Source organism: Centropristis striata, chromosome 5 (genome assembly GCF_030273125.1).
Source record: "Centropristis striata isolate RG_2023a ecotype Rhode Island chromosome 5, C.striata_1.0, whole genome shotgun sequence".
In the NCBI taxonomy this organism is placed as follows: domain Eukaryota; kingdom Metazoa; phylum Chordata; class Actinopteri; order Perciformes; family Serranidae; genus Centropristis; species Centropristis striata.
The window spans coordinates 3,689,814-3,750,761 of record NC_081521.1 but is presented as its reverse complement, the minus strand read 5'-3'; the positions used below and the strand labels follow the sequence as shown (position 1 = coordinate 3,750,761).

Genomic DNA, 60,948 nt, shown 5'->3' with positions numbered 1-60,948 from the left:
TGCACTGAAGAATAAAACAATATATAACTGTTAACCCTCTGATACGTGATAAACGTGATAAAAACTTTACAGATTGATATTTTTTTCTACTTTTTTCTGCATAAACCTCTTAATCAACTTCCGACCTGTACAAAACTACAAAATGTTTAACCATTTTTGGCCTTTTAACTTTATGGAGTCTTTAAGGGCTATTTTGTCCTTTGAATCCTTTTCATGTCTTTGTTAGTCATTTTGTGTCTTTTTTGGTCATTTGTGTCTTTTTTGTCGTTGTTGGTCATTTTGTGTCTGTTGTTGTGTCTATTTTAGGTATTTTGTGTCTTTTTGGTCATTGTGACTTCTCATTTTGTGTCTTTCTTAGTTATTTTGTGTCTTTCTTAGTTATTTTGTGTCTTTTTTGGGTTATTTTGTGTCTTTTTTTGTCATTTTGTGTCTTTTGTGGGGTTTTTTGGCCATTCTGTCTTCTCATTTTGTGTTTTTTTGTCATTTTGTGTGTTTTTGACTAATTTTGTGTCTCTTTTTTTGGTCATTTTGTGTCTTTTTGAGTTATTTTTTGACTTTCTATATATATATATCGTTATCATCCATCTATCTATCTATCTATCTATCTATCTATCTATCTATCTATCTATCTATCTGAAACAGCTATAATCTTGCACAATATTCTGAATAAAATGAACATAATATTGTGAACAGATCCCTGTTTATCCCGCTGTCCTCTCATCCTTGACACAATAACTGGTCTCCTCTCTGTGAGGACATCAGTGAGTGTCACTGAGCTCCTATTGGCTGCTGCTCGCCTCTATAAAGAGCCGCAGTGGCAAATTCAATCAGATCAACTGCGCGCATCCTCCGGGAACTAGACGGCACCGGGACGCTCCAGCACACCAGGACCATTTCTGTGCTCTTCTTGCTGCGTATTTTTTTCCACATTTGTATTACTATTATTTTTTGGGGGCAACAAACACTTGAGCACCATTAATAACCACCATGAAGGAAAGGAGAAACACGCAGCCGCTGGTGGTGAGATGTAAACTGGTTCTTGTTGGAGACGTTCAATGCGGAAAAACGGCGATGTTGCAAGTCCTGGCGAAGGATTGTTACCCAGAGGTATGCTCCAATGTCTGGCACATGAGTGGAAAGGAGACAAAAAATAACCTGTGGTGCATATTTTCTGATAAAATCCGCGTTTAGTTCTGTTAGAATGATTGAATATGGCTGGAAAAAAGCGGTGCGCACGTTGCAGACAGTCGCGCATTTTCACCATCATCCTCTTGGTTCATTTTTCACTGTTTTTACGGTAGTAAATGGACTTTAATGCATTACATTATGCAATAGAAATGTATTCCATACGCATTTATTTCACCTTATTCTGGCCTGTGTTGGATTTCTGCAGCTGCAGTGATTCATGTGATTGATTGATCTGGAAATCATTGATAGTGAGGAGGGAAAAAGTCTAATTATGAGGCTTATTATTTGATTGACTCCTCTGTGCGTGTTTTGGTGTCTCATTAATTAGCCAGATAAATCCCATTACCTGTAGCTTTTTTGGTCATTTTGTGTCTTTTTCTATTTCTGTAAAAAAAAATACAGTACATATTTCAACATTTTTACAGAACAACTTGTACATTTCAGCCAGATAAATCCCATTACCTGTAGCTTTTTTCGTCATTTTGTGTCTTTTTTTTGGTCATTTTGTCTCATTTTGTGTGGTTTTTTTGGTCATCTTGTCTTTTTTAGTCATTTTGTGTCTTTTTTTTTTAGTCATTTTGTGTCTTTTTTTTTTGGTCATTTTGTTTCTTTTTGTGTCTTTTTTGGTCATTTTGTGTCATTTTGCATCTTTTTTTAAAGTAATTCTGTGTCTTCTGTGTTTTTTCAGTCATTTTGTGTCTTTTTTTTGTCATCTTGTGTCTTTTTGTGTCCTTTTTTGTGTCATTTTACAGTAATAAATGCACTTTAGTGCATTACCTTTTGCAATAGACATGCATTTCATACGCATTTATTCCACGTTATTCTGGCCTGTGTTGGATTTCTGCAGCTGCAGTGATTCATGTGATTGATGGATCTGGAAATCATTGATAGTGAGGAGGGAAAAAAGTCTAATTATGAGGCTTATTATTTGATTGAGTCCTCTGTGCGTGTTTCCGTGTCTCACTAATTAGCCAGATAAATCCCATTACCTGTAGCTGAGTGACTGACACCTCCCCACTAATGGCACCATGTTGCTAATTGCTCCCCAGACCTACGTGCCCACGGTGTTTGAAAACTACACAGCCTGTCTGGAGCTGGAGGAGCAGCGAGTGGAGCTCAGTCTGTGGGACACCTCAGGTAACGGATCAGCCTTTCTACCTGTCTGTCTCTCTATCTGTCTGTCTGTCTGTCTGTCTGGTCCAGGGGTAGTCAACCTGCGGCTCCGGAGCCACATGTGGCTCCTCAGGCTTCTGCAATGGCTCTGATCAAAAAATGATACAAAATGAAACGTTTATTTCTTTAAAATTGATGCATTGTTGTTGAGGCATTGTTGGCCAACAAAAGGGAAAAACAGTCAGAATGGAGCCTAAAAACCTTATTTTGAGCCTTAGAATGAAGATAAAACAGCCTTCTTAGTCTAAATTAGCCTACAGACATTACTAATAGGTCATAATGAGCATTTATTTATACGATTTTGTCAGAATGCAGTGAGGATCCAAGTGCAAATTAGGGGCTGAAAACCGAAGAAAACTAGGAAAACTCAAAACCAGACTTGAATTTGGCAAAAATTAAAAGGTTATGGCACCGGCTTGTAGACTTTCATAAACTACACTGTAAAAAAAAAAAATCTGTTGCTTTAACAGAAAAAAATGGCAGCTGTGGTTACCAGAATATTTCTTGAGATATTTCTTCAGTTTTCAGCCTCTCATTTGCACTTGGATCCTCACTGCATTCTGACAAAATCATATAAGTAAAGGCTCATTATGACCTATTAGTAATGTCTGTAGGCTAATTTAGGCTAAGAAGGCTGATTTATCTTCATTCTAAGGTTCAAAATAAGGTTTTTAGGCTCCGTTCTGACTGTTTTCCCCTTTTGTTGGCCAACAATAGCTCTTTGTTGGTAAAGGTTGCCTTCTCCTGGTCTGACATTCTGTCTGCAGCAGGAGGAGAATATCAGGCAATGCGCTGAATGTAATGAGTGTCTGTCTCAGCTGCATCCTACAGTTATTTCATGCATATTCTTCTTTTGGAATGTAGTTGCATATACATCTTGACATGAAATTTGTGTTGGCCTCATGCCCCTTTGTTTTTATCCATTATTGTTATTATAGTAAGGGCACACAAAATGTGCACTTGTTGAACTGATTTCAAATTAACTCTATGGAGTTTTGGGCTATTTTGTCCATTTTTGAATCCTTTTTATCCTGCCTGTAGACACCACTTGTGTCTTTTTTAGTCATTTTGTGTCTTCTTCTGTGGTTTTTTGGGGTCATTTTGTGTCTTCTGTCTTTTTTTGTGTCTTCTGTGTTTCTTTTCAGTCATTTTGTGTCTTTTTGAAGTCATTTTGTGTAATTTTGTTTCTTTTTTTAGTAATTTTGTGTCTTTTTTAGTCCTTTAGTCCAACATAAAATGTGACTTTAAAACTTTTTTTTAACTTTCAAAACACTATCATGCTCAAATTTTCTTTTTAAATGTTGCAAATGTGAACAAAGGTGTCAAATCTACCATATAAGAGGGTTCCATCCAGTTCTATCATTTGATACTAAATCTATTTGAGCTTGTCTCCAGTTTTACTTGGTATATCATCATCAAACTGAAACTGGCCTCATGGAGTTTACAGCCAGAACTTTAGAGGTAAATTTACAGTAGGGCTCCACGCTGCTTTGTTTTCTAGTCTGGATGGAGGCAACAAGTCTGGATTTGGAGCTTTTGGAGACTCCAGAGGGGTTAGATGTCCTCTTTTATCACCTGGTGCTTTCTGCACATGGCTGGATGAGGGAGGGACAGAATCTACAAGTGCATGTCTGAGCCTGATATGTTTTGCGGGATGCTCGGCAGAGAGACAGGGATTATTCCGCTTCACTTGTTGTTAATGCTGACTTTGTGCATCATATGTTCATTTACACTAAGCGTGAAAAAGAGGGTCAATGTGTCAGTGTGGATCTCGCCGGGGATCTGCTGCACAGTGTGTTGACCTGGATCCTGCTAACACGGCTCTGCAGCACCTGTTTGATTCCCTTCATGCTCGCTGCATCCACACTCCTGCAGGATGTATCTGCAGCTTCACTAGGTCACAGCGGCTGAGCAAGTTAGCTGATGCGCGTGCATGTTTTCGTGTCTGTGTACACAACAAATCCTTTATGTAACAGGCCCACTTGTGTGAGATGATGCAGTATTTACACTGCAAAAAAAGGGGTCTAAAAACAAGATAAAAACAGTAAATCTGAGGGAAATGATCTTCCTGCATGGACAGATAATTTACCTTGACAAGATTTCTTAAATTAAGATTATTAAATCTACACTGTAAAAGAAAAACCTGTTGTTTTTATGGTAAAAAAACAGCAGCTGTGGTTGCCAGAACTTTACCGTAATAAATACGGTGCAACTTTTTGTAGTATTACGGTAAAAGGATATTAGCACTGTTGATTTCCCATTTAAGATTGCCATATTTTACCGTAAAATGTAAAACTTTCTTCCATCAAATGAAACACTGTTCTGCCATGTACTTGACAAGGAAATACTTTATAAATGCTGCATGAATTAAATATTTTACCATTAAATATTACAGTTTATTTCTGTTAGAGATATGGTGTTTAGTACAGAAAAAAAAGAAAAAGTATTTTTACAAAAATAAATGCAAAAATGATGGCTTGTAGGCTATATATATATAGTAATTTACAGTGAAGTATTTTTTTTTAATGTAAAAAATTGACTATATTGGCTGATATAAACATTTCATTGTGTTTCATTGTTACTGAAACTGAATTAATCCATTTATCATTTTACGGTCTTTTACTGTCATGGTTTAGCAGTTTTTCACCGTAAAATCTACAGACAATTTTTACAGTGTAGAAATAAGCATGTTGGACACTTAAAATAAAAAATTAACTCTTAAAACAAGATAAATTAAAGCTGCAAGCAGCGATGAACTGGCCCGAGCAGAGTGACCTGATGATTATTTGTTTCTTACCAAGATAAAAAAAAAAAAACTTTTGATTTAGAAGTGTTAGATAATTTATCTTCTTTTAAGAGTTAATTTCTTATTTTAAGCGTTCAACATGCTTATTTCTAGATTTAACAATCTTAATTTAAGAAATCTTGTCAAGGTAAATTATCTGTCCATGCAGCAAGATCATTTCCCTCAGATTTACTGTTTTTATCTGTTTTTTAGCCCTTTTACCCCTTTTTTGCAGTGCAGCATTTGCTGTGCTTTTGCAGTTTTCTCCCAAAAGACGTAACAGGGTAAAAGTGATTGTAATTCCCTCCCCAGACCAAATCCTGCCTTTTAATCCCAGTCTGTGGACCTTTGGTCTGGGCCTGGTGCCGAGGGATGAAGCACACACAGGGAGGCTGAATCATGTTGAGTAGAAGGGTTTTCTGCAGCAGACAGACAGGAGGCAGCTCAGAAACTCTGGTGACCTGCATTTCTCTCCATATGCTGCTCCGGGTCACCCACCAGAGCAGCATGATGCAGGGATTAGGACTGAGCCGGTCCACTGGGCCACCCCGTCTCACTGACACGCTTTCTCTGCACTCTCTTCTTTTCTTTCATTTCTTCTTCATCCTTTCACTTGTACATGCAGCTTTTTGGAACTTTTTGTTTGTCCTGCACTGTAAATAATCGCTGTGAAATCCCAAGTTATTTATTGTATTATTCACAGTTCGTCACTGTTTGATTTTTACAGTATAGTGCTGTATAAATTACAATAAAAATCAGTCCTTGTGAAAAAAAATCACAGTAGTTAAAACATTTCTGTAGAAAAAACACAGTAGACAGTATAAAAAGTAATGCAGACTACTGTATTTTTCCATTTTTATCATAATTTTGATCAGAATCAGTCCGATACAAATGCTGTTTAAATAATTAACTTAAAGTTTTTCCATACAAATCTTGTTTTTGATAAGAACAAATCATTATTTCCATTTTGGCTCTCATTCTTTATGAAGAAAAAAAGTTTTTTGTATTATTACATAGCTAACTACTTGGCTAAGTAGCTTGCTCAGCTAACTACCTAGCCAAGAAGTTAGCTTTGTAGTTAGCTTAGCAAGCTACTTAGCCAAGTAGTTAGTGAAGAAGTTAGCTTAGCAAGCTACTTAGCCAAGAAGTTAGCTAAGTAGTTAGCTTAACAAGCTGCTTAGCTAACTACTTAGCCAAGAAGTTCGCTTAGTAGTTAGCTTAGCAAGCTACTTAGCCAAGTAGTTGGTGAAGAAGTTAGTTTAGCAAGCTATTAGCTAACTACTTAGCCAAGAAGTTAGTTAAGTAGTTAGCTTAACAAGCTGCTTAGCTAACTACTTAGCCAAGAAGTTCGCTTAGTAGTTAGCTTAGCAAGCTACTTAGCCAAGTAGTTGGTGAAGAAGTTAGTTTAGCAAGCTACTTAGCTAACTACTTAGCCAAGAAGTTTGCTTAGTAGTTAGCTTAGCAAGCTACTTAGCCAAGTAGTTAGTAAAGAAGTTAGTTTAGCAAGCTACTTAGCTAACTACTTAGCCAAGAAGTTAGCTTAGTAGTTAGCTTAACAAGCTACTTAGCTAAAAAATGAATATGGGTTATTTTTGACCATGTTGTGCATTAGAAGAGTAGTGACACAAAAAGGGATTTTATTTAAAAATGAATAAAGGAAAACATAAAATTAGGATGTATGATGATCAAAAACAAACTAATTGAGGAAAACCTGGAATACTGAATGATGAAAATAATTTATTGCAAAGATATAGAGCAAAAACTCATACATATCGGGTCACTTTAGACCCATGTTGTGCATCAAAGGGTTAGATAAATGATTTGTAAAATAACATATGGTTATTTTACAGTGCAGTGAGAGGGAAAGTTCCCCTCCCCCTCCTCCCTTCATGTTATAGATGTCTCTCCTGTCAGGCTCTGGGTGATGGCCGAGCTATTTGTTGTTCACACCTTACACATTCTTCTTTCCTCTGTAATTTGCTCTAATTGTGCGGTGTTGTGCGGCTGTGGCCCCTCCACACTGAGAGGGTCTTCTCATTATCCCGGCTCCCCTTCATTGATTGCACTGACCTCGTCGCCGGCTCCACATGGCAGCCAGCTCCTTCTCCTGAACCCACCATGGATTTACTGAGCAAAATCAATCCGCCGCTTTTAATCAGCCTGGTCCGATCGGACATATGCAGGGGGGAAGAGAGACAGAGAGAAAGAGGTGCACTGCAAAAAGAGGTGTGTCTAAAAACAAGATAAAAACAATAAATCTGAGGGAAATGATCTTGCTGCATGGACAGATAATTTCACTTGACAAGATTTCTTAAATTAAGATTATTAAATCTATACTGTAAAAAAACAAAACTCTACATCAGTTGCATCAGTTAATCATTTAAGACATTTATAATGGAAAAATACCAATATACGACACTGTAAAAAAAACGTAAAAGTTGTTTTTACGGTAAAAAAACAGCAGCTGTGGTTTCCAGAACTTTACCGTAATAAATATGGTGGAACTTTTTCTAATATTACAGTAAAAGGATATTAGCACTGTTGATTTCCCGTTTAAGATTGCCATTTTATTCCATATTTTCGCATGAAAAATAAAACTTTTTCCATCAGAAGAAACGCTGTTCTGCCATGTAATTGACAAGAAAATACCTTATAAATGCAGCATAAATTAAAGATTTTACCATTAAATATTACAGTATATTTCTGTTGGAGATTTAGCAGTGAGAAAAAGTATTTTTTACAAAAAATAAATGCAAAAATGATGGCTTGTAGGCTATATATATATATATATATATAATATACTGTAATATATATATATATGTAACAGTATATTTTTTTTGCTATAAACACAGTGCCAGTGTAATTTACAGCGGAGTAATGTATTTTTAAAAAAATTAGTTTTGGCTGATATATACATTTACAGTGTTTCATTGTTACTGAAACTGAATTATCCCATTTATCATTTTACGTCTTTTACTGTCATGGTTTAGAAGTTTTTCACCGTAAAATCTACAGACATTTTTTACAGTGTAGAAATAAGCATGTTGTACGCTTAAAATAAGAGTTTGAAGATTTTGTATTTTGAATTTTTCTTTTAGGCAGAAACACAATTTCTGAGATTGTTGTGGGGGTCATGTGCAGTTTTTCACTGTAAAATCAACAGACATTTTTTACAGTGTAGTTGCTGCTCTGCTCTTCCCCTAAAAAAAAAAAAAAAAAAGCTGAAAGGCCATTAGAAATGATTGATATGCACCATAACAGTCATTCTAATTCTGTTCTAACGTTTCATTGTTAATTGACAATAATCATGTTAATGTCTATATCCATTAACATGACAATTGTCTATTAACATTCCCTCTCTTTTACAATCATGCAGATTGTTTCATCAGCTGAAATGGATATTGAGTTAATTAGAGATCCATTTGTTCATTAATCCAACAGTAAATTATTTTATATACAATATATTCTAAAACTCAAATGCTTTATCAGCATTCAACCTGAAATAAAATACCCACTAACACCATAAAAAGATTAATTATTCAGTATTCATGAGTTACAGCCACTGGACGTTCACACTGTAAAAAAGGTCTAGAAACCAGATAAAAACAGTAAATCTGAGGGAAATTATCTTGCTGCATGGACAGATAATTTCACTTGACAAGATTTCTTAAATGAAGATTATTAAATCTAGATATAAGCATGTTGAACGCTTAAAATAAGAAATTAACTCTTAAAACGAGATAAATTATCTAACACTTCTAAATCTAAAGGTTTTTTTATCTTGGTAAGAAACAAATAATCATCAGGTCACTCTGCTCGGGCCAGTTCATCACTGCTGGCAGCTTTAATTTATCTTGTTTGAAGTTAATTTCTTATTTTAAGTGTTCAACATGCTTATTTCTAGATTTAATAATCTTTATTTAAGAAATCTTGTCAAGTGAAATTATCCGTCCATGCAGTAAGATCATTTCCCTCAGATTTAGTGTTTTTATCTGGTTTTTAGACACACTTTTTCTTAAAGTGTATTATCTCCTGACCAGTTGGAAAATGTGATTTGTATTTCAAAAGTTCTTAAAACACTGCTTGTGACTTTGCTAAAGACTACCACCAGGCTTTTAACTCAATGCACATCAAGGCTTTACATTTTTTAAAGCATCTTTTGTCTGAGTGCAAAGTGTAAAAAGCTTTAAACAGTGTCAACTAACAAACTGGAGCTTGTTAGCAGCTCAGACGTGGTGCTGCTCAGGAACAAAGAGCCTCCTCTCTCTCCCTGCAGGGGGCTTCACCACTGATTTTGACTGGCTTTGGCATGTGAAAACTGGGGAACAACTGACTGACGCAATGTTTTTTTGGCCGGGCTGTGAAGTCCGTAGTTATCAGCTGCAGCAGCAGCAGCAGCAGCAGAGCTCCCAGTGGGCTGAGTGGGAGGAGACGCAGGGATACTCTCATCCCCAAAATCTGTGAGTCATCCCATCACTGATCATTAATCTGTCTGACCCCTGCATCCTCACTGTAGCAGAGGAGAGTGTTAGAGAAACGGCATTGAGGAAACCTTTAAAATTAAATGATCTGACTCCAACAGTAAATCCTTTCACCAATTCTCTGCGCAGATCGTTTGATGGGGAATGATGAGCATGAGACGTCCAAGTTCTCAGATTTTACATTTTATTACGATACGTCAACAAGGCCGGATTAACCATATGGGCAACTGGGCAATTGCCCAGGGGCCCCCGCTCTCTAAAGCACTGGTTCCCAATGTTTTTCTTGAGGGACCCACATTTTTACCATTGTAAACTTTGGCGACCCCCCCATTGTCCATTGCTTCTATGAAGCCGAACTAAGTGTGACTTTTATGGTTCCCTCTCTTTTTCTTTTTGAGATATTCAGCATTTTCGTCTCCCTGACGCTTCGCCATTTTTCCATTAGCTCTGTGTTTCTGTTGTTAGGTGAGGTTACCGGTAGGTGAGGTTACCGGTAGGTGAGGTTAACACTAGGTGAGGCTACCGCCAGGTGAGGTTACCGCTAGGTGAGGTTACCACTCGGTGAGGTTACCACTAGGTGAGGTTACCACTAGGTGAGGTTACCACTAGGTGAGGTTACCACTAGGTGAGGTTACCGCTGGGTGAGGTTACCACTAGGTGAGGCTACCGCTGGGTGAGGTTAGCTCTAGGTGAGGCTACTGCCAGGTGAAGTTACCGCCAGGTGAGGTTACTGCTAGGTGGGGCTACCGATAGGTGAGGTTACCGCCAGGCGAGGTTACCGCCAGGCGAGGTTACCACCAGGCGAGGTTGCCACTAGGTGAGGTTACCTGTGTATACTGCAGGAGGGATGTTACACATGTCCTTATTCTTGCAATATAGCCTTTATTTTTAAACTTTTCTATAGTGATTTTTCTATTTCAATAAATGAATAAATGTTTAATGTAGCCCTTATTTAGTTGTTTTGTCCCACTAATGAATTAAATGCTGACTCATCTATATTTAACGCATTAGATTTATTACATCCCTTAAAATCAAGAAGGCTTCGTGACCCCCCGTGGATCCTTGGCACCCCCCTGGGGGGGTTGGGCCCCCCCTGTTGGGAATCACTGCTCTAAAGGGCCCGGGGCAGTGAAGGCACAAGGAAAAGTGTCCTTGAGTGTCAATTTTGCCAGATTATACTGATGCTGATGTGTTTTGTTTTCATAATATCATATGTGAGTGAGTGGCCTTGACAAGAGGACATAGTGATGCATTTGTAGTTCTATGAGGACATAGTGATGCATTTGTAGTTCTTAGAGGACATAGTGGTGCATTTGTAGTTCTTAGAGGACATAGTGGTGCATTTGTAGTTCTATGAGGACATAGTGGTGCATTTGTAGTTCTATGAGGACATAGTGGTGCATTTGTAGTTCTATGAGGACGTAGTGGTGCATTTGTAGTTCTATGAGGACGTAGTGGTGCATTTGTAGTTCTATGAGGACGTAGTGGTGCATTTGTAGTTCTATGAGGACGTAGTGGTGCATTTGTAGTTCTATGAGAACATAGTGGTGCATTTGTAGTTCTATGAGGACATCGTGGTGCATTTGTAGTTCTGTAAGGACATAGTGGTGCATTTGTAGTTCTATGAGCGTTTGCACATCTGTACATGAAAATGCACTTGAGAACAGTCGCAGTTGATGTGTTGAGTATATTAACTGTATATTACTGTAAATATTCTATATTTTGCCAGATTATGGTGATTCTGGGGTCGTGATGATGGGGCCCTTGAATATTGTTGCCCAGGGTTACAGCAAAATGTTAATCTGGTCCTGCACGTCAAGAAATGTGCAGTTACAGTTAGAGTCTCTGGGTTCATCTACACGTCCCTGACACAGAGACCGACAACAGAGACAGAATAACAGATTATTTCTAACATGTGCCAGTGATGAGGATGGGCTATAACGCTCCATTGATTTAGCACACAAACACACAAATAGTCACACTCATGCACGCGCAGTAAGAAGCCCGTCCTCCCCTCCCCCACCTGTACGCTCCAACACTAGCCCGTCGTCTCGGCCTGCCAGCCTACTTCACTCTGGCCCAATTTCCACCTCGACATTTAGCTCTGGGCACCATCAAGACGGATGGAGCTGAGATCAGCCGCAGGAATTTGGTTTATGCTCTTTTCTTTTCCTTCCATTCCTTCCTCTCTCCGTGTTTCATGCCTCACAAACTCTCCATCTGTTGTTGAGGCATGCTGTTGAGAAAAAAGGAAGAAAGGGGGACATTTGGAGCATGCTTCGGCTCTGTGTGTGTATTGATCTACCCAAGCCAGGGATGGGACACTTAAATGCTGCAGGGGGCCACAATTATTCATGTTCACTACCACAGGGCCACATATAGGACCGTGCATGATGAAACTGCAATTTTAAATATGTTCACAGTGCAGTAACTTAACATATTTCATGCTCAAATGCATGTTTAACAGTATAAATAGGAATACAAAAGGTTTGAAGCAGATAAAAAAATAACCACTTACTGTGTTACTTTTTTTTTCAGTGCAAGAACAGCAGACCAACATTAATTACAAAAAGTAATTTTGTGCATTTTTACACTGCACTTGATAGATTTCATGTTTTTGGTCATTTTGTGTCTTTTTATGTTCATTTTGTGTCTTTTTTTTGATGATGTCATCACTCTAGCCTCTCCATAGGGTAACATTGGGGGGATTTTTTGGCGTGTTTTTGTCTTTTTGTGTCATTTTTTTGTTCATTTTGTCTTAGTTCATTTTATGGTTTTTTTTTGTTGTCATTTTGTGTCTTTTTTTTGGTCATTTAGCATCTTTTTTTTGGTCATTTTGTGTCTATTTCTTTATTTTGTGTTTTTATGTTTATTTTGTGTCTATTTGTTTACAGTGCAGTAACTTAACATATTTAATGCTTAAATGCATGAAAGTAATTTTGTGCATTTTTACACTGCACTTTTAAGATTTCATGCTCAAATGCATGTAGTTGTACTGAGGGCCACTTCAAGTGAGGGTGCGTGCCGTATGTGGCCCCCGGGCCTCTTGTTGCCCATCCCTGACCCAAGCCATTCTTTAGCTGTTGCAATGGAGAGGAGGGAAGAGACAGAGAGTGGTGCTGTGTGATATCAGACTGCAGGGGGTGAAGGATTAATGGCATACGAGGGCTCTTTGTGATCTCCCTCAGTAGGCTGCTCTCCCTCCTCTCTTCCTTCTGGCTTTTTCCTGCCACAATAGAAACAGATATTTCTTCCAGGATTAGAAACTGGGCCCTGGAGTGTCGGGAGTAGAGGGTTGTCACAATACTAAAATGTTCAACTCGATACCGATACTCTGGAAAATATTCAATACTCAATTAGGGTTGTCAAAAGTATCGGTACTCAAAAAAGTATCGATACTTATTCCATGGATATTTGTTCCTATTGGTTTGTTCCAAGTCACGTGACTTTCAAGGTCCCGGCGGTCAGAACAAAAAACATGGCGGACAGTTCTCTCATTTTTAGTGAAAAAAATCAATATTTTGACTTAGTTTCTGCATAAAAATGGATTTTGATCACATTTCTAGCTAGAAATATATGTTTTATTTTCTAAATATTCACTCAGTGAATGTACATAATCACTTTGTATGTTGGAATAGCCACGGGATATGACTGGCATTAACTTGCATTGTAGCAAAATCCGTGTCAGTTTCACGGAAATTTGAGTGATTCCGTGGCTATTCCACGGATTTTGAGTTAAGCGAATCCGTGGCTATTTCACGGATTCCTGTGAGACCATGTTGCACAGTCACATGACTACGGTAACGCTTTATATTAAGGTCCTTGTAATAACCATTAATTAACAAGTAATAAGACCCTAAGATGCTTATTAACATTACTGTGTGTTTATAAGCCTATATACGTGTTAATAATGGCATTATAATACAGCTAATAGCAGGCTATAAGAGATGTATAATAAGAACATTAATAAAAGCCTCATGAGTATCTTATAATTCTTCATAATAGCATTACAAACACCCATAACCCACCCATTATGTCTTTGCCATGCCTTTATTAATCTTTTGTTTGCTTATTGATATTAAAATATACTTTATTGCTCATCTATTATAAGTTAACTATGCACTTGCTAACAGTTAACTATGCTTTTTGCAGCTAAAGGGATCTAAAGCGAGAACAATGCCTTATTACTTGTTAATTAATGGTTATTATAAGGACCTTAATACAAAGTGTTACCCATGACTACACTGTAAAAAATGTTTGTAGAAATAACAATAAAACACTGTCAAATACATCAGAAATAGGGCGTAAAATTAAAAATGATATATCACCGTATTAGACACTTAATTACCATAAATCAAGGAATAGCACAAAACTTTCACTTTTTCTGTCATAAACTGGAAGAAACACACAGTTTTGCTGTAAAAATATAACATTCCCATGCAAAATTAAAGGAGAAATACCATGATGTGTGAATAAATGACACAATCTCCCTTAAAACAACTGGAATATTCAGTCAAATTACAGTTTTTGCTGATATTTACATTTAAATTTAGAATAGAAAATCCACTCACTGTAATTTTTACGGTGAAGTTCTGGCAACCACAGCTGCCAGTATTTTACCGTAAATTAAATAGATTATTTTTTACAGTGTACCACACCAGGGTGTTGAGTATGTGTCCATTAGGGATTTAATGAGTTAATGTGAAGCATAAAGCTGAATATGGGAGATTCTAGAAGATTTAAAGTGTTTGTTAAAACCGTGTCACTGTGGATTCTTATGGGTTAAACCCTTTGAAGATAGGACAAACACGCCTACTGAATCATGCATCCTAAATAGAAGATAAAAGCGATTCCTGCAGAGAAAAAACATCCTAGACGTCCCCTCCACTTCCCCTCCCTCCTGACAGGGTATAACTAATTTGTCAGCTTTAATTGCAGCGTCTCTGGGACCCCCCTGTGCTGCTCCGCATTGATCGCTGCATTTAGATCAGCGGTCATTTAATGCAGAATCACACCCAGGTCCCCGGCTCTGTGATAACCCCTTGAGGGAGATTGAGAAGATTTATAGAGCCTCTGACTCTCCTGTGAGACACACACACACACACACACACACAAACACACACACACACACACACACACACACACACACAGCATCATCATCCTGGTGGTGCTAATTGTTCTGATGTGAATGTGTGTCAATTTTCACAGTTTGCAAACACAAAGATGTCTCACAGATGAGCGTATAGCTTTTCACTGCAAAAAAGGTGTTTGAAAACAAGATAAAACACTATTTTTTTTATCTCCTGAGCCCCAATACTAGCTGACATTAAAGAACAATCAACATTTTTGAGATTGAACCCAATTTCTTTAGATCTCTCTCCATTTTTCCATCATATTTTAGTTAGATGGCGACTTCTTCATTTCTGTTTACTGGCAGATTACAGCCATGTGTACACTGTAAAAAAGCCAGAAAAAAAAACAAGAAACAAAACAATTGGCACATGAGTGGATGTAAATAGAGTGTTGGTAGTTGCTCCAATTTTGCTTTTTTTAAATGCATTATGGGGGAATGATGCTATATTTTGTTCAGAGGTGCTGCAAGAGTGTTTTTGTTTGTGCACTGCAGAAAAGGTGTGTCTAAAAACAAGATAAAACAGTAAATCTGAGGGAAATGATCTTGCTGCATGGACAGATAATTTACCTTGACAAGATTTCTTGAATTAAGATTATTAAATCTAGAAATAAACATGTTGAACGCGTAAAATAAGAATTTAACTCTTAACCCTTAATAGGGCACTCATTGAAATACTTGCAAATTCCAAATTTCAACCCTAGAGAATATTGGAGGATATTATATACAGCCAGAATGTGTAAAAAACATACGAAAATAATATTTTGAGAAAAAAGTTTACGAGATTAAAGTGGCAAATCTACGAGGAAAAAAATGTGCAGATTTATGAGATTTAAAGTGGTGAATCTGGGAGAAAAAATTTGCTTTCTTCCCACTTTTTTCTCGTAAATCTGCAAGTTTTTTTGCGTAGATTTGCCACTTTAATCTAGTAAATTTGCAACTTTTTCTCGAAATATTACCTGAAGTTACCAAATATAGTTCTTTGCCTGTGTGTGTAATATCTATTTACAGATATTCATATTTTAAGCATTCAACATGCTTATTTCTAGATTTAATAATCTTAATTTAATAAATCTTGTCAAGGTAAATTATCTGTCCATGCAGCAAGATCATTTCCCTCAGATTTACTGTTTTATCTGGTTTTTAGACACACCTTTTTGCAGCTTTTCTCCTCCAGCTGTAGGTGTACAACATGGTTTTTAGGGCAATAATGTAATTTTCATTCTTGCGGTGTTTGTCCTCTTTGTAAAACTGGAGTCATAGTAAACAATAATTCACTTTAATCACAACGTTTCAGTTAATTTGATGCTTAAAGAGTAGAACAAAGTCGTTTTTTCGAGGCGTGTTTTAATCCAACAAGCGTGTCTCTTTGTTCCTTTGCTGCCATGTTTACTCTCTTAAGGACATGGAGCCGCAGGAATTTCATCACAGCTTGTCATTATCCCACTCACAGCGCCCGGCAGCTGGCAAATTCAGTTTTACCCTTTGATAATGTGGAAAATCATTAAGTATTCATGAAACTTATCTGTATGCACACATCCATGTTGTGTGTGTGTGTGTGTGTGTGTGTGTGTGTGTTTTTTTTTTTTTTTTTTTCATTTGCATTGTTTTCTACGCTACAAATCAATTAAGGATGCTTGTGAAATACCTAATGAGTGATTACACACACTGCTGTTGTTATCTGTTGCTATAACATGCACACACACATTTTTTGTGTGTGTGCATGTATGTGTACATACAGATGTGGGGATGGGAGGGGTGGGTTTTGTCATTTTTATTGTCTGTTTTGATTCTTGTTTTGGTAACACTTTACAATAACCAACTAAGTAATGTTTATAGATGGTTTATAAACCAATTATTACCCATTTACAAAGTGCTATACATATTTAATCTTTAAATGTTTAAAGCCAATTTCTTAAATGTATATGAATCATTTCAAAATCATTAACAAATGCTTAATAGTGTTTAAAATGTTATGAGTGCAAACATAAACCATTAATAAATAGTCCATTAATAAACATTATTAATTAGAATTGAATTGTTTGTTAATGGTAAAAGTAACTATTGACTTACATTAATAAACTATCCATTTGCCATTTATAAATGATGGTTATTGTAAAGTGTTACCAGCACTTTTAAGATAAGATAAGATATACTGGTAACACTTTACAATAACCATCATTTATAAATGGTAAACAGTTTATTAATGTTTAATCATCATTTATTAACCCTATATAGGCCATTTAGAATGGTAAATAAATAATTTATTAATGTTTAACGAACTAAATCATTTATAAATGGCTAAAAGATGGTATATTAATGTAAGTTTACATATAAGTTTAATATACCATTAACAAACAATTACATTATAATAGTTTATGAATAGTTTTGGTTGCACTCATTCTAACATTTGTAACACCATATTAAGTATGTTAATGATTTTGAAATGATTCATATACCTTGTGGGAAATTGGTTAAAAACATTTCATGATTAAATATGTATAGGACTTAAAAAATGGTTAAAAAATGGTCTATAAACCATCTATAAACAATACTTAGTTGGTTATTGTAAAGTGTTACCAAAGCACTATATAAATAAAGTTTGATTTGATTGGTTTGATCCACACGGAGCCCAAAGTAAACATGTTAATCCCATTGAGCTCCATCTGATAGATGTTACAGACCTCTGGCTGCTGCTGGTTTTAAACAGCGTGTCACTCTGTTGGTGTGGTGATCTACGTCTATAGAGTATAAACGTCCCCGGCTCTGTGGCGGAGCAGAGGAATGTCCCCGTCAGTGGGTGGGTGGGCAGTTTGCGGTGTAAAATGATTGATTGGCAGTTAAAGCGAGCCTTTATGGAGAGGTGGGAGGAATGCCTGATGCCGATGGTGGATTCCAAGGCTGTTGCTGTGGTAACAGAGGAGGTATTGCGCACCGAGCAGAGGATTTTTTTTTTTTTTTTTTTTGGGGGGGGGGGGGTGGGTGGTTTACTTAAGGATTCTGAGCATGAGTGGGAGCGTCTGCCTGCCCCGAGCCCCTCCGCTCCACCGCTCCACCGCTCCACTTGCGTAATCTACTGCAAGAGGAGATCAATGAGGATTTAGTGCTCGATTGTCATCTTCTCTCCCTTTTGAAATCCCGGCGAAGGATTCAGGAGCAGAGGAAAGAGCAGCAGCAGGGACAGAGGAGTGAGGCTCAGCAGGAGAAGTGATGCCGATTGGATTTAATCCCTGCAGCTGTATTCTCTGCCTCTCTGCTGCTCCTGCAGACTTTTTACTCCGACCGACTGCCTGGTGTCACTGCAATCCATTCCTGAAACAATCACTCAACACTAGAGCTGGATGATACAGGGTTTTCAAGACTGATAAAGATTTTAGAGGGTTTAAAATTGACCAAAAAAGACACATAATTACCAAAAATACACAAAATTATTTTAAAAAGACACAATTACCAAAAAAAGACACAGAATTACCAAAAAGACACAAAATTATAAAAAAAAAAAAAAAGACATAAAATTACAAAAAACCTATTATTATAATGTAATTGTTTGTTAATGGTATATTAAACTTAAACTTATATGTAAACTTACATTAATATACCATCTATTAGCCATTTATAAATGATTAAGTTCATTAAATATTAATAAATATGTATTTACCATTCTAAATGGAGAGAGCCGGATGATACGGGATTTTTGAGACTGATATGAAAAATGAATGGATAACTGATATGGTGGCCAATGTTTTTGAGCTGGAATGAAAATAGACTTTCACCACTATGCAAATGTAGCAAAAGAACATAAAAATCTATTAAATAACATTATATTTATGTATTTCATACACATTATACAAACAATGTATTACATTGTCAGCCAATTGCATAAATGACTACTGAGGAAATGAAGAATAAGTAGTAATAAAAATAAATAGCTAAATAAACATAATTATTGTGTCAAAAAAAGAAAATTATTAGCTAACATAATTTCTTAATCAACATTTTCTGCATCATATGTTTTTATAATGGCTCATATCGGACAGCGATATGCCTTGTATAGGCCAATATTTGCTGATAATATCAGTCAACTGATATATCTGTCAGGCTCTTAGAATGAAATTCATCATGGACTCAAATTATTCACTGTTAAATATTTAACGAAGCAGATTCAGCCTCGACCCTTATGTACCTTTGATATGAAAATATGTGTTTGAATGAGGCACCAGAGAAGTGTGTGCAGTCCCCTGCAGGTCTGACTTCTAAAGACATCAAACATTAAACATTTAGGAACAAAAACACTTTGAGGACGACAATATTATTACAATTTCACCATGAAGATGAGGAACACAGTAGGGCTGTTTCCACTACCGCCCAACACCTGGTATGAGGCGGGTCTCACTCGCCGAAACGCCCCTAATTTGAATACGAATCGTCCGGAGCTGACTTTTGTCGGGACTTTTGTCTGGTCTTTTTTCTCCCCTGAATAATGCCTGGTTACTGATTGGATAGAATGCTAAGCAGGATGTGACGTAGTACTCTACACCACAACAACACACGTCATTTGTAAAAGCAGTGTTGCCAACTTAGCGACTTTGTTGCTATATTTAGCGATTTTTCAGACCCCCTTAGCGACTAGTTTTCAAGAAAGCGACTGGAGACAAATCCAGCGACTTTTTCTGGTGTTATTGGAGACTTTTCTTTTTAAGAAGAGTAAGAAGGAGTCGAATCGGCACAGTCCTCCTGCAGCAGTCTCTCCCAGCTGCAGAGCCGGAGGGGATGTTAACCCCTTAGCGTCCAGTCTGCAAATTGCTAACAGGCTAACAGTTAGCTCTGTAGCAGTACAGTGTGTATGTGCTAACAGGCTAACAGTTAGCTCTGTAGCAGTACAGTGTGTATGTGCTAACAGGCTAACAGTAACTCTGTAGCATTACAGTGTATGTGTGCTGCTGCTGCAGGAGGTGTTCACAGCACAGTTAGCGATGCCGGTTAATTCACCATCACTATGTTTATGATCAGCGGAGACGCTGTGCATAATTAGCCATGCTGCTTTGTTTATGATCAGCTGCTGACGTTGTGCACAGTTAGCAACGGCGGCCACAGTTGAGTCTCCCGTGTTTAATGTGCTGTCACGGTCGAAACTGTCGCTAAGCGTTATGCTACGGTCGAAAAAAAACAACCGTCACCTCCAGAGTCTCTAAATCCCTCTGGGGGCCTTTTTGTTATTTAGACACGCAGAGTGAGTGGACTTTAGAGAGGGCGTGGCCTGAGACTTTCCCGGTGGCCACTCTTCCCCTTAAAGGGAACACAGCTATTGACCAACATTTGCTAATATTTCAAAAAGCGGCCGTGCAAGATTCCTCGAAAATGTTACAAATCTGTACTCATGCTTTGAGTTCCTGTGGTGAAAAGTGAGCTGGTGGCCCATCAGAGGTGCCTGAATGTCTTTTTAAAGTGTGTCTTGTCTTTTATCCATATTAATATCTCTTCATTCTTTCCTCCCATCAAAGGTTCTCCGTACTATGACAACGTGAGGCCTCTGTGCTACAGCGACTCAGATGCGGTTCTGCTGTGTTTTGACATCAGCCGTCCCGACACGGTGGACAGCAGCCTGAAGAAGGTAATGATGGCTTCACTACTTCACTCTACAGGCATCATCCAGATAATTCTCCACTGTCAAACACTTGACCCACTGAACCTCAACGAGCCATTTCAAGGGGTTTTTATTGCTCGTTTTACATTTAACTCACTGTGGCCTTGTATTTTACTGTAGCATATATAAGTCCTGCAGCTCTGTGGAATCAGCACAATCATAGCTAGAAGGCTGAACAACTTAAACATGTCATTTGCAGTTTAACACAAAGAATTTCTCTGATACATCCATACATCCATCCATCCTCGTCCGCTTATCTGGGGCCGGGTCGCGGGGGCAGCAGGATAAGCTTATTTTAAGTGTTCAACATGCAAGATAATTTCCCTCAGATTTCGTGTTTTTATCTTGTTTTTAGACCTTTTTTGCAGTGCATGTGTATGGTAAAAAATGACCTATAAATAGATATTACACACATGTCACACAGACTGACTATTAGGGAATACAAAACAGGCTATTTTTGAAGAAATTGCTGATATTAATCCTCTGAACCGGAAACATTTGTTTCTTCAGAGTGACCTGACAATTATTTGTTTCTTACTAAGATAAAAAAAAAAACTTTTGTGTCTTTTTTTTGTGGGTTTTTTTTTGTGTTTTTTTGGTGATTTTACGTCTTTTGTGTCTTTTTTGTCTTTTTATGCGTTTTTGGACATTTTACGTCTTTTTGTGTCTTTGTGTCTTTTTTGTGTATTTTTTTGGTCATTTTGTGTCTTTTTGTGTCTTTTTTTGTCTCTTTTTTGTGTATTTTGTTGGTCATTTTGTGTCTTTTTTGTGTCCTTTTTTGGTCTTTTTGTGTCTTTTTTGGTCTTTTTTTTAATCTTTTTTTGGCCATTTTGTTTTTAGACATCTATTTTTGGTCCCAAAATGACCAAAAAAGACAAATTTTTTTTACAAAAGAGATAAATTAAAGCTGCAAGCAGCGATGAACTGGCCCAAGCAGAGTGACCTGATGATTATTTGTTTCTTACCAAGATAAAAAAAACTTTATATTTAGAAGTGTTAGATAATTTATCTTGTTTTAAGAGTTAATTTCTTATTTTAAGTGTTCAACATGCTTATTTCTAGATTTAATAATCTTAATTTAAGAAATCTTGTCAAGTGAAATTATGTGTCCATGCAGCAAGATCATTTCCCTCAGATTTAGTGTTTTTATCTTGTTTTTAGACTCCTTTTTTTTGCAGTGTGGCAGAATAGATCCACTAACCTGACTGTCTTTTTGTGTCCACAGTGGAAAACTGAGATCCTGGACTTCTGTCCGAGCACACGGATCCTCCTCATCGGCTGTAAGACCGACCTGCGCACAGACGTCTGCACGCTGATGGAGCTGTCCAATCAGAAACAGACTCCCATCACCTACGAGCAGGTGAGACAGAAGAAGAAATGCATAAGAGTTAGTCACGGATATAATAAGACAAAAATATGACAACATCAGTTGTACAGTTAGTCAATAATACAGTTATTAACTTCTCTTTTCATATCAGTAGACTTCCACTGGAGCTCTTATTGTCAGATGGCATTTCAGAATTTAATTTCCTTTTGGATTCATTTATTGCTTGAAAACATGATGATTACAATGGCAGTTAATAAACTACCAGTACTTCCTATTTTGTCTTATGATGAAGAATTAATGAGTCATCTATTGTCATCAGAAGAGTCACTGGTGGCTTGCTCCTTCATTTTTAATTTTGCAGCCTTCTTATGAGCTTGCAGGGACATTTCTGCCTAAACTCCACTCTCAATGGTGCAACACACTGTAAAAAAGGTCTAAAAAACAGATAAAAACACTAAATCTGAGGGAAATGATCTTGCTGCATGGACAGATAATTTCACTTGACAATATTTCTTAAATTAAGGTTATTAAATCTAGAAATAAGCATGTTGAACACTTAAAATAAGAAGTCTATGGTCTGGCCCCTTAACCTCTACATTTCGCCAACTTCAAGTCTAGTTTAGAGTTTCCTTAGCAAGACTAGCTTTCGATTTTTCTTCAGCCTTTCATTTGCACTTGGGCCCTTGCTGCATTCTTACAAAAACATTAATAAATGCTCCTTAAGACCTATCAGTAATGTTGGTAGGCTGTGTTGTTCTCCTTCATGAGGCTTAAAATAAGGTTCCATTCGAACATTTTTTCTCTTTTTTTTGCCAACAATGGCTCTTCTATTAGTAAAGGTTGCCGACCCGAGCTAGACGTTCCATCGTTTTTATCTTGTTTTTAGACAACTCTTTTTTTTGCAGTGCACTGGTGCAAATAGAAAAGACATGAAAAAATGTACTGACGTTGTTGTAGAAAATCTTTAAAGAAAAACAACTGACGACCAGGTAGATTCGAATAGCAGCCTTGTGCGGGATTTATTTTGCAAGTATCAAAAACAGATGATAGACAAATCCAAAAGTCAGAACAACACTGAGCGAGACAACACTCTGTGTCTCTTTTTAGGTTTGTGCGTCAATGTTTCTGTGTAACTAAGGTTTTAATGTCCTGATGGTCTATCTCCTGCAGGGTTCTGCTATGGCCAAGCAGCTGGGAGCAGAGGCTTACCTGGAGTGCTCAGCGTTCACCTCGGAGAAAAGCATCCACAGCGTTTTCCGCACGGCGGCGATGGCGTGCATCAACAAGCTGCAGCCGCTCCCCAAGCCCAGCCCCACCCGCCGCCTCTCCAAAAGACTGCTCCACCTGCCCAGCAAGTCGGATTTGCTCTCCTCCACCTTCAAGAAGGAGAAGGCCAAGAGCTGCTCGGTCATGTGAGTTGAGACCTGCTGGGTCACAGTCCTCACATGCAACCCCCGGCCCCCGCCTCTTTGGTCTCGGGGAAGGGGGGGTGGGCACGATGGTTTTATCAGGACCTCCCTGCTGAATCCTTCCCTCACCCCCCCGGAAACCAAACGCCCCTCAGAAGAGGTGGACACCTCGCTGTCCACTTGCTCCTGAACCTTTTAGCGCACATCCATCTTTCTCCACTACTGTTTATCTTGCTTTGGAGCAAACAAAATCAAAGTTTGATCATCGAGCTCTCATAATTTCTTTCACCTGTAAACAGTATGCAACTACAACGGTGTTACATCTGTCTGATTTTACTTCCTCTCTCTCTCTCTGGGCACATGTTGATTTTGTCCAAATTGGAAATGTGCAACGTGTGACGTTTAATCTTTGTGATGTAAAATGCTTCTCAGACAATTCAATGGATATTTTTATAAAAATAAATCTAGCATGAAACCGTCAGGAATTAGCAAAAAGTCCTGTACGTCCCTCTTAGTAAAGGTGTGTGAGCTGTGAAGTAGCTTGTCGCCCCCATTTCGGCCTGTGAAAGCACAGAGATGGAGAGTAAGAGCTATTACATATATATATAGCTATTATATATATATATATATCATATATATATATATAGAGAGAGAGAGCGGCTCTCGTTGCCTCCGTGGCGATGAGAGCCGGGATACGAGCGGTGAGCGCTAGCTGCTAGCTGCTATTCCAACCTGCACGATTGTTGATGCCTGGTTGTTTAGCTCTGGGCAGCGCTGGGTGGAGGAGGCTGGCTGACGGGGCTCTGTGTGTGCACAAAACGACAGAAATGAAATGAGGACACACGCAAAAAAAAATAAAATAAAGAGAAGTTTAGCCGGGCTTCCGCTGTCTCTGCTGTCACGTTTTGAAATACTATTTTGGTGATGGGACACAAAAGATGCTTTTATATAAATAAAAAAAAGCATTTAAAAACGGTTCAATGCCGAACTGTCGAGTGTTATTTATGAAACGGTGGCTGGATATATTGATGCCAGTCAAAGTGTTATATTGATGCCAGTCAAAGTGTTCGGAGGCAGATTTAAAAGCGTTTAAAAGGAAAATGCCTCCTGAAGTCAGTTAATGGGGGAAAAAATCTGGAGTGCAGTTTCAAATATTCTTCAGAAAAAGATTTGTAGCATTGCGTTGTTGACAGATTCTCAACAATTCTCAAATGGTATGCAGTTTTGAAAAATGCCTTTCATATCCTGGAAGTCATTGAGATTTTTTGACTACTCTAATATGCCTGTGGATTTTTCTCCTTTGCAACTATCCAAATGTAGCACTCCCAACCCGACTCTACTCTTCTTCCAAGATGACTCGTTTTTTTGTCATACACTCTTTATTATTAATCTATCGAACCTCCAATAAGCAGCACTTACTGTAGGTTACAACGACCACGAAGCAAAAGTCGGACCCTTCTTCCTGAGCTTAAATCCTTGGCTTCATGGTTATTATGTGTGTGTGCAGCATTGATCTCCGTGCTTCTAACCATAAAGCAATAAAGATTTAAGTGGTTGTGATGCAAGGTAAACCTGTGCGGCAATAAAGATGCAGCTTTGTGATTCCTGTCATGCTTTAGTGCTCCATGGACATCCAACTTATAGACTGAAACCATCTCTGCTGTACAAAGAGGCTGCTGATCTGTGTTTGCCCCGCCTCCTCGGTGAAAGTAGCCACTTATATATATGGAAAAACCAATAGGGCGCCACAGAAATCACTTCCTGAGCCTGGAAGTTAGCATGTTAGCACCATGGGGCCCTCACCTCTCAGCTTCAGCTTAGCTTTTTTTATTTTATTTTTTTATTTCGAACATGTGCGAGTGACACAACAAAGTAAATTCAAAACAAACAAATCCAATGAGAATAATCAAAACAAAAAAATAGCAATAGTCAAAACAAAAGCTATAATGTGAACTTAACAAAGGAGTAGGATGAAGCATAATATGCTTATTTAAACCTACCCCTTCTCTTCTCCACTACTCAATTAACACGTTTTTTTTCCCTGAACATACATATTTAAATAGATAGATAGAAAATAAATAGATTAAATAAACAAATACATGAATAATTTATCATTTATGAAAACACCCGGTTGTTAAAGCCCTTCTTCCTCCCTGTACCTGGTGCAAACCATGTGTTTGTATCGCTTTTTAAACTGGATCATGCTTGGACATTGCTCTCAAACTCATGAGGATTTTAAATTGGTTTTGGTTAGAAATAAGCTCTATGGTTTTAACACAAGATGCGTTAATAAACACCCCAATTTGTGCATTCTGAAGGTTTTACATGTCCTTAAAAATTGCTAACAAGTGGTTAAATGAGGCTACAGAGCAAGGTTATAATAGTTTTAGATTTTTCATTAGTTTTAGTTTTAATCTCGTTGTGATTTTTTGTTTTCGTATCGTGATTTTTTTGTTAGTTTCAATTAGTTTTTAGAGTGAGTTTGCTAGTTTTAATTCGTTTTTATTTTGGGGATTAGATTTAGTTTTTTTGTAATGGGGTATTTGTTTTCGTTATTTTGTTACTTTTCGTTAACTATAATAACCTTGCTACAGTGGTTGTCGTGGTAGAAGTCGTGCAACTGTGGTGTAATTCACTACAGCATATTCACAGCATGGATTTTTCTATGTTGTTCCAAAGGTCTTGGTGTATTTATGTAATATTCTGGAGGGATTTTATTTAAAAAAAAACAAGCAATCCCTAAATGTGTGTAGCATATGGTAGTACGGATAGAGTGCGGATAAGCGGTTAAGGATACTGAACATCGTAAAAGGGTTGTTTTTTAATTTATGAAGATTATTCTGCAGCATCAGAAACTTGTGTTTGCCACAGTGCTTTTTTTTCTGCAACGATCCAAAATCCAATGCAAAAACCCCATAGGCGACTTCTCAACAGCCCCCATGGTGATGCTAACTTCCGGGTTGGCGAACAAAAAATACAAAATTTAGTTTGCTCTCTATGACGACGTCCTGCTGTTAATAAATGTTAAATAAATCAAATGGTGTGAACAGGAGGGAGCGGTGCTCTGTGGAGATGTTAGCCTTTGCTGTCAATTTTTACATAATCATAATAAAAACGTGTCGAGGCAGCAGGACGTAAAGAAACGGTGCATGCACGATGCAGCGTGTGCTTTTAAAATTGGAAAAATCTACTTCAAAAGTCCATCTTGTAAAAAAAAGGGCTAGTGTGTGTGTGTGTTTTGGGGGGTGGGGGGTAATAATGTGAGGAGAAGTAATCAAAATGCACAGGCTGGCCCTGTCCAAAGAAAGCTATTTTTCCATTCTTTGTTTATTTGGTTGATGTGTATTTTTTCTCTTTTTTTTTGGTATTTAAACGCATGATGTAAGTCCTGATGTTGTTTATTGAGATAACGTCTTTACGGAGCTGTGGACTGCCCCGATAGATAGTCGGAGGAACTTAAAGGGGCGATTTGCACAAAAGCTTCCAGTTCATGTTCACACATCAAATTCCTCAGCATCGCCTAGCAACAGTTCAGCGTAGGAAACGGAGATGGTGGGTTGGTGGTTTGGACAGAGAGCAGACATCCCCACATCCATTATAACAGGCTTGTTATATATATAGATATAAAACAAATAGGGCCGGGACTCGATTAAAAAAATCAATCTAATTAATTAGAGGCTTTGTAATTAATTAATCGAAATTAATCGCATTTTAATCGCATATAAATATTTGACCTGAGAACAGTGAGAAGTAATTTTTTTAGTACACCATTGAATAATGACTGAATACATAAGCTAAAGCAACAAAAATATTGTTTATTTTTGTTCAAGTCCAACAGACCAGTGCAATTTTTGCCATTAAGTGTAGCAATAGCTTTATAGCAGGGGTCTCAAACTCAAATTACCTGGGGGCAGCTGGAGGCAGTATCAAAATGAGCAAAAAAAGACACAAAATGACGAAAAAATGACACAAAATGACCCAAAAAAGACACAAAATTGTTTAAAAAAGACACTAAATGACCCAAAAAAGACACAAAATTGTTTAAAAAAGACACTAAATGACAAAAAAAGACATAAAATGACTAAAAAAAGACACAAAATGACAGAAAAAAACTAAATCACTTAAAGACACAAAATGACCAAAAAAAGACACTAAATTGTTTAAAAAAGACACTAAATGACCCCAAAAAGACACTAAATGACAATATTTCGAAATATATTACAATTCAGGTAGCCAATATGTAGGTAGACCTTCTGTAAATTATAATACTTTGGTATTTTAATTAAAACACAATACTTTCAAGTACATTCAGAACATTAGAAACCCTGACTATTATTATTACTTATCGATGCTTCCATCCGTTCGTTTATTGGTGCTCCAGTATAATCGGTCCGCCTGAAACTCATCCAGTGAGAAACGTTCCGCTGTGCAAAAATAAGTGCGATTGAAATGCGTCAATTTTTTTAACGTGTTAATTAATTAATCTTAATTAACGTGTTAAAGTCCCGGCCCTATTAAAAAAGCAACATTTCCGTCTTTATTTTTTTCCTTTGGGTTAGTTATGGAGCTGATGCCAGGCTTTGGGATGGATTGTCAGTTAATATGCAGCCTTTGTGTTGTAGTCAGTGTTTGGTACAATGGTGCAGTCAAACTCCTAAGCATGTCCTATTAAAGTTGTATGATTGTACATACTGTCTCTTGTTTTATAACCATTGTAAGACATCGTCAAGAATGTCACATGAAAATATTGTTGTTGATGTGAATATTTATTTGGTAGCTATTTTTGCCCTTTTTTTATTGACATGTACATTTGTTTAAAATCTATTTTGGAAATTTTACTTTTTTTTTCTTTTTCTTTTTGGATTTTTTTTTTTTTCTTCTTTTTGCTGTGTTAAATAAAGCTTGCCCAGTACGGCACCCTTACATTTTCGTTGTCGTGTCATTTTAAACTGAAATTATTTATAATAATTTATTACCAAAAGAACATTTTACAAACTGTGCACTGTAAGAAAAAGTCATGGCAGCTGTGGTTGCCAGAAGGTTTTCTACTGTAAATTTAAATGTAACTTGAATTTTGACTGAATTGTCCCTTTTATATTTAGGGTTTTTGTATCCATGTGACAATATGGTATATATCCTTTAATTTTACATGAAAATTTGTGTTTTCTACACATTAAAAGTTTTGTACTATTCCATAATTGGCGGTAATTGAAAGCGTCTACTACGGTGCTGTTCAATTTTTAATTTTACGCCCTATTTCTGATGCAATTTGACAGAGTTTTACTGTAATTTCTACAAATATTTTTTACTGTTTGGCCTTATATTTCACTGCAATATATAAAATATGCACAACATGGGTCAAAAATGACCCATATCCATTTTTTAGCTAAATAGCTTGCTAAGCTAACTACTTGGCTAACTTCTTGGCTAAGTAGCTTGCTAAGCTAACTACTGAGCTGCCTTCTTGGCTAAGTATTTAGCTAAGTAGCTTGCTAAGCTAACTACTTAGCAAATTGCTTGCTACTTAGCTAACTTCTTGGCTAAGTAGTTAGCTTAGCAAGCTACTTAGCCAAGTAGTTAGCTATGTAATAATACAAAAACTTTTTTTCTTCATAAAGTATGAGAGGCAAAATGGAAAAAATGATCTGTTGTTATCAAAAACAAGATATTTAAAGAATACTTGGAATATTCAATCATAAAATAAGTTGATATCAAAAGACAAAGCACAGAAACACACAGCAGCATTAAATAACAAATGAATGCAGGTAATTTTTGACCCATGTTGTGCATCAAAGGGTTGAAAAAAAGGTAAAAAGTCTAATTTTTCTGATCACATCCCTCTTAAAGTTTTGAATTGAGAGGGAACAGATGTCTCCAGTAGTGCATCACTTCAATCATCTCTGTAGGAAGTGAGGTGCTTATCTTTTCCACTCTATCGGAGCTAATAATTCCTTTAACAGGCTCCGTGTCACCGCATGCATGTCGAGCATGTCTCATTAAGGGAAACGCAAATTTAGATCACGATGGATTCGAGAGCTTACTGTCATTTTCGATTACTTCAACCCTGAACTAAGATCATAGACGCTGATTATCAGAGAGTTATTATCACAGACTGAGAGAAGAAAACCGTGTCAGTGGGATGTGGAACCAGCAAATGATTAGCGGCATAATAAGCATAACAAAAGATGATAGACAGGGAAGTTTTCAAATCACCCACTTACATAGTAAAATACCATCTGTGGAGATTAATTGGACAACAAAACAATGTTTTATATTATTTTCAAGACAACAGTTTATAGCTGTACTGCTGAACCCCAACAAGCTGTTTCAGCGCATTTTTTGCTCTTTTAACATTTTATATTTAAGTCCTGCAGCTCTATGGGATCAGAACAATCATTGCTTATACAGCCCTACAAAGTCTAACTGCAGTAACTATATTTTTGGTCAAAATTGAGTTATAACTAAAAATGAATTCCTTGATGTCTGTTTTATCTTAGATTTATCTAGATTTGAATTTTGCTTTATTTCAGATAAATAATTATATAAAAACCACAAAATCCAACTCAAAACCAAGCAGTAATTGCACTTACCACAGCCTGCTTTGGATATATATACTAATTTAAACATAAAAATAATAGAAATTATAAGTTTATTTGATAGGGAAATTATTATCTAGATAGTGATGACGTAGAAAAGTGAGATAAAATTAGATAGATAGATAGATAGATAGATAGATAGATAGATAGATAGATAGATAGATAGATAGATAGATAGATATTTATATTATATATATATATTTATATAGTTCTCACGGATTCTGAGTTAAAATTACACTTTGAAAAGTGTTAATATTTTAACTCTTTAATAGTGTTAAATATTTGACACCCTTGGTGTTGCTTTATGACACCACATAAGTGCACATTTAACTCCAAATTGTGTTATTCCTTTTCACTTTGACTGTTAATTTTTAACATATATCTTATAGATAGATAGATAGATAGATAGATAGATAGATAGATAGATAGATAGATATATTCTCTGTATCTTGTGATGTCTGCTGCTTTAACATCTGGCCTTGCCTCCAGATGTTGAGGTGTCTCTGGTTGGCTCGGAGCCACTCGATGTGTCAGAGGAGCAGCAGGAACCAGCTCCTGTTCCTCCTCATCCTCAGCCTCTTCTTCCTCTGCTCCAGACTCTAATGCTGCTAATAATCCCTAATGATACCGTGCAGTGAGTGGTGTCTGGGAGGTAGTGTCGCTTTAACAATACCTAATGATAAGCCTCTCTGGTCTTTTTAAGTAAAGTGGTTGCTAGTGGAGCGGCTGTTTGTTGTGCACTGTCAGTGTGAGCATGGCAGTTTCATATGCAGTATTCCTGTAAATAAGGCCGTTATCTATGGGCTGAAATATGTGCCACCAGAAACTGAATTTGAATTATTTACATTTGCATTTGAATTGCTTAACTTGAATAATTGCATTAAAAAACTGAATTTAAATCACATAATTTGAATTTGTATTGTTCAATTTGAATCATTGCATTGAAAAACTGAATCTGTATTGTAATTTGAAATTTAATTTATTTGTTTTATTAGTTTATTAGTTAGTCTAACTTCTTCCTCCATTTCGTGGCGAGTGGCAACCAGGTGGCAACAAATGTTACAAAAGAAAACGGAGGTGCTGATTGGCCGAAGAGGCGGTCTGTGTATCTTCGTCGCAGAAAATTTTAATTGAATTTTTCGAATTGAATTTGAATTGTGAGAACTGAATGTTCAGTTCCAAACTAATGAATTCAATTTCAAATTACAATTCATATTCAGTTTTTCAATACAATTATTCAAATTGAACGATACAAAATCAAATTATGTGATTCAAATTCAGTTTTTAATGCAAATATTCAAGTTAAGCAATTCAAATATAAATAATTCAAATTCAGTTTCTGGTGGCACATATTTCAGCCCATAATTATCCATCATTTGGAGTCATGCTTGTGGCCAGAAGTCTAACATTTCCTCCTCTTTTAGCTCTGTTTTTGGTCTCCACCAGATCCTCAATGAAATATTTGTTTTTTTTGGCTTCCACCGCTATGTTCATTAGGTAGTTGTTAATAAACAATAAACGGTATATCTTCAGTGATATTTTAAAGAAAACATGTTTCAATCATTCAGAGGGTTAAACTAACGACATGGTAACGTTTTCTTAAACCTAACCACGGGTTTGTTTGACTCAAAATCCGCGGAATAGTCACGGAATCACTCAAATTTCCGTTAAACTGACACAGATTCCGCTACAATGCAAGTTAATGACAGTCATATCCCGTGGCTATTCCATGGATATTTGTTCCTATTGGTTTGTTCCAAGTCACGTGACTTTCAAGGTCCCAGCGGTCAGAACAAAAAACATGGCGGACAGTTCTCTCATTTTAAGTGAAAAAAATCAATATCTTGACTCAGGAAAATATTCGATATTCAATTAGGGTTGTCAAAAGTATCGATACTCAAAAAAGTATCGATACTAAAACGTTGTATCAGGAAACAATACTAATTTTCGATGATATCCCGTGGCTATTCCAACATACAAAGTGATTATGTACATTCACTGAGTGAATATTTAGAAAATAAAACATATATTTCTCGCTAGAAATGTGATCAAAATCCATTTTTATGCAGCAACTCAGTCAAAATATTGATTTTTTTCACAAAAAATGAGAGAACTGTTGCAAAATGTTTTTTGTTCTGACCGCCGGGACCTTGAAAGTCACGTGACTTGGAACAAACCAATAGGAAAAAATATCCATGGAATAGCCACGGGATATGACTGTCATTAACGGAAGTTAGTTTCACGGAAATTTGAGTGATTCCGTGGCTATTCCACGGATTTTGAGTGAAGCGAATCCGTGGCTATTTCACGGATTCCTGTGAGACCAGGTTGGTCTATTCTCATCAAAGAGCACAAGAAAACGATGTTTGCACATTGAGCCTAAGCTGAAGTTCTTGCTGCTTTTTGCTATAAAACACTCTGCTAACTGAAGGAGTCGTGGCATGTCAGTGTGTTGGATGCTGGAGCTCTACCTGAAATAGAGGCTGACATTGTACACATGGCGCCACACACACTGGGTGTGAGGACATGTAAATGGGCCACATACGCTGCTAGTCGTAGTAAATTAGGCCAACATCTGGACAGGCACAGAGAGTTCAATTGCCCACTCAGCTGTGGTTTGTTCCTCGAGGGCTCGGTTAAGAAGAAGTGGCATCGTGGCACAGTTCACTGAGCTTTCAGGATCAACCCTGCCACTTTGTTAACACTTTGCCATACGCAGCCACCTCAGGAAACTTCTTTGTCTGCTGCACAGACAAACAGTCGGTCACTGTGGCTGAGGATTACTGAAGCTGGAGCCACAAAGACAATTTAATGGGCTGTAAAACACACAGTGGTTTAATTTTGATTCACACATGTTTAACTAATCAGAATATCAATCCACATCGCCACATTAAATTTATAAAAATGCTCACATCATTATCTCTCTGGTGATCAATTGATCAATTTAAATAAAGATTGATGATGCACCAACAGGCATTTACTGCAGTTCTACACTGCAAAAAAAGGTTAAAATAAGATAAAAACACTAAATCTGAGGGAAATGATCTTGCTGCATGGACAGATAATTTACCTTGACAAGATTTCTTAAATTAAGATTATTAAATCTAGAAATAAGCATGTTGTACGCTTAAAACATGGGTCTCAAACTCTTGGCCCAAACTCTTTTGTGTCCTTTTTTTGGTAATTTTGTGTCTTTTTAAAATAATTTTGTGTCTTTTTTTTAGTAATTGTGTGTCTTTTTTGGTCATTTTGTGTCTTTTTTGGGTCATTTTGTGGCTTTTTAAAATAATTTTGTGTCTTTTTTGGTCATTTTGCATCTTTTTTTGGTCATTTTGTGTCTTTTTTAGTTGTTTTTTTCTGTTATTTTTTGTATTTTTTCTTTAGTAATTTTGTGTCTTTTTTTGGTCATTTTGCCTCCTGCAGCCCCCAGGTAATTTGAGTTTGGGACCCCTGTCTTAAAATAAGAAATTAACTCTTAAAACAAGATAAATTATCTAAAACTTCTAAATCTAAAGGTTTTTTTAAAAAATCTTGGTAAGAAACAAATAATCATCAGGTCACTCTGCTCGGGCCAGTTCATCGCATTTAATTTATTTTGTTTTAAGAGTGAATTTCTTATTTTAAGCATACAACATTCTAGTTTAAATAATCTTAATTTAAGAAATCTTGTCAAGGTAAATTATCTGTCCATGCAGAAAGATCATTTCCCTCAGATTTAGTGTTTTTATCTTGTTTTTAGACGCACCTTTTATGCAGTGTAGTGATAATATCCGAGTACAAAAGTATGAGAGAAGAAAGAAAAATAAGACTTAGACCTGGCAGCTCATTACAATGAGTCAGTGTTGAGGCTGAACTGGCCAGTTGATGATGTGAGGGGAGTCATGCAGCCCTCAGAGCTGTTGTGTAATATTTACATCATGTTCCAGGTCCTCGGATAACTCCCTGCAAGGATAAAACTACACAACAGAACAACAGAAGTCACATTGGGTCTCTTATTTGACTCAAATCTTCCATATTTTGGGAAAAAATTCAAAACAAAAACATTGCTTAAGGATGCAAATGGAGAAAAATGATGCATGCATCTGTACGCATCTGTGCAGATATGTGCTAATCTTGATTACTGATGAGGTGTTGAGTCCTGCAGTGCTCTCTCTCTCTCTCTCTCTCTCTCTCTCTCTCTCTCTCTCTCTCTCTCTCTCTCTCTCTGAGACACACAGACACCAGATTCTCTGCCTCTGCCGCAGTGCAGGGCAAGGCCAGAATATCCAAACCCATCCATTTCCAATTCAGCCAGTTTGCTCTCATAGAGGAGCTGCTGCATCAGGATTTAATATCATGATATCACAACATTCATCTCACACCTCTTTTTTTAACCTCATAATCTACACAAAGCTCCCAAAAGCACATTGTAAAATTCACATTTTTTAAAAATAGGTGAAGCTTTTTTACATATTGGAGATTGTTGATCAGTAATGAAACGCAGAGCACGATGATAAACACAGTCCAACTTCTTCAGGCTCTGATTAGTTGCATTCATGAAAAGCAGATCACTGTAGTCCAGTAGAGGCAAGAAAGTTGCAGAAATCAAATATTTCTTTGACCGATAGGAGAAACAAGATTTGTTTCTGAAAAAGAATCCTAATTTTAGTTTCAGTTTTGTCACAAGGCTTTCAATATGGGGTGTAAATGACAGTTTCTGATCAATAATGATCCCTAAATATGTATAACCCTTTCAATTTCATCACCTTGTACTGTCAGTATCTTTGGCAAATTGGATGTCAAGTCTTTACCATTTGAAAACATCATAAGTTTTAATTTAACAAAAGAGGACCCAGGATCGAGCCCTGAGGCACACCTTTTGACACAGGGAGAAAGGCAGAGCCAGAAACATGGACAGATTATGTTCTCGACAATAAATAATTGGAGAACCAACCAACAGCATGTTCAGAAAGACCAATATTAAAGAGTTTGCTTGCCAAGACGTTTTGGTCTACTGTATCAAAAGCCTTCGATAAATCAATAAAAAGGGGCTGCACAATATTTTTTGCAATCCAATGCCTGGATAAAATCATTCATCACTTTTAAAGCTGTAGATGATGAACTGTGCTGTTTTCTAAAACCTGATTGATGCAATAAGTTGTTGGGTTTTTTGTTTTTTTAATCTGTATCATTATTGTTATTTACCTGCGATTTTGGTTGACATTATTGTGTTTTAAGAGGTTCATTTTTAAAGCTGGTGAGAAGATATAATTTAAAACGTGATGGTCTAATGCAGGGGTGTCAAACTCTAGCCAATATCAAATTATTATATTATTATTGTACTAAAAAAGCTGACGGTATTATACGGCGCATGAACCGCTAATACTAGATTTATTATTGTTATTTTATTTTTAAATGTATTAACCTGTTGAAAAACTTTATTTTGATATTTAAATCAGAAGGATGCAAATAGAAAAGAGGCATACGATTTTTATTTATTTTTTTATTCAATAAATTAATGACATTGATGTGTTTTTTATTTGAAATTTGATTTTGCATGTCTGCACTATTTAGTTATATATTGTATGTTTATAAGCGTTGCTGGTTCCGTATTCAATGTTAAAGCAAAACATGTTTGGTATATATTGAAAGGTTTATTTGTTCAATGTTGGCCCGGGATTTTATTCAAGTTTTAAATTTTGGCCCATTGTGTATTTGAGTTTGAAACCCCTGCTCTAATGCATGCACTGGTAACAACCATGTCATGGCAGCTTGTTGGGAAAAGGGCTTTATAAAACTCAAACAAAGTTTGGCTAAATTCGGGAGAGGGAGCCATTTCAGAGGGGTCCCTTGACCTCTGACCTCCAGATATCTGAATGAGAAAGCGTTCTATGGTACCCACGAGTCTCTCCTTTACGGACACGCACAGTTTATGCTAATCACCTGCAGTTTGGGGCAGAAACCATGCAGCTTTTCTCAGGCAGGATAAATGTGTTATATTTGCCTATTCTTCAATGGTGCAGTTGAATATATTGAAAGATTTTTTTTAACCATTGTAAAAATACTTTTTCTCACTGTTAAAAGTACTAAACACCATATCTCTAACAAAAATATACTGTAATATTTAAAGGTAAAATCTTTAATTTATGCAGCATTTATAAAGTATTTTCTTGTTAATTATATGGCAGAACAGCGTTTCGTTTGAGGAAAAAAAAGTTTTATTTTTATATGCTATAATATAGAATAAAATGGCAATCTAATGGCAATGGAAATCAACGATGCTAATATCATTTTACCGTAATATTAGAAAAAGTTGCACCGTATTAATGACGGTAAAGTTCTGGCAACCACAGCTGCCGGTTTATTACCGTAAAAACAACAGGGTTTTTGGTAATTTTGTGTCTTTTATTAGTCATTTTGTGTCTTTTTTGTAATTTTGTGTCTTTTTTGGTCATTTTATGTCTTTTTTGGGTCATTCTGTGTCTTTTCTAGTCATTTTGTGTCTTCTTCTGTGTTTTTTTGGGTCATTTTGTGTCTTTTTTAGTGTTTTATTTTTTATTTTTTACAGTGTATAATTCCTCAGGATCCCAGCTCTAACATGACTTACATTTCTACGTGACCTTTTATTTCCCACTAAAGTTCCCATGAACCCCTAAGAAAAGACAGAAACTAGTCGGTGGTCTGCAAGCATTAATAAAATCCTCTGCAGCAACATTTTACACACACAACACATGCGTCCTCTTAAACATCCCTCTTCTTCTTCTTCACTCTGACTGAGGACTAAACACCATGTTGCTGCTGCTCCACCACCCCCACCTCCCTGTGTGACCCTTGACCCTAAACTCCCTCCTGTGGTTCAACCTACGGCTCCCCCAGAGCTCTTTCTCTTGACCTTGTGTTTCCCTGGCAGCACCACCAATGAGCTCAGTCAGATGTGAGCAATTGTTTAATGTTCCCTGTGGCCACAGTGGGAAAGCACAAGTAGTGCCTCGGAAACTGTTTTTTTCTTTTTAAACTCTATGGAGTTTTGGGCTATTTTGTCCATTTTTTAATCCTTTTCATCCTGCCTGTATACACCACTTGTGTCTATTTCAGTCATTTTGTGTCTTTTTTAAATCATTTTGTGTCTTCTTCTGTGGTTTTTTTGGTCATTTTGTGTCTTTTTTAATCAGTTTGTGTCTTCTTTTGTAGGTTTTTTGGTCATTTTGTGTCTTCTGTGGGTTTTTAAAATTATTTTGTACCATTTTTTGGTCATTTTGTGTCTTTTTTTAATGATTTTGTAGCTTCTTCTGTGGGTTTTTTTGTTCATTTTGTGTCTTTTTGTGTCTTCTTTGGTCATTTTGTGTGTTTTTTGTCATTTTGTGTCTATTTTTAGTAATTTTGTGTGTGTTTTAAGTCATTTTGTGTCTTTTTTTGGTCATTTTGTGTCTTTTGTGTCTTTTTTAGTCATTTTATGTCTTTTTTGGTCATTTTGTGTCTTTTTTGGTCATTTTGTGGGGTTTTTTTTGTCTTTTCGTGTCTTTTTTTAGTCCTTTTGTGTCTTTTTTGGTAATTTTGTGTCTTTCTGTGTCTTTTTTGGTCATTTTGTGTCTTTTTGTGTCTTTTTTGGGTCATTTTGTGTCTTTTTTAGTCCTTTAGTCCAACATAAAATGTGATTTTGAATCTGTTTTTTTTACTTTCAAAACACTATCATGCTCAATAAAGAATATTAAATGTTGAAAATGTGAACAAAGGTGTCAAATCTAACATATAAGAGGGTTCCATCCAGTTCTATCATTTTATACTAAATCTATTTGAGCTTGTCTCCAGTTTTACTTGGTATATCATCATCAAACTGAAACTGGCCTCATGGAGTTTACAGCCAGAACTTTAGAGGTAAATTTACAGTAGGGCTCCACGCTGCTTTGTTTTCTAGTCTGGATGTGATGAAGAAGTCTGGATTATTTGGAGCTTTTTGAGACTCTAGAGGGTTAAAAGGAATCAGGGAATAACTGTGTATTTTTTTCCTTGTGTATTAACTGGGACGAGCCAGAAACGTGTCTATGGTACAAGTCGTTCAAATGGAGCAGATGTGTGGTGGATGAGTCCTCATCGGTTTATTCTAATCCTTATACGCTGTTTGTTTGTTTGTGTGAGCGAGCGTTGCCTCTATTTACTCACTTCTTTTTGCCTGCAGAGCAAATTTCCTCAATCCTGTTTACATGAAGTGGCAGATATTGTTGGTAGAAAATAGAAATGTTTGCATTGTAATCATATCATACAAGGGATATTGTGCAATACATACACTGTAAAAAATATATGTGGATTTTACAGTGAAAAACTGTTAAACCATGACAGTAAAAGACCGTAAAATGATAAATTATTAATTCAGTTAATTCAGTTTCTGTAACAATGAAACACTGTAAATGTATATATCAGCCAAAACAGTATTTTTTGCAGTTTTAAAAAAAGAAAAATACATTACTCCACTGTAAAATACACCTTGTTTGTAACAAAAATATACTGTCATATATATACAAGCATCACTGTAATTTTTGCATTTATCTTTTGTAAAAATACTTTTTCTCACTGTTAAATGTACTAAACACCATATCTCTAACAAAAATATACTGTAATATTTAATGGTAAAGTATTTTCTTGTCAATTTTATGGCAGAACAGCGTTTCTTTTCATAGAAAAACGTTTTATTTATACATTAAAATATGGAATAAAATGGCAATCTTAAACATGAAATCAACAGTGCTAATATCTTTTTACCGTAATATTTTAAAAAGTTGCACCGTATTTATTACGGCAAAGGTCTGGCAACCACAGCTGCCGTTTTTTTACCATAAAAACAACAGGTTTTTGTTTTTTTTGCAGTGTAGCATAAGATACCCTGTACCAACTGTTAGTGCTTTATCTTTGTACATTATGTTTATGTATGTCCATACGGTGCGTTTTCATTATTACATAAAAGGAGCAGATGAAAATTCACAAATCACAAATAAATTATGCAAATAAAAAGAATCATGCATGTATATTTATGACTGTGTTTTTATCAGGGACTCCATTGTGCACAGGATGTTCCCTGCAGTGAGTGCATCACAATTTACATCCAAAACATAAACACAGTGGACAAACACACACACACACACACACACACACATACACACACACACAGAATATGCACATGCTCCATGGCTGTCTTTGTGATCACTGGGCAACCACACACAAAGGCAAAGGCATGCTCTGCTGTGCACAATGTGACACTGTCTGAGCATGAGAGGATGAGGAAGAGCACTGGGCTGTATGACACACACACACACACACACGCACACACACACACACACACACACACACACACACACACACACAAACACACACACACACACACACACAGAAACACACATTTGGCAGAGCGCCACGTCCTGCGTGTGTCTGCACAAGCCAAAATAACATGCAGACATCCAGTACAGCATCCCCTCAGCTGCACCAGTGCAGGGTCCAGTGCTTTGTCCTTCATGCTGATTAAAATGCTAGATTAGGTCAGCTGCAGCAGACTGAGTGCACAGCAGTGATAATTACTCCATAATTACACCATATTGTGTCTCTGCTGTGTTTCACCGGCATCATTTCTACTTTTTACTCAGTGGTCATGTGCAAAAAAAAACTGAATCCAAAATCTGGCAGCCTATAACGAGACGGATGAACCTGCTCTACAGTATAACTCATAGGGAAAATAAGCATAAGCAAAAATAAAATAAGCATAATAAGCAGCCATTAAAAGGAGCGGTGCATTCCTCCAAACAGAGCACGTCTCCATCAGTGATCAGGGGGCGGAGGATGGGAAGGAGGGAGACAAAAGGGAGGCCGAAGCTACTGCAGACAGCGCTCTGCTCATTTTTGTCTTCGCCACTCCTCTTTAGGGGAACCATGGCTACAGGCGGGAACCATGTGCCTTTAGTGGTTTGAGGTGTGTGTCGGATTAGTGCGGGATGCACGCGGGACCAGAGGGTCCTCCCACTGAGCTATAACTCTCCTGCTCCTTGTTGATGGGGGGGTTGGGCGGAAAGAAATAAGGAGTGAGTAAAGGCCGAGGGGGAGGGTGCACTACAAGATGGGAGGATATCTGCAACAGCTCCATGTCTCTAAGTCTAAATCTCTTTAACCCTTTGATGCACAACATATAAACACCTTCTAATGCACAACATGGGGCAGAAATTAATCCAGAAATAAGCATGTTAACCATTAATAGGGCACTCGTTGAAATACTTGTACATTCCAAATTTCAACCCTAGAGATTATTGTAGGAATTGCATACTGCCAAAATGTGTAAAAAAAACAAACATACGGACCCGGGGAAGGGGGTAATATTTTGGGAAAAAAGTTACAAATTTATGAGAAAAAAATCTCAAATGAATGGTAAAAAAGTTACAAATTTATAAGAAAAAAATCTCAAATTAATGATAAAAAAGTTACAAATTTATGAGAAAAAAATCTCAAATTAATGGTAAAAAAGTTACAAATTTATGAGAAAAAAATCTCAAATTAATGGTAAAAAAGTTGACAAGATTAAAGTGGCAAATCTACGAGAAAAAAATTAGCAGATTTTAATTCTTTAATTTTAATTCAGTTTTTGTATTATTACATAGCTAACTACTTGGCTAAGTAGCTTGCTAAGCTAACTACTTAGCCAAGAAGTTAACTAAGTAGTTAGCTCAACAAGCTACTTAGCCAAGAAGTTAGCTAAGTAGTTAGCTTAACAAGCTACTTAGCCAAGAAGTTAGCTAAGTAGTTAGCTTAACAAGCTATTTAGCCAAGAAGTTAACTAAGTAGTTAGGTTAACAAGCTATTTAGCTAAGAAGTTAGCTAAGTAGTTAGCTTAACAAGCTATTTAGCCAAGAAGTTAGCTCAGTAGTTAGCTTAACAAGCTAATTAGCCAAGAAGTTAGCTTAGCAAGCTACTTAGCTAAAAAATGGATGTGGGTTGTTTTTTGAACCCATGTTGTGCATTTGAAGAGTAGTGACACAAAAAGGGATTTTATTAAAAAATAAATAAGCAAAACATAAAATTAGGATGTATGGTGATCAAAAACAAACTAATTGAGGAAAACCTGGAATACTGAATGATGAAAATAATTTATTGCAAAGATATAGAACATAAAAACTCATACATACGGGTCACTTTAGACCCATGTTGTGCATCAAAGGGTTAAGTCTAAATCTCTTTAATGATACTATGAAGTGGACTTTGAGGAGGGAATGGCCCCCCTGCAACAGATCCACTGGACGGTGGAGTGTTAAAGAACGAGGCGTGGATGTGAGAGAAACAACGCAGCACAGCAACGACATTGATCCTTAGTGACAGGGGAGCTGTAAAAGCACTGAGAATACACACACTAGAGGGATGTTCTTGCATGCACATAGTCAAAGAGGGAACTGAAGCATAGAACCGATGCAGGTTACATAAGCACTGCGTTGGGAAGAGGTCTTTGCTGTCAGGAAACAGAGACGAGGAGCAAGTAGCAGCAGAAGACGAAAAAAGATCAAACGGAGGAAAAACGTAAGAGAAGCTTCTGCTGCGGTCACTCGATCTGGAAAGAAATCAATTTAATTATTAAAGTGGCGTTTGATTTGCTGATCTGCACAGGGATGTGTTGTCATGACAACAACAGGTAGCTGTTTTATCCATGGAAAGCATGTTTCCCTGCTATTTTTTTTATAGACTAAAGGAAGAGGAATGCATCTGAGGGAAGCAGTAGAGCCTTTTCCACACAAAAAAACACCAACATAAGAAATGATTTTAGCACTCCTTGTCTACCGGAAAGGACAAGTTAGCTGTTAGCATGCTAATGTTAGCTATATGTTAGCACACTAAGGCACTTAATACTGCAGAGCTTTCTGAATTATCCATGTTACAACAACATGAGTTACATAGAGTCAAATGCTTCAGCTGAACTAACAGAAGTGTAGTTAGCCTAAAACTGACTTTAAATATATGACTTAATGAGAAATTGCAATTTATACGCAAGGTAACGTTAAATAAACTGAATTTCAGGATCGCACAGTTCAAGGTTGTTATAGTTAACGAAAACTAACGAAGTAGCAAAAACGAGAAATGAAAAAACATTTTCGTTAACTGAAATAACGAGTTTTTTTAAAAACAATAATTAACTGAAACTGTATTTTGTGGTTACAAAACGACCTTTTTGTTGATATGAAATCTATTTCATCTATCTGATTTTATGACTTAATAAACTTATTGGGGCTGAAGTGGATCAGACAAAGGAAAACAAGATAAATTATGTAACACTTCTAAATCTAAAGGTGTTTTTTTTTTTATCTTGGTAAGAAACAAATAATCGTCAAAAAAGGAAACAAAAAAGACACAAAATGACCAAAAAAAAATACACAAAAAGACTAAAAAAGGACACAAAAAAGACACAAAAAAGACACAAAAAGACGTAAAATGACCAAAAAAGAAACAAAAGACTTAAAATCACCAAAAAAAGACACAAAAAGACACAAAAAAACCACCAAAAAAAGACACAAAGTTTTTTTTTTATCTTGGTAAGAAACTAATAATCATCAGGTCACTCTGCTCGGCCAGTTCATCGCTGCTTGCAGCTTTAATTTATCTTGTTTTAAGAGTTAATTTCTTCATTCAACATGCTTATTTCTATATTTAATAATCTTAATTTAAGAAATCTTGTCAAGGTAAATTATCTGTCCATGCAGCAAGGTCATTTCCCTCAGATTTACTGTTTTATCTGGTTTTTAGACACTTTTTTTGCAGTGTGCAGTCATACAAAGGCCATTATTGGGTTAATCTCTCCGTTATATTACTGCTGATGGCATCTTGTCTGTGACTGACTATCACAAACTGATCTACAGAGATTCAGGAAAGTGCATTCAAGCAGCCATGTGCCATTTGAGGCAACACTGCCGAGTCAAAGTACAGAGTACACAGTGTACTAGATGTGATACAGACGCAGGAACGGTCCTGTTGCACTCATGTGCATCTTCATCTGTTTATAGAGATACTTATTTATTTCCTCCTTTCTTAGATTACAGAAAAAACTTCACTTTGGTTATAATTAGATTGGGTATTTAGCCTTCTGGCTGTCTGAGCTCTCTGGCAGCTCTTATCCTAAAATTATGCAAATGACAGAGAATCAAGAATGTGTCACGTAACAATGGAACTTTGCCATGACCTCCTAAAAAATATCACTAAACAAACATAGCAGCTGTCATAGCAGCACACTGCACAGTGCAGCAGCAGTACAGTGGTGCACAGTTACACGTTTAAAAATCATGCACCAAATGTTTCAGCTCAGCGTTCTATATTTAACTCTGTCAGGGCATGCATCGCCACCTTTAAACAGGTGGAAAAGGAAGTACTTTAAGATAAAAGAGGAGTTTCTAATCAGTGCATGGTCTAGATCAGGGGTGGGCAACTTAAATGCTGGTCATTTTGTGTCTTTTTTTGATGATGTCATCACTCTAGCCTCTCCATAGGGTAACATTGGGGGGATTTTTTTGGCGTGTTTTTGTGTTTTTGTGTCCTTTTTTGTTCATTTTGTGTCTTTTTTTGTTCATTTTGTGTCTTTTTTAGTCATTTTGTGTCTTTTTTGTGTCTTTTTGTTCATTTTGTGTCTATTTGTTATTTTTTTGGGGTTTTTTTGTTCATTTTGTGTCTATTTGTTATTTTTGTTTATTTTTTACTATTTGTTCATTTTGAGTCTTTTTTTTGGTCATTTAGCGTCTTTTTTGTTCATTTTGTGTAATTTTTTGTTCATTTTGTGTCTATTTTAGTCATTTTGTGTCTTTTTTTGTTCATTTTGTGTCTTTTTTTGTTCATTTTGTGTCTTTTTTTGGTCATTTTTCAGTGCGAGAACAGCAGACTAACATTAATTGCAAGAACTAATTTTGTGCATTTTTACACTGCACTTTTAAGATTTCATGTTTTTGGTCATTTTGTGTCTTTTTATGTTCATTGTGTGTCTTTTTTTTGATGATGTCATCACTCTAGCCTCTCCATAGGGTAACATTGGGGGGATTTTTTGGCATGTTTTTGTCTTTTTGTTTCTTTTTTAGTCATTTTGTGTCTTTTTTGTGTCTTTTTGTTCATTTTGTGTCTATTTGTTATTTTGGGGGGGGGGGGGGGGGGGTTTGTTCATTTTGAGTCTTTTTTTGGTCATTTAGCGTCTTTTTTGTTCATTTTGTGTAATTTTTTGTTCAATTTGTGTCTATTTTGGTCATTTTGTGTCTTTTTTTGCTCATTTTGTGTCTCTTTGTTCATTTTATGTTGTTTTTTTTCATTTTGTGTCTTCTTTTGATAATTTTGAGTCTTTTTTTGGTCATTTTTCAGTGCAAGAACAGCAAACCAACATTAATTGCAAGAAGTAATTTTGTGCATTTTTACACTGCACTTTTCAGATTTCATGGTCAAATGCATGTAGTTGTACTGAGGGCCACCTCAAGTGAGGGTGTGGGCCGTATGTGGCCCCCGGGCCTCCAGTTGCCCATCCCTGGTCTAGATACAGGAATGCAGTCTGTTACTATGCAACACATCAGCTCCGAAGATATTCCCGTGGAGGGTTTTTTCTGCCCTCAGTCTGTCTGTGTCTTCCCTCTCAGAGCTGTTTCTTCTTCTTCCTGTTTCTCTTCTCTTTGACACATATTCCAAGGTTTTTGATTTACAGCTGCTCAGGAGGCGCCTTTGATAAGTAAATATGCATTTTTTCCCCCAGTTGCTATCCTTCCTGCCTTGATGCAGCCTGTAGAAGCCTTAGAGGAACCTTTGTGACAGGAATCTGTACGCCACACTGGCTATATTTAAACGCTCCCTCTCCTCCGTCTCTCTCTAATTACTGAGATTGCTTTTGATGTTCAAAAGAGCTCTCGAGTGGAGACAAAATATTCATAGATACACATTGTGTTTGACTAATGTGTTACATCATAATACATCATACACTCATCTCATAATTGTGTAATTGAGTGATATTTAAAAAAAACAATATTTTAATCTTGGAATCATGAAATTAAGTAATCTGGGAGTTTAATTTTTTGAATATTGATGTATGAAGATGCATGCCAGGAAATTTACATATTTTTCAATTTTAAAATAATAATATTAATAGCCCTCTGGAGTCTACGATGCATCAACCCTTTTTCTGCAAAGGAAAAAAAAACACCTCCACCAAGTGTAGTAACATGATTTTTTTTGTGTGTGTGGAGATTTTTCTAATTTTGCAGTGTGCATTCAGCATTTTTAATGCAATCTTTTGTGTTTACTGTTTTTTTTGTGTGTGTTTTTTGTAATTGCTGTGTTTTTTATCTGTGTTCTTTGTCATTTCTTTTTGTGTTTTTGTGTGTGTTTTTATGTGTTTTATGTATGTTTTGTGTTTTTTGTAAAAAAAAAAAAAAAAGTTTAATGTCTTTGGTGTGTTTTTGTGTGAGTTTTTTGTAATTTTGTGTGTGTTTTGTGTTTTTGGTGTGTTTTGTGTGTTTTTTTGTAATTTTGTGTGTGTTTTTGTGGGGGGTTTTGTGTGATTTTATGTGTTTTATGTGTGTTTTGTGTGTTCAAAATGTTGATCCAGTAAGTCAAAATGAAAATAATAATCAGGTCATATAGGTGAGGTTGTGCTGAAAACAATGATACCAATGAAAAAGAGTCTAAAACCGACAAAATAGCCCCAAACTCCAAAGGGTTAACCCAAGTTTTGTGAGATATATTTGCCATATTTGCTTGTAGGACGACTTAAATCATTCCAGCCTGTTACTGTACTACAGTAACCTGTGAGTAAAACCTTGCCAGTCTTTATTTTTGGGGCTGTAAATATAAAACTGTATCGCATGACTCACGTTGATTTATGTTTGGTAGCAGGAACGGTTACTCACACAACATTCTCAACTCCTGCTATAATTATCTGACATGATTAAGCTTTCTGTTTACTCTCATGATTCATCGGCTAAACTGCTGACTGAGCCGTTTGTTGCCATAAGGTGCAGCTGTTCCATTTGCTAATTGTACAAACTGTGTGTGACTTCTCTGCATCAACAAACCACAGGTGGAGCGAGGTGGCCCACTTCACAACGGCAAGGATTCTCCCACTTCCTCACATTTAACCTCCACACATTTAAAAACCACAGACTCATTTTACTGCACGGTAATACTGATCTTCTTTGAATCTGAGCTCTTTGCACAGGCCTGAATTCTAGTACAAGAAATAGTTACATCATTCATTCATTCATTATCCGTTTTTCTGCCCTGAAAAAGCCTGGTTGCTGATTGGATAGGACATTAAGCAGGATGTGACAACAACACACACCATTTGTAAAAGCTGGCGAAGCAGTGTTGCCAACTTAGCGACTTTGTTGCTATATTTAGCAACTTTTCAGACCCCCTTAGCGACTGGAGACAAATCCAGCAACTTTTTCTGGTGTTGTTGAAGACTACAGAAGCGGCACAGTCCTCCTGCAGCAGTCTCTCCCAGCTGCGGAGCCAGAGGGGATGTTAACCCCTTAGTGTCTAGTCTGCAAATTGCTAACAGGCTAACAGTTAGCTCTGTAGCAGTACAGTGTGTATGTGCTAACAGGCTAACAGTTAGCTCTGTAGCAGTACAGTGTGTATGTGCTGCTGCTGCAGGAGGTGTTGACTTAGCGATCTCTGTTTATTTACAACAAGCACCAGACACTCTGTGCACAGTTAGTGATGCTGGTTAATTCACCATCACTATGTTTATGATCAGCAGAGACGCTGTGCATAATTAGCCATGCTGCTTTGTTTACGATCAGTTGCTGACGTTGTGCACAGTTAGCGACGGCGGCCACAGTTGAGTCTCCCGTGTTTAATCCGTCGTGACGATCTAAAACCAGACGTCACCTCCAGAGTCTCTAAATCCCTCTGGAGGCCTTTTTGTAATGGAGACACGCAGAGTGAGCGACTTTTGAGAGGGCGTGGCCTGAGACTTTCCTCGTGGACACTTTTCCCCCAAAAGGAAACACGGCTATAGAGACAGACAATCATGCATACGGACAATTGAGAGTCACCAATTTAACCAATTTAAGTGCATGTTTTGGACTGTGGAAGGAAACATGGAGAACCCGGTGAGAACCCACTCTGACACAAGGAGAACATGCAAACTCCACACAGAAGAGCTGCAGGCCGGAGTCGAACCGGCAACCCTCTTGCTGTGAGACAAGAGAGCTAACCACTACGCCACCATACAGCCCATAGTTACATCACATATGGGTAAATAAAAATTTGCCAACAATATCTCTGAGAATGATCTTCCAGCCTACATCTTGGCACTGTGATATAAATCTCTTTTCTTGAGCTGGTCCATATTTATATTTACACTTTAGTTTCACTGTGAAGCATTAAAAGCTCGTCCACAGGATCATGCCCGAGCCCAATTCTTTATAATAAGTATACTTTATGTGTAACATCTTTGTAAGTATAAATAAATGGGGATGAAATCCAAACACAGGAGATCCATTTCTAAAGGGACATGGTGAAAATAAAATAAAACTTTGGTTTCCTGTGAGCACAAGATACTTCTTGGCTAAGTAGTTAGCTTAGCAAGCTATTTAGCCAAGTAGTTAGCTATGTCATAATACAAAAACTTTTTTTCTTCATAAAGAATGAGAGGCAAAATGAAAATAATGATCTGTTGTTATCAAAAACAAGATATTCAAAGCATACTTGGAATAAAATCATAAAATAAGTTGATATCAAAAGATAGAGCACAGAAACACACAGCAGCATTAAATAACATGAATGAGGGTCATTTTTGACCCAAGTTGTGCATTAGAAGGGGGGTCAATATGTTGTACATCAAAGGGTTAAAAAAAATATGGATAATGTACAGAAAATATCAGAATTCATATATATAATCTGTAGAAGAACTTTGATATGATACACTGTAAAATAAAAAATCTGTTTAATATGCGGTAAAATACAGTGAGTTTATGTTAATGTTAATTTCAGCAAAAACTGTAAATTATTCTGAATAATCACATTACTTTTAGAAAAATGTGTCATCAAGGTATTTCTCCATTAATTTTACATGAAAATTTTATATTTTTACAGCAAAACTGTGTGTTTTCAATATGTTGTGCATCAAAGGGTTAATAACAGATGACTCCAAAGTCTCAGTAGGAGCCACTGGACACAACTTACCTATGTAAAATATACCAGACAGCATCAAAACTTGATGAAATGCACATTATCACTAAACTAACAGTCTTTTAGTAGCTGTGGAGACATGATGTGTGGAGAGAGATGTCTGCCAGCCTCACTCTGCTCTTTATAATGAAAAAAGAAATCCTTTTTTCCCCACTAATGTGAAAAAGCTCCAGACAGCTGTTGCAGTTGTGCAGAAGAAAGAAAGACAGGCCTTGGTTGAGATTCTCGTTTGTGAAGTGACAGAAAGGTCATGCTAGTTGCCATGACAGCCACAGCTAATTGCACTGACATGAGGCGGTGTGTGAGTGGACGGCCAAGGTTGAGGACGCAGACGGGAACGACAACAAAGGAGTTTGGCATTCCTCAATGCACCCAGAAAATATTTCCTACACTTTACCTCCAGGGGAATTTGTTCAGCTTTTGTTGAATACATCCATGTTGCTGCACAGTCTGTTGTCAGTCTGCAGGTTCACAATTAGATGATCAGGTTGTGTGTGATGTGAACAAAAACACTGATTTTAGTTTGGAGAAGACATTACTTAATTTCAGAGGACAGATGATGGAGCTGCAGTGCAAAAAACAGTATTTTTAACTTCTGACCATAGCTTTATGTGCTTATTAGGGCCTCGGGGCAATCGCACCGAGCACTGGTCCCATACAGCAATAGCTGTAGGGACCAGTGCTCGGGGCGAACTACTAGTCCTACAACTTGAAGAGTTGCAGGACAAATTATACATCAAAACGTGCGGTTTGATCGGGATCTGTGTGCTATTACTTTTCTCTACAGAATACAAATTTTTCGCGACATAAGTCGCGAAAAACTGCCCAAAATTTTGCATTGAAATGAATGGGACGGCCGACAAAAAATGAGCGAAAAAGAACAATAATTGGAGATTATTATTGAGGATTTTTAAACGTCTATTTCTCCGGCAATATTTCACCTAGAGACTCCATTTAAGCTTTAAACAGTAGACACATGTCTTGTGTATCGGTGTATTAATCCATGTTTCGTTAGGTCATATAGTTTTTTATCAATCCCTGTTCAGTGACCATGATCATATTTAGAGAAATTCTGAGATTATAATGGGTGTGTATTGCACGGAATGTTCGTGCCGCAGTGTGTGACATCATCGCCAGAGTGTAGAGGGAGAGAAAAAATTGTCAAAAAATAAATTTGAAAACTGCGCTCCAGGCCGCAAATTTCACTCTAGAGAAATAATTTATACATAGAAACGTAGGAAAATTTGTCTTCTCCCTCACAATCCTCTGGTAAAGCTGTCAGAGTTATAGTTTGGGCGTAGGACGCACAGATCGCCACCAAAACCACCAACAGCCTCATTGGCTCCCATATTAAAATCGTCGGAAGATTTATGAAAAAAGGGAGAAGTAACAGTTTGTTTAGATCGCTCTAACAAAGCTATTTTTTCATTTTTCTTTAAAAAAAAAACAACATATGTAGATGTTCAGGAAGAACTCAGGACACTCAAAGTGAAGTCGGATCAATGATAGGTATTATGGTTTTGCCAAAAATGCTTTCTGTTCAAGGCCAGAAATTCCAGTCCATCTCTGGCTGCTGTCACTCTTCCGGGACATTGGCAGGTGTCAGTTAATTCTGTTGATTGCTTTGATCTGATTTCCTTTGATCTTTGATATGATTACAGTTACAGACACCCACACACACACATGCGCGTAAGCGCGCACACTCCTCACACATGCATACACATGCTTCAAACACACGCACACGCGCGCACACACACACACACACACAGGTAACTTTATGCGATTTTAATTACACACACACAGACACACATTTTGAGGTTAAAGGGCATAGTTTGAAATCTCTGAAGAGTCTCATCATAGTGTACACACACCGGCAGTAGCCCCCGTGGCCCTTTCAGAATTTCCCCAGAGGAAATTTTCTAGTTATTTATTCCTTGTTTATTGTCAGTTGGTTGTTGCAGAGTGCTATTCTCACATCATAACGAACAGCTTGAGCCGATTCTTCAATCTGTGACGCTGACGACGCAGCCAAAGAGCCGGCCGGTTGCCAGGTCTGCTGTCGACTCCTGTCTGTGAGGTAAGTCACTAAATCTGTCAGCATCACTAAGAAAAGCAGAAGGTCTGCTCTGCTAAATCAGGCAGACAGAAAGCCGTGTAGCCCTGGCTAAGAATCAGGACAGAATGTGAGAAACTGCCTCGATGAACATACACACACACACACACACACATATATCCATATATATACACTAGTGTTCACTATCCGTACATACAGTACATATACTCTGTGCACAGATGCAATCAAGGGCAGCAGACAAAAGCCCCAGAAGCACAAGCAGCACACACCCACCTCCACTTCTTAAGCTAACAGCCTGAGGCTCGGTGAGGAGCAGTCAGCTGAGTGGGCTGACGTTCTGTCACACAAAGACTCTCAGCCTCCTCCTCAACATTTAACAACATACAGACAGACGGAATATCCTCGTTTGTCCCTCATCATCTGGACGCAGATGCTTGTAATTCTTAAAGTCTTTTTGTGTCTTTTTTTTTTAGTCATTTTGTGTTTTTTTTTGCTCATTTTGTGTCTCTTTCTGTGTTTTTTGGGTCATTTTGTGTCTTTTTTTGTAATTTTGTGTCTTTTTCAGTCTTTTTGTGTCTTTTTTTGTAATTTTGTGTCTTTTTCAGTCTTTTTGTGTCTTTTTTTAGTCATTTTGTGTCTTTTTTGCTCATTTTGTGTCTTTTTCTGTGTTTTTTGGGTCATTTTGTATCTTTTTTTGTTATTTTGTGTCTATTTGTGTCTTTTTTTCAGTCATTTTGTGTATTTTTTTGTTATTTTGTATCTTTTTTTGGTTATTTTATTTCTTTTTGTGTCTTTTTTAAATAATTTTGTTTCAAAAATTAAGAAAACACAAAAAACATAATATACACATAAAAACACCCAAAAAATAATTAAAAAACATAAAAAACACAACAAATAAACAGAAAAACACAAAACACACAGATAACACAAAAAACATTAAACATTAAAATTTGAAAAATCTCTGCAAAAAAGAGATACATTTTAAAGTTGTAGATTATACCGTCCTTTACTGCTAATATAACAGGATGATGCTGCTTTTATACTAATTATTTATGCAAAATTTACATGCAGATTTTTCTTATTGTGCATTGAATATCAGTAAATTAACATTAAATTATTATTTATTGTACACAGAATACCAGTAAAATGTACAACTTGTTCTGTAAAGTTGTTTACATTTGTACTGTATTTTTTGCAGAATTATTCTGGAAACCACAGCTGCCATTTTTTTTTCGGTAAAAGCAACAGATTTTTTTTACAGTGTAGACTACGTCTCATTACAGTGAAGGGACACAAAGAGTAGAGCATGCTGCAGACAGACAGACAGACAGACAGACAGACAGACAGACAGACAGGTATATCTGTGATTGTGTAGCTTTAGCAGCAGAGGATGAGGAGGATGAGAGGATGAGGAGGATGAGGAGGATGAGGAGGATGAGGAGGATGAGGAGGAGGAGGAGGAGGAGGAGGAGAAGGAGGCGAGGTGCCAGGGTTCTCCCACAGCCAGAGACTCTAATTAAGGAGCACAGTGGGAGAGGGGGCGAGAACAACAGCTCTGCATTGTCACATAATGATTTTCTTCTCATCTCTAGTACAGGAAACGCTGCACATCTCTCGTCTGATGCTTCTGCACGTCTTCCGCCCCGAACACACGTCTAGTCACACCCAGAAACAGGAAACCCAAACAACAAACCAAAGCTTTGTTGCCGTTTTCAGGCAGGATATTCACGTTTAATGGAAATGAATGCAAGCATACTGTAAAAAAGAAAAAAAATGTGTGATTTTACGGTAAAAAAACAGCAGCTGTGGTTGCCAGAACTTTACCGTAATAAATACGGTGCAACTTTTTGTAATACTACGGTAAAAGGATATGGTAACACTTTACAATAACCATCATTTATAAATGGTAGTGTATGTTTTTGCAGAGGTTTTTCAAATTTTGCAGTTTGCATTCAGCATTTTTAGTACAATATTTTGTCTTTAATGGGTTTTTTTTGTCAATTTGTGTTTTTATGTGTGTTTTATGTGTGTTTTTATGTGTTTTTTTGTCATTTTTGTGTGTGTTTTATGTGTGTTTTTTGTCATTTTTTGGGTGGTTTTTGTAAAGAAAATGTATGTGTTTTCAGTGGGCTTTTGTGGGTTTTAAGTGGGTTTTTATGTGGGTTTTCTTGTAAAGAAAATGTGATTTTTATGTGTGTTTTTGTAATTTTGTGTGTGTTTTTGGTGTGTTTTTTGTGTTTTTTGTAATATTACGGTAAAAGGAGTATTAGCAGGAGGATTAGCACTGTTGATTTCCCATTTAAGATTGCCATTTTATTCCATATTTTACCATTAAAAAATAAAAAGTTTTTCCATCAAAAAGAAATGCTGTCCTGCCATATAATTGACAAGAAAATTCTTTATAAATGCTGCATAAATGAAAGATTTTACCATAAAATATAGTATATTTTTGTTAGAGATCTGGTGTTTAGTACGGAAGCCCTAAACGGCCATGCATTCATATATATTTTTTCCTCCATCCAAAAAATCATCTCTTTATCAACAAAACAACGTCGTTTTCCCGAGATAACGACATAATTTTCTTGAGATCTTGAGAAAACAGATTAAATTAACTCGTTATCACGAGAAAACGGAGGCAAAAAAATTTTATGAAAGCATGGCCATTTAGGGCTTCCGTAGTTTAGTACATTTAACAGTTAAAAAAAGTATTTTTACAAAAAATAAATGCAAAAATTACAGTGATGCTTGTATCTATATTACAGTATATTTTTGTTACAGTGTATTTTACAGTGGAGTAATGCATTAAAGAAAAAAACTGTTAAAAAAAATACTGTTTTGGCTGATTTATACATTTACAGTGTTTCATTGTTACTGAAACTGAATTAACTCATTTATCATTTTACGTCTTTTACTGTGATGGTTTAGCAGTTTTTCACCATAAAACCTACAGACATTTTTTACAGTGCAGCTCCAGATTTATCAGTTTTAATCCATACACTGCGGGCCTTTTTTCACTGTCACCAATCCATTTTATATGGGAGGCTTGTCACTGGCCATTTACATTGATGCATGTTTAATCCACCCACAGTGTTGCTCTGCATAATCACTGATCCATATTTATATCTCTGCTGTGCATTTCTGTAATTCTTTGACCCTGTTCACAGACGTCCAGATGGACACTGACAGGGAAGGAAATACCTGCAGAGAAGGGCAAAGACTAGTTCACTTTGACTGCTAATTATGGACCCAAAGTGTTACTTTGTTAGTGAGGGAGCAAACTAAATACTGAGCCAATGTCATTTTAGTTTAGTTTAACCCTCTGGAGTCCATCTATTTATTAAAATACATGTTTTATTTACTGTAATAACTTTATTTATATATAATATGTAGACAAGCTGAGAAAGCCAATTAAAGTTCAATCATAGCAGCTTTCACAGTGAGACATTTATGTTTCTAGACCATTTTTAAAATGTGAATTTTCTTTCTACAATGAAAACTATTGCTATTTCTAATTTACAAGCAAACAGAGTGTTTTGTAGTTTTATTATTTATTATTTTTTCTGCTGTTTTTGTGTGTATAAATGGTAAAATAAAATAAAAAAAATGGTACATTTCCATAGAAACCTGTGTCTTTTGTTTGTATTTTGGGTTCCTGGCAGCTTTATACTTTGTTAATTAAAATAAAATGAAAAATCTGACTGATAGCCAAGTTTGTGTGGAGAAAAAGGAGCCATGCATGTGATGTAAGGACAGACTGAAAGATGCTAAACAGAGACAGAAATTAATGCAGAGGAAGTTGACAAATTTGAACCAAAGTCTCCTGGACTTCAGAGGGTTAATGTTTTTTTTGTGTGATTTTTGTCAATTTTTGTGTTTGTTTATTGTGTGTTTTTTGTCATTTTTCGTGTGTTTTATGTGTGTTTTTGGCATTTTTGGGGTGGTTTTTGTAAATAAAATGTATGTGTTTTCAGTGTGTTTTTGTGTGTTTTCAGTGGGTTTTTATGTGGGTTTTCTTGTAAAGAAAATGTGATTTTTATGTGTGTTTCTGTAATTTTGTGTGTGTTTTGGTCTGTTCTTTTGTGTTGAAAATGTTGATCCAGTAAGATGAAAAAAATGAAAAAAATAATAATCAGGTCATATAGGTGAGGTTGTGCTGAAAACAATACCAACATGGCATGGTGAACACTTTTTAAGTGGTTTATACAGAATGAAAAGGAGTCAAAAACCGACAGAATAGCCCCAAACTCCAAAGGGTTAAACAATATCATTTCCATTTGAGCTATACTGCCTGAAGAAATAAAAGTCAGATATAGGAGGGTGTTTTTTTATGGAAACCATCTTCTACTGTTCACAGGAAATATCTTATGTTATGAATATCGAAATGTAGGTCACATTTCCATAGTACCTCTCTGTATGTTAGGTATGTTCACTGCTCCATTTTTTATTCTCTTGTGTTTATGTTACCGTGTTGTGTGTGGAAGGTCCCTTTAATTACTTTTTTTGGTAATTTTCTGGGTAATTTTGTGGGTTTTTAAAATAATTTTGTGTCATTTTTTGGTAATTTTGTGTTTTCTTTAAATAATTGTGTGTCTTTTTTAATAATTGTGTGTTTTTTTTTAATTATTTTGTGTCTTTTTTTTGCAATTTTGTGTCTTTTTTTTTGGTCATTTTGTGCCTTTTGGTAATTGTGTTTTTTTTAAATTATTTTGTGTGTTTTTTAAATAATTTTGTGTCTTTTTTAGCAATTTTGTGGGTTTTTTTGGTAATTTTGTGTCTTTTCGGTCATTTTTTGGCTTTCTAAAATAATTTTGTGTCTTTTTTAATCATTTTGTGTCATTTTTTGGTAATTTTGTGTCTTTTTAAAATAATTGTGTCTTTTTTTTATTTATTTTTTTAGCAATTTTGTGTCTTTGTTTTGGTCATTTTGTGTCTTTTTTGTGTCTTTTTTGTGTCATGTGTTTATGTGGCTCCACTACGTAGAAAGCCAATTATAAAGTCTGTCAATGTTCTGATAAAAGGTCACATGGTAATAAATCACAACAAAACATGTAAATATGAAATGAAGTGTTCACAAACTTGCACTGGGTATGTGCTTCTTCACATTACTGCAGAAAGGAAAACAATTACCAGATAAAATAAAAGATAAAGCAACAGGAGAAGTAAAAGGGTTTGATGATAATAGATGAAAAGAGCTGTACTGATGAATTATGGTATAAAAAGTGAGAAAGAGTGAGAAAGAGTGAGATGGAGAGTGAGATGTAGGGGGGCGTAGCGTTGACCAGATGGGTCCTGGTCTGCTCTGTGAGAGCAGCAGATGCCGAGATCTGAGGACACAGAAATGCCCTCAGCCACGAAACACCAAAGAGATAAAGAGGCCGAGGCCAGTAGCTCCGCCTCCTCACATGTGCACTCGTTCTGATATAGAAATATAGGTTAAAGCAGGGGTCTCAAACTCTAATTACCTGGGAGGCAGTATCAAAATGACCAAAAAAAGACACAAAATTAAAAAAAAAAAAAAAAAAGACACAAAATGACAGAATTTTTTTTTTAATTACTTAAAAAAAGACACAAAATGACAAAAAAATACACAGAATCACTAAAAAAAAAAGACACAAAATTATTTTAAAAAGACACATGACCAAAAACGACACAAAATGACAGAAAAAAACCCAAATTATTTTTTTTTAAAGAAACAAAATGACCAAAAAAGACACAAAATTATTTAAAAGACACAAAATGACCCAAAAAAGACACAAAATTACTAAAAAAGAAACAATTTTCTTAAAGACACAAAATTACCAAAAAAGACACAAAATTACTAAAGAAGAAAAAATTTTCTTAAAGACACAAAATTACCAAAAAAGACACAAAATGACTAAAAAAGACAGAATTACCAAAAAAAGACAAATTATTTTTAAAAAGAATACATAAAATTACTAAAAAAAGAAACTTATTTAAAACAAAGACAGAAAATGACCAAAAAAAAGTAATTAAAGGAATGTTACACACACAACACGGTAAAGTGCCATTCATATAAAACTCACATTAAACTTTCATATCAAGGTCGGGGCCACAAAATATCGTCACGAGGGCCGCAATTGGCCCGCGGGCCGCGAGTTTGAGACCCCTGAGTTAAAGGTGTTTCCTCATGCTATAACTCTGCTGTTATGATCCTCTACTAAAGGCTCCCAATGAAGGAGATCTAACAGGAGCCAGGAGTGGTGCAAAACAATGATTTATTACAAAAGATTCAACAAAGAAAACAACCTAAAAACAATAATCAGGTCATAAAGGTGAGGTTGTGCTGATAAAAAAAGACACCAACATGACGTGGTAAACATTGTTTTAAGTATATACAGGCAGAATGAAAATGATTTAAAAACGGACAAAATAGCCCCAAAAACACTTAATATTCAGTTGGACAACAGCAGCCTTGCAATTTTTATTTTTTATTTATTTTTTTGTCTCATTTATTCACCTATATTTCTATTTTATTTATTATTATTATTATTATTATTATTATCGTGTGTTCTTGAAATGTACCTATTGTGACACACTTAAGTGGACATTCGACTCTGACATTATATTGTGTGTTTTGATATGTCATAGTTTGTGTCTAATTTTTATTTATTTGCCTTTTATTATTATCTTTATTATTTGTGTATGTATGTTATTTGTCACTCTGAAAATTGACAATAAAAATATTTAGAAAAAAAAAAAAAAGAGCCTTGCATTCTTGTGTCTTTCTTGACCTTTACATTGAACCTCTGTCCTCCTGTGAACGTCTCCACCACAACTCATCTTTAACCATGTTTGCTCTGCAGTCTGAACCAGTTCAATGTGGTCAAACACCAGCTGATATCTGCTCTCTGTACATACTATGCTGCTGCTGCTGCTGAAAACTGCCCCAGCACCATAGAAACACATGAGTCATCATCTATAGCAGCTGCTCCGTTCCTCTCTGAGTTTGGGTGATGAGCTCTGAGATGCTGCAGGACTGAGAGGTTTGTGGTGATGATACAGCTGGAAACCAAGCAGAGCATCACATAGAGGGGAGCAGCGCCCTCTAGTGGACAGAGACAGGCAACAGGTGACACTGAAACATATCAAAACTGACATTCTGCTCCTTTTAGATTAGATTCGACTTTATTAATCCCACAGCGGGGAAATGTCTTTGTTACACCCGACCACAAAAATTGCACACAACATTATTTCCCTTTTAGATAAAGATAAAAAATAAACATTCTAATAGAAAAAGACATTTAACAATATACTATATATATATATATAAAAAACTTAGTGCAAATTAAGTGAAGAATGCAAATTATATATATATATATAGTTATGTCCAGTGAACAAACCCACCCAGCAGACAATAACACAATCAGAAAATTAAAAAAAGTCAAAAGTGATGTGAACAATGATGATTTATTTTATGAACAACAGAAGAAAGACACACTAAGGTGGGGGAGGATGGGACTAGTGATTGTGCCAAAAGAAAGTAGAAACAAATATAACAAAAGAAGGTCTATCTAAACTAGCTGTGAAGAAAAACAAACAAACGGCCGAACTAACTTCTCTACAAAAAAGGGTGGCACAACCAATAAACTAATGGAGTAACAGAAAATAATCTATGAACTCACCTAGTCCCAACCTCACCACCACAAACACCACTAACAAGTCGAATTTAAATGTCAGAACACACAAAAACCAGTCTCACAGACAGAGACACAACAAGAACAAGATGGCCGCTGGTGATCTTCACAATGGTCCTATTTCAGCCTGAACACACTCCTCTGATTGGCTCCACAGGTGGAAATCAGCTCTCCAGGTGGATCCAATCAGCTGGTTAACACCTGGGAGGACACAGAAAGGAGGAGGAAAGGCAGACACACACAAACACACACACACACACACACACACACACACACACACACACACACACACAGTGTGTCAGTCCTCTGGCACGTAACACAGCCGACCACAAAAATTGCACACAAAATGATTTCCTTTTAGATAAAGATTAAGAAAAATAAACAATCTAATAGAAAAAAGACATTTAACAATATAAAATATACTATATACAACTTAATGCAAATTAAGTGAAGAATGTGCAGAGTGAAAATTATATATATATATATATATATATATATATATATGTATATATATTATAGAGAATTGGGGGTTGTGGGCAGTAAGGTTATTATAGTTAACGAAAACTGACGAAATAACGAAAACTAGAATTGAAAAAACATTTTTGTTAACTGAAATAAAAATAAAAACGATAACTAACTGAAACTGTATTTTGTGGTTACAAAACTAACTAAAACTAGCTAAAATTATAGTGAAAATGTCCTTCGTTTTCGTCTTTGTCAACTTTTTTCATCCGTAAACCTTTTTGGTTGATATGAAATCTATTTCATCTATCTGGTTTTATGACTTAATAAACTTATTGGGGCTGAGATGGATCAGACAAAGGAAATAAAGGAAACATTTCTTATTTTAAGTGTTCAACATGCTTACTTCTAGATTTAATAATCTTAATTTAAGAAATCTTGTCAAGGTAAATTATCTGTCCATGCAGCAAAATCATTTCCCTCAGATTTAGTGTTTTCATCTGGTTTTTTAGACACACCTTTTTGCAGTGCACTACCAGTCAAAAGTTTGGACACACCTTCTCATACAATGGTTTCTTTGTTTTGTTTTTACTATTTTTAACAATGTAGATTAATTTTTTTAAAATCAGAACTACAATGGAACACATTATGTAGTGAACAAAAAAGTGGTAAACAAACCAGAGTATATTTTAGAATTAAGAGCTTTGTTTTTATGCTCTCAAACACATTAAGAAGGCAAAAACATCCACAAATTAACTCTTGACAAGGCACACCTGTTAACTAAAACCATCCAGGTGAGCAGCGTCAGTTATTCTGACAGAAATATCACAATATTAAGCTTAGTTTTGGTTACTTTTTTAAGGGTTAAATCCTGCCTTTAGGAATTGTTACAATACAGGCTTTCATGTCCAATACACTGGTGCATCTTGTATTATGATGTCTGTATTATATTATAGTTAATTCTCACATTAGGAACTAAACAAGCCCAGATGATTCTCCTGCCACTGGGAGTTGGTGCTGAAATACTCCTGAGGCCCAGAAACACTCTTATAAACTCTTATAACTCTTATAAAACAAACACTTCAGAAGCTTTAAGATGCCTTCAGTGTTGCACAACATCCAGAAATATGAACCTTCTCTCTCCTACACACACCTCCACCTTCTATTTCTTACATTTCTATCCTGACCTGCAGAACACTTTGAATCCAGGGGTGTTCATGAGTGCATCAAGTCTTTTTTTGACATTTGTTTTGGTCTTCTTCTCATATTATTACCAATAAATATATCTATACCACAGTCTAAAAATACTCCATTAGTAGTCGAGGTCCTGAATTTTAAATGTCACTTGAGTCCAAAGTAAATTATCAGCAAAATGAACTTAACTCTATGGAGTTTTGGGCTATTTTGTCCATGTTTGAATCCTTTTCACCACTTAAAAAATGTTTAAATACCATGTTGGTATATTTTTTTCACCTATATGACCTGATAATAATAATTGATATTTTAATTCTGACTTACTGGATCAACATTTAGAACCAAAAAGAAACAAATAAAAACCAACATAAATGTGATCTTGTGATTGTGTGTGATCCTGTCATCAACTCTGATTTTATTCTAATGGGACTCGATTTTACTTGTGTCTTGTTTGTTTAGAGTAACAATTTTGGTCATTTTGTGTATTTTTTAGTCATTTTGTGTCTTCTTCTGTGTTTGTTTGTTTTTGGTAACTTTGTGTCTTTTTTGTGTCTTTTGTTGTTGTTTTTTTTAGTTATTTTGTGGGGTTTTTTTGGTCATTTTGTGTCTTCTTCTGTGTGTGTTTTTGTGTCATTTTGTGTCTTTTTAGTCCTTTAGTCCAACATAAAATGTGTTTTTGAATCTTTTTTTTACTTTCAAAACACTATCATGCAGAACAGTGTTTATATTGATGGAAAAACTTTTTTACTGTAAAATATGGAATAAAATGGCAATCTTAAACGAGAAATCAACAGTGCTGATGTCCTTTTACCGTAATATTAGAAAAAGTTGCACCATATTTATTACGGTAAAGTTCTGGCAACCACAACTGCTGTTTTTTTACAGTGTTCAAAGACTGTCAGAAAGTTAAAATTCCAACAATAAAGCTAATGTTTTTACAGTTTCTTTCTATGATAAATGATGCCTTTTTGGTGAATACTTAAAGAAAACACAAGTTGGTGTTCAGAGGGTTAACTGACAGTATTTAGTAGACAGACGGGAAATGTGAGGAGAGTTTAGAGGAAGTAGGACATGCAACAATGATCACTATTGTGGTTTGCATGACAGGAATCTCAGCCACTGTGACGCCCCAAACTTAACTAGACACACCTGATTCCGTTCAAATGTGACTCAATTCATGACTACACTGCAAAAAAGGTGTGTCAAAAACCAGATAAAACAGTAAATCTGAGGGAAATGATCTTGCTGCATGGACAGATAATTTACCTTGACAAGATTTATTAAATCTACAAATAAGCATGTTGAACACTTAAAATAGGAAATTAACTCTTAAAACAAGATAAATTAAAGCTGCCAGCAGTGATGAACTGGCCCGAGCAGAGTGACCTGATGATTATTTGTTTCTTACCAAGATTTAAAAAATACTTTTTGTGTCTTTTTGGTGTTTTTACTTTTTTTTTTGTGTCTTTTTATGTGTTTTTTGGTCATTTTACATCTTTCTGTGTCTTTTTTGTGTCCTTTTTTGGTCTTTTTGTGTCTTTTTGGGGTATTTTTCTGTATTTTTTTGGTCATTTTGTCTTTATACATCTTTTTTTGGTCACAAAATGAGAAAAAAAAAAGACAAAACAAAAGAGATGCATTTAAAGCTGCAAGCAGCGATGAACAGAGATTTTTTG

General features: G+C 36.2%; 1 protein-coding gene across 1 annotated transcript; it reads left to right on the top strand.

Moving 5' to 3' along the window:
* Positions 1 to 884: 884 nt before the first annotated feature.
* Positions 885 to 27,870, top strand: rnd1b (Rho family GTPase 1b). The gene is made up of 5 exons (XM_059332907.1): positions 885 to 1,107; positions 2,238 to 2,325; positions 20,260 to 20,369; positions 21,628 to 21,762; positions 22,900 to 27,870. Exons 1-5 carry the CDS (start codon positions 988 to 990, stop codon positions 23,143 to 23,145), a joined length of 699 nt encoding a protein of 232 aa, XP_059188890.1. The 5' UTR covers positions 885 to 987; the 3' UTR covers positions 23,146 to 27,870.
* Positions 27,871 to 60,948: the final 33,078 nt, after the last annotated feature.

What these genes read in the sequence shown, in the direction of transcription:
- rnd1b (XM_059332907.1), top strand. Translation starts at nt 988, where the DNA reads ATGAAGGAAAGGAGAAACACGCAGCCGCTGGTGGTGAGATGTAAACTG. An exon ending in CGAAGGATTGTTACCCAGAG is followed by an intron (nt 1,108 to 2,237) that starts GTATGCTCCAAT and finishes ATTGCTCCCCAG; the next exon opens with ACCTACGTGCCCACGGTGTT. An exon ending in TGGACAGCAGCCTGAAGAAG is followed by an intron (nt 20,370 to 21,627) that starts GTAATGATGGCT and finishes TTGTGTCCACAG; the next exon opens with TGGAAAACTGAGATCCTGGA.